The 71,915-nt window shown below is 43.3% G+C and overlaps 3 protein-coding genes across 4 annotated transcripts; 2 read left to right on the plus strand and 1 right to left on the minus strand.

Moving 5' to 3' along the window:
• The first annotated feature begins 16,812 nt into the window (after nucleotides 1–16,812).
• LOC121985616 (cation/H(+) antiporter 19-like) lies at nucleotides 16,813–19,872 on the plus strand. Its single transcript, XM_042539184.1, has 3 exons — nucleotides 16,813–17,134; nucleotides 17,213–17,444; nucleotides 17,543–19,872. The coding sequence occupies exons 1-3, from the start codon at nucleotides 16,836–16,838 to the stop codon at nucleotides 19,763–19,765; spliced, it is 2,754 nt and encodes a 917-aa protein (XP_042395118.1). The 5' UTR covers nucleotides 16,813–16,835; the 3' UTR covers nucleotides 19,766–19,872.
• A 5,474-nt stretch (nucleotides 19,873–25,346) lies between these two features.
• LOC121986989 lies at nucleotides 25,347–27,509 on the minus strand. Its single transcript, XM_042540909.1, has 2 exons — nucleotides 27,407–27,509; nucleotides 25,347–25,870 (listed from the first exon to the last, which is right to left on the minus strand). Exons 1-2 carry the CDS (start codon nucleotides 27,507–27,509, stop codon nucleotides 25,347–25,349), a joined length of 627 nt encoding a protein of 208 aa, XP_042396843.1.
• A 33,919-nt stretch (nucleotides 27,510–61,428) lies between these two features.
• Nucleotides 61,429–66,800, plus strand: LOC121985617 (peroxisome biogenesis protein 19-2-like). Of its 2 annotated transcripts, none has more exons than XM_042539185.1 (5): nucleotides 61,429–61,566; nucleotides 61,653–61,698; nucleotides 61,807–62,113; nucleotides 64,868–65,184; nucleotides 66,539–66,800. In XM_042539185.1, exons 1-5 carry the CDS (start codon nucleotides 61,521–61,523, stop codon nucleotides 66,582–66,584), a joined length of 762 nt encoding a protein of 253 aa, XP_042395119.1. In that variant the 5' UTR covers nucleotides 61,429–61,520; the 3' UTR covers nucleotides 66,585–66,800. The 2 variants fall into 2 exon arrangements, with proteins under 2 accessions (XP_042395119.1, XP_042395120.1); XM_042539186.1 differs by having other exon boundaries at nucleotides 61,810–62,113.
• The last annotated feature ends 5,115 nt before the right edge of the window (nucleotides 66,801–71,915 follow it).

Consider the following 71,915-nt stretch of genomic DNA (forward strand, 5'->3'; position numbering starts at 1 on the left):
GACTTGGTTGATCATATCAAAACTACCTTGGGGGTACTAACAATCTCCCCCTTTTTGATATGATCAACCCAAGTTAAGTTGGGACAAACAAACATAAAGAAATAAGAAGGTAATAAATTTGTAAAAAATTAAATTACCCTTCCCCCTAGACTTAATCTTTCCTTCTCCCTCTTTGATCACATTAAATAGGATACTTTTAAAATGATTTCAGAAATTTTAAATTTAAAGTAAAACTCTTAAGTAAAATTTGAAGTTTTAGTAAAATTTGCATCTTGAAAAAGTTTTCTAACAGAAAAATTTCAAAAGATAAAAAATGTTTAGATAAGATTTCATAGAAAAAATAATTTTGCTAAAGTAACTCTAACAAATATAATTAAGTAAATTTTTAATGATCAGAAATTTTGATAGATAATTTAAAGTATTTTTATAACTACTAAATGTTTAACAGTTAGTTAATTAAATACTTATTCAATAATCAGTTTCTAGGCTGTGGCAAGGTACTAGACCTTTTTGAATATTGGAATAACAATCACTTTCTAGACAAAGTCTTTTAAAGAAATTCAATATTTAATTTACTCTCTGAAAGCCCTAAGTCCAAAAAAAATAATTAACTTAAGCATGTTTTTGGCATCCAATATAGGTTTCTTCTTATTGGGTTAATTAAAATTTTTTTGAGGAATATACTTTCTAGATAATTTTCTAATTTAATCCTTATGATTTTTGAGGTACCAATTAAGTCCTAAATAATTTCTAAAATTAAAAGGAATAAACTTTGAGCATGTTTCAAATTTTCTATTTTCTATTTCCTTTTTCCATTTTTTATTTTCTAAGTTTATTTTGTTGAAATCTTCTAATCGACAAGAACCAGCTAAGGTTGATTTAAATCTTTATTTTCTTTCTCTAATTTGCAGTAATTTTTTTAAAATAATTTTATAAATGCAAACATTTTATCCGGAGGTAGAGATCGTACCTGTCTTACCTTGTCGATTCCGCAATCTGAAGCTCCCCATGAAGTATTGCTTTCTTCCGATGCTGCTCCCCCTTCATTGATGCTTTCGATGCTTATTCGGATGAGCTTGCTTCGTCTTTGTCTTCTTGGTGACTTGCTACTAGCACAAGTCCGACAAGGGCTTCTATCTCTGATTCGGATGACGTATCGTCCCATGTTGCTTTTAGATTATGTTTGGGTCGAGCTGACTTCTTGTTCTTTTCTTTGTCCTTGTCCTTGCTCTTCAACTTTGGATAGTTATCTTTAACATGTCTTTCTTCATTACAATGGTAGCATCTTACTTTTCTTTTTCTTTTTGTACTCTGCACTTGATTAAATTTATTAGATTTAAATAATTTTAAAAAATTTCTTACCATGAGCGTTGTTTCATCGTCATCGAGAGACGATTTAGACTCTCGTTCATCCATCTTTGCCTTTAAGGCTATGTTGTGCTTTGACTCCTTCTTCAGATCTACACATCTTGTATCATGGACTTCAAATGTTAAAAATAATTCTTCTAAAGTAGTTAATTCTATATCCTTAGATATATAATAAGCATTTACTAACGATGCCCATTCAGTATTTTTAGGGAATGCGTTAAGCGCGTACCTTAGCGAATCTCGGTTGCTTACCTTTTATCTAAGATTCGTGAGTCTGGTGATGAGCTCCTTGATCCTTGAGTGAAGGTGTGCAACGATTTCACCTTCTTCTAGTTTGATGTTGCTGATCTGGTTTCTGAGCAAAACTCGTCTCGCGAGTTTCGCTTCCGAGGTTTCTTCATGTAGTTCCAGGAATTTCTCCCAGAGCTCCTTGGCAGACTCGTAGGCTCCGATCCGATTGACTTCTTGTGGTGGTAAAACGCTTAGCAGATGGAACTCTATTTTGCTGTTTGCCACGAAATCGACTTGCTCCTTCTTAGACCATTGATATTTTTCTTTACCTTCGGGTGCTACAAAACCAAATTCTATTATTAAAAGTAAATCAAAATCTATCTTAAAGAATACCTCCATCATTTTCTTCTAGCTCATGAATTCCCCCTCGAACTTTGGTGAGAAGATGCTCGGTCCGACCATCTTGAGTGCTTCATTTGGCGATTAGTCCTCCTGAAGCTGTTGGGCTCTGATACCACTTGTTGGTCCCTTGGTGATCGGCTAGAGGGAGGGTGAATAACTTTCACAATAAAACGAAAAGACCTTCCTCAACTTATATCTTTATCAAAATAAACACTAGCATAAAAAGGAAGAGGCTCAGAAAGAATTACCTAGTTACAACCGGAGAGGTTGTTAATCCAAAGAAGATAAAAAGCTCAGTAAAAATCTCCTCTGGGCGGAGAAACCTCTTACAGTAATTAAATCCCACAACTAGAAAGCTAAACTCAAAAGTAATCGATTACAAGTGTTATCTTTAGCTTCTAGCACCAGGGCTGTATTTATAGTCCTAGTCGGGGCACCTAAAAGGGTTCCAGGCGCTTAGAGCGTGATAAAACTTTATCCCTGTTGCAACGGATCATGTTTGATGTGTTCCGGATAAAAATCCTGGTCCAGGCGTTCGGAAGGGTTTTGGGCGCTAAGAGTCCGGCGAGTCTAGGCGCCCGGACTGGGTCCGGGCACCTGGACTAAGAAAGTCAACATCCTGTTGACTTTTGGTCCCGATCTTCCACTCCGATTTCGCTCGCCTTGGTCTGGGTCTTCCGCTCCAGCTCCGCTCACTTGGGTGATCTCGGCTATCCGAAATATGGCTCACCCAAACCCAACTTCCGACCTTCGAGCAATCTTCCGCTCCGGCTTCTCGTCCCTTGGAAACGTCGTGCGCCTCCTTCTCGTCCACCCACGTACTCTTCCGCAACACCTCGCCCCTCAAACGACCCAAACTTGTCATCTCTCTTCCATGCTATCCTTCTCGCTAGCTGCATATTTTACCCAACTTCATGTGCTCCTAAGTTCCTGCACATTTAGACACAGGGGTTAAAAACCAACAGGACCTAACCTGACTTAGTTGATCATATCAAAACTACCTTGGGATACTAACACTTAGGAGGGCCACGGAATATATAAACATAGACGAAGCTTTAGCGGCCAGAAGAAAGGAGGCGTCTGCCGAGCCCACAGCAGCGCTCGAGCGGCGACCATCGAGCAGCCATCAACCCCCAAAGAGGCCTCGATCCGAGGGAGCATAATCACACCACGAGCCCTGGACGCATGCCATGCAACATGTGGTAGCCGGTCGTCCAAAGGCTGCAAAAAGAAAGGCATGGAAGTCACTATTATGCTCCTTCCATCAGTCGACGACACACAACACGCACGACTGCTATGATCTTACTTTGATTGCAAGTCGACTGACCTCTCGAGGATATCGTCTTCGATCACCATCACTCGATCGACATCACAGACGCTAATTAGCCGGTCGGAGGGAGGAAGAGAGAGGGGCGTCTGAGTGGCGCCATCATTAGCCCTAGTGAAGGAACAATGCGAGTTCCACCCAAGCTTCTGCTGAGCGGAATAGACCCTCGGCTCAGGAGAAAGAAAATAGGAGCAACGCTGCTCAGGGAGAAATTGGAATGATTGCTGGTGGGTCGACTGGCGATGATTCCAACCGAGCAAGGAAATCGCACGCTCAGCGGCTGAAGATCCACGTTGTGGGGTGCAACAAGGAGAAAGCCGAAGGACCTGAAATAAGCTTCGTCCCTCGAGACTTAGAGGGAGTGGAGATCCCTCACGAAGATGCCTTTATCATCCGAGTGGTAATTGCTAATTATACGATTCATCGAACCTCTGTTAATACAGGGAGCTCGGTGAGTATTATATTCAAGAAGGCGTTCGACCAGCTACAAATCGACCGGGACGAGTTGCAGCCAATGATGAACCCACTATACGGCTTCACAGGCAACGAAGTGTTGTCGATCGACCAGGAATGACTGGTCATTTTGCTCGGAGAGAACCCGCTCAGGAGGACCAGGACCACGAACTTCATTGTGGTTGATGCGTCGTCCGCCTATAAAGTCATACTGGGCCTATCGACCCTCAATAAGTTTCGAGCAGTGGTATCCACATTCTGCTAGAAAATTAAGTTTATGGTGGACAACGAGGTCAACTAAGTCAAGGGCAACTAGTTGGCCACTCGGCAATGCTACGCCGAGATGGTCAAGTCCGAAGCAAGGGCTACTCAGAAGAACCAACGCTTAGAGGTGAACGCCATCATGAAGGAGCCCCCCACACTGATCTACGAGGAGAAGGAGGAGGTCTAGATCCACACTAGCTAATCAGAGGCAAGGTGTGTGGATAAATCTAGACATACTTGTATAAGTGTATGTCTTATGGATGCAGGAAGAGAATAAATAAAAATCCAAAGTGTTCCAAGCTCTTGTGCCAATCAGCTAAGATAAAAGTCAAGCGGCGACTTTAAACCTAAGTTTTTAGAATAGTCAAGTAACGACTATAAATCCCAGTCTTCGTCAACAGTCGAGCGGCAATTTTAAATCCAAGTCTTTGTTAACAGTCGAGCGGCAACTTTAAACCTCTGTCTTCACCGACAGTTGAGCGGCGACTTAAACCCTAGTCTTCATTGACAGTCGAGCGACGACTTTAAACCCAAGTCTTCACCGACAGTCGAGCGACGACTTTAAATCCAAGTCTTCGTCAATAGTTTAGCGGCGACTTTAAACCCTGATCTTCGTCGACAGTCGAGCAACGACTTTAAACCCAAGTCTCCACCAACAGTCGAGCGGTGACTTTAAACCCAAGTGATGCCGAGCAGAATATAGATTATTCTGAGGCATGATGTTTCAAAGGAATTAACGAGAAAATAAGAGAGAAATAACGAAATAAGTAAGCTAAGCTAGATTTTAAAAAAAACTTTCTAAAAAAAAACAAGAGTGGGAATAAAAGAATAAAAGAGATGTAGCAGTAACGTGACTTAAGCAAAACCAATTGATTCAATATCAAAATAACTTTTCCTAAACATCATTATATAAGCATAGGTTTATATAGTTCTCAAAACTCTAAAAAAAATATAAACGGGACAATAACAAACTAGACTTATTACTTAAGATTTAGGACAAATTTGTTGGTGCAATATCCCTTAGGTTAAGGTTGACTGGTTTGACCAAGCTTGAGTCTTGGTCATAGTTTCGATGTTTGACAATACATGTAGACACATGGACAATGCAGGTGCAGTTGTTCATATGGGGAGATTCTGATCAGGGACTGATCAGTGTGAATGAAGAAGAGTCAAGTAGGTCAAAAGTGACCGGATACCTGACTGGAAAGTCCTAGTGAGTGAAGCTGGGCAGAAGGAAATCCTGGTGAGTGAAGCCAGGTGAAAGTCCTAGTGAGTAAAGCTAGGTGAAAGCCCTGGTGAGTGAAGCCGAGCAAGGGAAAATCCAGATGTATCAAGGATGATCGGACATCTGGTGTTGGGAAGTCCAAGTAGGTCAAAGGATTGACTGGATACTTGGCACGAAGAGAAAAGTCCAAGTGGGTCAAAGGGATTGACCGGACACTTGGTGGGGAGTTCTGGCAGGTCAAGGGAGTGACCAGATGCTAGGTATGATGTACCAACAGGTCAAGGTTGACCGAATGTTGATTTGTGAGGCTTGGGACTTGGTTTTGGACAAAAACCAAGAGTTGGATCGATCCAGGCCTTTTCTAGCGAACAGAGAGCTTCTGAATCGATCAGTGGATCGATCCAGAGGTCCCAATCGATCAGCCAATCGATTGGGACGCTGCTGCTTCGCGCGATAAGCGCTGGATCGATCCGTGGATCGATCCAGGCATTTTTCCAGAGCACAGAGGCGCTCTGGATCGATTCGTGAATCGATCCAAAGCCTCCCCAATCGATTGGGAGTTTTCGAATCGATCGGGATCTGACCGTTGCGTCGTATTTAAGCTGCAGGCGGGCGTCTCCTTCAGCACTGCTTCACCGATTCATTTCAGATCTTCACCAGCTCCTCCACACCTCTTCTCAAGCTCGAGATCGCCAGTTCTTGAAGGTTCTTGGAGGTTCTTCCAAGTCAAGAGGCGGATCAAAGCAAGGAGAAGAAACTAGGGTTAGGGTTTTTGCACTCATTGTAAGCTTGTAAGCTTGTATTTCATTACCTTTCCCTTTCTTCTTGTATTGAGTCTTGTAGGGCTTCTCCGCCCTTGGTAGTTACCATAAAGGAGAGTTTTATTAGTGGAGGGTGTGTGTGTAGGTGTGGATCCTTGGACTAGTCACCTCTCGTGAGGTGGATACCAATTAAACCAACCGTGTTAGCGTTGTATGTTGTTTCTCTGTATTTCGGCTGTGCATTCTTGAAGAAACAAGCAACGACAAGCACACGATAAGCGCGAAGAGCTATTCACCCCCCCTCTAGCTACTTTTCGGTCCTAACAAGTGGTATCAGAGCAAGGCCGCTATTCACCGGAATCATCGCCGGAAGGGGCAAACAAAACAAGCAAAGCTAGAGGGTGTAGAAGTTGGAGTAAATTCATCAAAGTCAAAGAATTCAAGAAGCTCAACTTCAAGATGCAATTCCAAGATGGACTTGAATTTGATACAAGGGTGGCTCCACCGTACACATCCACAAGCTTCGATTCTTGGAAATCAAGAATAGAAAATTTTCTTATGATGGAGATAGAGCAATGGTTTGCTCTAATGGAAGGCTTCAAGACTCCAACAAACTCAAAGGGCAAAGTTCTCAAGAAAAACAAATGGAGCTTGAAGCAAATTCAAAGGAGCGAGGCAAATGATAAAGTGACTAAACTTTTGGTCAACTTATTGCCTAGCCACATTTTGGCTCAAATCGGAGAATTTGAAGATGCAAAGGAATTATGGAGTAAATTGGCAAAGCTTCATGAAGAGATCCCCTCCACTGTACAAGAGCAAGAAGAATCCAGAGAGGGTGACTCTTTGGAGCAAGACCAAGAGGAGGACTCCGAGGTTGAGAGATGCTCAACCTCCGAAGAAGAAGTCCAAGAAGAAGCTTCATCTTCAAGGGAGTGCAATGAAGAGAACAAGGAGGGAGCATACTCCTTGTTCCATGTACAAGATGATGAAGCCTCCACCTCTAGGATTGAGGGGGAGTGTAGATCAATGAACCCGGAGCAAGAAGAGGCCTCCACATCCGGGTCAAGTGAAGAAGAAGAAGATGGTTCCACCTCCAAAATTCAAAAAATATCAAATGGAGGAGCAAGTGTCATCCCTACACAAGCAGGTATAAATGTTCCAATTAAAAATAAAGATCATATAATATGTTTTGAGTGCAGGGAAAGTGGCCACTACAAGAGCAAGTGTCCCAACTTGGCCAAGAAAAAGGGTCAAGTGACATAAAAGGGCAAGGAGAAGCCCAAGGAGACCATCCCCGGGACAAAGAAGAGCAAGGAGCACATTGTGTGCTTCTTGTGTCAACAAAAAGGGCATTACCGAAGTCAATGCTCCAAGGGGAAGAAGATGGTCAAGGCTCAAGGAGGCACTAGTCAAGGGGGAGCCTCCAAGGTAAGGAAGAAGGTAACATTTATTGAGCCTACCCCTTTACGTTATGGTAAAAAGCATGATAGTTCTAATTTCTATCATCTTAACGCAATTTACCATAAGAATAGAAAGCATGAGGGCATTAAGGAAAAGCATGTGACCCTACATGCCAAGACTACCCAACCTAAGGTTAGGAAGGTAGATAGACATTTGGGCACGAACACTAAGGATAATAGATACAAGCCCAAGAATAAAAATGCTCATGGATCAAATGAAAAATCAAATACTAAGGACTTAGTGAGGGAAAATCAAGTCTTGAGGTCAAGGCTTGATAAAATGGAAAAGACCCTAAAAAGGATGGAAAATATCCTAAAAGGGCAAAATGAGCATAGCCTAGGTCTAGGAGCACAAAGGTCATCTAATTGCCATAGAGGTTTAGGATACAAACCAAAGGCCAAGAAGGATGTAATTTCCTACCATAGAGTTACATATAGTTATGGAACCAATCCTAGGTCTAATGGGCAAGCCAAAAATACTAGGGAGGTCATCCCTAAGAGTATTTTTGCAATAAATGTGACTAGGGCTTCTAAGAAGTCTAAGAAAGTCACAAATAAGGTCACAAGGGAAGGAATCCCTAGAGTTGACCTAGAAAAGGTGACCAAGGCCTCTAAGAAGCCAAACAAGGTCACTAAGAAGGTATCTAGGGAAGTTATCCCTAGTGAGTACCTAGAGCATACAAGGAGCACCAATAGGTTTTGGATTCCTAGGAGCATCGTCTCTACCCCATAGATGGGCTAAAGAGTGTCAACTCTAAGAAGAAGGGTAGTTAACCCAACTTTGAAGAAATTGACACTCAAGGAGCATTTTCAAGGTTATTATTAACCTTTGAAAATGAAATGGAATTATTATTTACTCCTTGAAAGAGTAAAATGTGCCTAATGGTGGAAAAATTGATTTTATCTTAAAATAGCATAAATTGGGAAACCTAGAGAAATACCAAGTTGGGATTTTGGTATTCTCTTGAAAATTTAAGGCAATCCGGGCCTTGATTTATGTGATTACTCTTGAGGAAAAATGGAATGTGCCAACATTTGAGGATATGCTTAATTTTTAAGTGGCATAAATATATCAAGAGAAATAGATATTTCAATTTAGGTTTTGGCATTTCTTTGAAGCATTTAGGGCAATCTAGGTTTAAAGTTTTAAGTTAAAACAAGTGGTGTATTTTGAGTTAGCTAAGTAGTTAAAGATACTTAGATAGGTAATCTAGGTATATTTTATCTATGCCAAACTTTGCCATGATTGGTTGCTCATCATATGCCATGACATAATGTCTATTTTTGCATTCATGTTTTATTATAAAAAATCCAAAAATACTATGTCATGACATTCATACATCATGTAGTTATAGGATATTTTCTTTTGAAAATTATTTCCTTTTGATGTATGCCATAACATAATCATGCATTAAGTTTAATTCCTAGTAAATTAAGGACAAATGGCATTTAACAACACTTATTAACAAGTAACATCCTAAGTGGATGTTCAATATCCACAAAATGCCTAGATAGATATGCATGATCCCTAGATTAGGGCAAAACCAAACTTTACATCTCACAAAGACAAATAAGATGACTTGTATGTGTTGTAGTGCACATTGGATACAAGTGAGATGTTAGGATGATGAACAAAACTCAAGATGTTGATTTAGTGCATTCGTTTGAGTTTTAAATTCATCAAAACACATATGTATGTGTGTTCCCATCATTGGGAAAGCTAATGTACAAGTCATGTGCATTAAGCCCAAGGAATGTGATGGGATATTGGTTTTGAAAATTATTTTAAAATGCTTTTGGAAAACCTTGGTGAAAGCTATCTTTTGATTGTAATCACCACTGAATAGTTAGACACAAACTTGGAGAAAACGCTAAAGTTTTAGCAAGTTTTCAAGCTTGTGTCAATATTTGAAAATATGATGTATTTTCATAGAAAACTATTTTTCCATGATAGTATATACCCTAAATAATGTCTACACAAATTTTTACGATTTTTGGATTTTTGTAGAATTTTCTAGGGGTTTCTGAAGTTGGCTGAATTTGAAATTCAGCAACTATCAGAGCTCCGATCGATCCATGGATCGATTGGAGTGCCTGAATCGATCAGTGGATCGATCTGGAAGGCAATTCTCGTTAGCAGAAGCTCGCTGGATCAATCCGCCGATCGATCTACACATACTGAATCGATCAGTGGATCGATTCAGCTAGATTCAATCGATTGGAACCCAACTCCAATCGATCCAGGATGCTGATTTTGGCTGAGAAGCCTGATTTCAGCATTTTGAACCTTGATTAGTCAATGTAACCATTCCAAACCCCTCAAAATACATTTGTATACATAAAAAGGGTGTTTTCATGTTGAAAAAAGGTTGGATTGGTAAAGGAAGACTAAATTGAAGTTTAGATTGAGGTTTGTTTCAAATTTTGAACATTTGAACCTCAAAACTTCTAAATTTGGGTTTCCTAAAGGTTTAGGGATTCCAAGTCATTGTTGGTGCAATGACAGAAGTTACTACCATGTCTTTAGGGGGAGGGACTCTTTAAAGACATGAAAAAAAAATTTCATGAACCTTGGAAGGTGGTTAACCTTCTTTTCAGAAAATGCTCATGAATGAGCGTTTGAACTTGAAATGGGGAGTGGATATCCTCATTATTTCAAGTGGTATTTCAAATGTAAGGAAAATGAAGGGTATGGGATCTTCATTATGATGTTGATCACGACCTTGAGAAACTCTTCAGGGGGAGAGTTTAAAAAGGGATAAAGGTTCAACGAGTGAAGTTGTAATAAATGATGAGTATCTCTTCCGAGGGAGAGATAGTGGTTGTTTGATGTGTGCCAATAGGGGGAGAATGTGTGGTTTAAGTTAGGCCTTCATTACCTATGGGGGAGGTCATAGGGGGATAATGAAGGGAACCAACATTCATACTTTGGCATGAAGAGAGTTAAGGCTGTGGGATTAGCTTAACTCAGAGTAGTCCTAACTTAAAGGTATTGTCAAACATCAAAAAGGGGGAGATTGTTGGTGCAATATCCCTTAGGTCAAGGTTGACTGGTTTGACCAAGCTTGAGTCTTGGTCATAGTTTCGATATTTGACAATACATGTAGACACATGGACAATGCAGGTGCAGTTGTTCATATGGGGAGATTCTGATCAGGGACTGATCAGTGTGAATGAAGAAGAGTCAAGTAGGTCAAAAGTGACCGGATACCTGACTGGAAAGTCCTAGTGAGTGAAGCTAGGCAGAAGGAAATCCTGGTGAGTGGAGCCAGGTGAAAGTCCTAGTGAGTGAAGCCAGGTGAAAGCCCTAGTGAGTGAAGCTAGGCAGAAGGAAATCCTGATGAGTGAAGCCAGGTGAAAGTCCTAGTGAGTGAAGCTAGGCAGAAGGAAATCCTGATAAGTGAAGCCAGGTGAAAGTCCTAGTGAGTGAAGCTAGGCAGAAGGAAATCCTGGTGAGTGAAGCCAAGTGAAAGTCCTAGTGAGTAAAGCTAGGTGAAAGCCCTGGTGAGTGAAGCCGGGCAAGGGAAAATCCAGATAGATCAAGGATGATCGGACATCTGGTGTTGGGAAGTCCAAGTAGGTCAAAGGATTGACTGGATACTTGGCACGAAGAGAAAAGTCCAAGTGGGTCAAAGGGATTGACCGGACACTTGGTGGGGAGTTCTGACAGGTCAAGGGAGTGACCAGATGCTAGGTATGATGTACCAACAGGTCAAGGTTGACCGAATGTTGATTTGAGAGACTTGGGACTTGGTTTTGGGTAAAAACCAAGAGCTGGATCGATCAGTGGATCGATCCAGGCCTTTTCTAGCAAACAGAGAGCCTCTGAATCGATCAGTGGATCGATCCAGAGGTCCCAATCGATCAGCCGATCGATTGGGACGCTGCTGCTTCGCGCGATAAGCGCTGGATCGATCCAGGCATTTTTCCAGAGCACAGAGGCGCTCTGGATCGATCCGTGAATCGATCCAAAGCCTCCCCGATCGATTGGGAGTTTTTGAATCGATCGGGATCCGACCGTTGCGTCGTATTTGAGCTGCAGGCGGGCGTCTCCTTCAGCACTGCTTCACCGATTCATTTCAGATCTTCACCAGCTCCTCTACAGCTCTTCTCAAGCTCGAGATCGCCAGTTCTTGAAGGTTCTTGGAGGTTCTTCCAAGTCAAGAGGTGGATCAAAGCAAGGAGAAGAAACTAGGGTTAGGGTTTTTGCACTCATTGTAAGCTTGTATTTCATTACCTTTCCCTTTCTTCTTGTATTGAGTCTTGTAGGGCTTCTCCGCCCTTGGTAGTTACCATAAAGGAGAGTTTTATTAGTGGAGGGTGTGTGTGTAGGTGTGGATCCTTGGACTAGTCACCTCTTGTAAGGTGGATACCAAGTAAACCAACCGTGTTAGCGTTGTATGTTGTTTCTCTGTATTTCGGCTGTGCATTCTTGAAGAAACAAGCAACGACAAGCACACGATAAGCGCGAAGAGCTATTCACCCCCCCTCTAGCTACTTTTCGGTCCTAACAAAATTAACTAACAAGACTTGGTTCCTAAAATTTAAGATAAAATTAAATATAATTAAAAAAATAAAAATTAACAAATAACTACTTAACAAAAAATCCAATTTGGATCTCCTCCTGCATTAGTCACCTGGAGTTGAAGAGAACTCGTCCTCGAGTTTAGGGTGGATGTATCCGGCTCCAGAGCACAATGACTTAGGTGTTTTATATTAAAAACATCACAAGTTTTAAATGACTAAGAAGACGCAACCTGTAGGAATTGTTATTATTCTTTTCTAGTATTTTGCAAGGTCAAATCTTTCGATCTTTGGGTTGGTTGTATTCACTAATAGGGAAACGATCACGAGTTAATACAGTCCAAACCATATCACCAACATAAAAAAGAACCTGACATCGATTCCAATCTACCCTAATCTTGTATTCAGTGTTGCTTTCTTGAATAGCCTGCTTAACTTGCTCATGAATAACTTGCAGATGCTCAGCCATCTCCTCATCCTTGGGGTTAGCTTGTCCTCGACGCGAAATAGGGACTAAATCTAGTTCCCCGGATGAGTTTCATCCATAAACAACTTCGAAAGGACTCAAATCAGTGATCCTATTCTTTTATCTGTTGTATGCGAATTCTTCTTGAGGTAAAACTAGATCCCATTGCTTCTGTTTGGTTCCTATGAGACATCTCAGAAGATTTCCTAAGCTCTGATTCACTACCTCGATTTGACCATCCGTCTGAGGGTGATTGGCGCTGCTGAAGTTTAGTTTCGTCCCTAGCTTTCCCCATAAAGTCTTCCAAAATTGACTGACAAATTTAGTATTATAATTTGAAGTAATAGTTTATGGAAAACTGTGTAAACGCACAATCTCTTTAAAGAAGAGGGGTGGCAACTTGAACAGCATCCATGGTTTTTCTGCATGCCACAGTGAGTCATCTTAGAGAATCGATCCACCACAACTAGAATAAAATCTGTAGTCCGTTAGGTGTGAGGTAAAGCCAATACGAAATCCATGCTAATCTTGCACCAAGGGGCTTCAGGAATTAGTAAGGGAGTATACAAACCAGTATTGGTGAGAGTTCCCTTAAATTGCTGATAGACAAAGCAACGATCCACGAAATGAGTTATGTCACTGGTTAGCTTGGGTCAATAGAAATCGAAAGAGATAAGGGCGAATGTCTTATCTCGGCTAAAGTGTCCTTCGTTATACAATTCACTGATAATGTGTTGCCTTAAGGAACAGTCCGGAATGCATAATCGTAGTCTATGAAATAGATAACCATTGTGCAAAATAAAGTCATTACGAAGATCATTATATACCTCCTGAAATATCTTGCCAAAAGAGGGATCATCAATATACATATCTGAGAAAGATCTAAAGCCAGAAACCCTAATGCTCATGGTAGTAAGCAAAGAAGAATGGCGGCTTAGAGAATCTACAACACGATTGAGACTCCCGGATTAATGCTTCAGTGTGAAGGTGAACTCCTGCAAGTAGTTTATCCACTTGGCGTGTCGACTACTCAGCTTGTGTGGGTCATTGATGTACTTCAAAGCCTCATGAACAAGATAAATTCCTTTTACACAAGATAATGACGCCTATGTTTCAAGGATTGCACAATAGCATAGAATTCTAAGTCATAAGTAGAGTAATTTTTCTTAGCACCAGATAGTTTCTCACTGAAAAAAGCAATAGGGTGTTCTGATTGACTTAGAACGCCACCAATGCCAATGCTAGATGCATCACAGTTTACTTCAAATAGTTTGTCGAATCTGGAAGTGCTAGAACGGGTGCTTCTGCCATCTTTTGCTTCACCAGTTGAAAACTAGTCGTAGCCGCTTCAGTCACTTAAACTCGTGCCCCTTCAGACACTTAGTGATAGGAGCAATTAAGGAGCTGGAATTCCGAATGAATCTGCGACAAAAAGAGGCTAATCCATGAAAACTTCCATGAGGCGCCTCTTGCGTTGTACCAGAGGTTTACCGAAAGTGGTCAACTCAGAAGGCAGTATCAAGGGTCATTCAAGACGAAGGTCTGCTGTAGCGGTCGCAGCATCACTAGCCACAGTCTGGCTTCTTCCACCCTCGCTGGCCGGCACTTGCGTTCCTTCAGCGTCGCTTAGCAAATACTCGTGGGAGCCGACTAGCTGTAGGCCTCAACTTCCAGTCCATCAACCGCTGTGACGTTGATCTCGGCATCTGCAAGCATGCTTTTGCCGACTAGACGTGCCCTCAACATGATGCAAGCTGCAAAAAAGAAAGTAAAATCAGTTAGATTCAAAGATGAAGACAAGAAAGGGCATACCTAGGCTGGACGGAAGTCGCGTGTGGATCGGGCTCAAACTGAACACGTAAAAAATGCCCTCCAACAGAAATTGGTGAATATGATACTCCTGACCGGCCAAACAAGAAGCTTCCTGAAGAAAGTCTGATCGACTTCTATATTTCCCGAGCGATGGGGAATTCATCACTTCTATTTGCCAGTCGGTCGGGAAGTCTGGCCACTCGGGAAATCGAAGAAAGAAGTAGTGTTCCCTCCAATGCTTATTGGAGGATGACATCTTATCGAAAAAGACCGAGCCCACTCGAGCTTGAAATAAGAAAGTCCTCGGCTTAGACAATTTAGGATAATAAAAATAATGAAAAATCCGAGGAGTCAAGGGAATGCCGTGTAGGCGAAACAAAACCCACACAGCAGTCTAAAAGAGTTCTGCACTAACTGATTAAGAGAAATATGAAAGTATTTACAAATAGCGAAAAAAGAGGGATGAACAGGGAATATAAGGTCGGCAGTGAACTGATCCTTAAAAAACACAAAAAAATTCGGACTCGGTGGATGGGAAGTGGTAAGCGGATTTCAGACTATCAATGTCACCCCCATCAAATTCGGACTATGTGGAAGTATACCAAACTCCAGGGGCAGGGGCGGGGGCGGGGGCGGGGGGGGGGGGGGGTTACGAAGAACCGGCTATCGAAAACAAAGGATTCGAGAAAGAGTAACAAACAAATTTAGATAAGGAAAAAATGAAGAAGCTTACAGGAAACGATCACCGGAGAAGAAGAAGAGATTAAGCGTCGCGGAGAAGACTCGAAGACGAAAGTGCAAGGAGTGAAGGCAACGACGACGCAAAGTAAGGTTTATAAACCTCATGGTTGACCGCCCTCAGCCGTCCAATCCAGGGTTCGAAAAACCAGGATAAGATCCGGCCATAGAATTTGAAAAGATGTCTGTCACATCACCAGCAGATATTCGTCTGTCATGTCAAACGTGCGGTGGTAGAAAGTGGGGCACGTGACGTTCAGCTAGCGGAAGACATTAATGAGGCTTAATTAAAAGGTATGACATCGTGCTCAGCTATAATGATCAGAGATTTGCACGGTCTTCAAGAAATTTGGATGACGCCAACTACTATAAAAGGGCGTTCATCCGAGGGAGCGTAGGGAAAGGAGAAATTTCGCAAGTATTGTCACCCGTCATCCCGATCGGCACAAAGAGTGGGTTATCACACAATCGAGCGGCCGATGCACCATCTACCTTAGGCAATATGATCCGAGCGGCGGCTATAAACCCAAACCGGCGAAAGGTAGCCGAACGGCAAAGATATGTGATCAGATCAGAAACTTGGGAGCATATATGGTCCGATCAGATGTGGAAACCACCGAAGACACTACTGGTCCAGTCAGTCAGACTTGCAACCTCCTTTAACTAGACTTGAATGGGAGGCTTGTGATGTGGTGATAAAGGGGAGCCTGCCCGGCATAAGGTCAACTACCGAGATGGAGGTCAAAGTCAAGGTAGTCAATGCCAGGGTGTCAAAAGCTCGCCTACAACGGTCGAGCGAAGCACCTTAGAGGGCTGGTCGGGGTAAACAATGCCCGATCGGTAAGAAACTACGACGACTGGTAGAGCCAATCAGTGTCCAAGCGGGCCACCGTCCAACTCGGGATAATACGATAAGACAACCAGACTCTCAGTGCGGAGCGGCAGGATGCTGAGGAGACTGAAGTTTTTGTCCGATCAGCCATAAGGGAGAGCAGTTGAGGCTGACAGAATAGAGGAGTCCCGACCAAGCGGTACTCCGCTCGGTCAAGTAGTGGAACCATTGTTATATCTCTCGATATCCTTTTGAGAGATAGTGTTGTTGACACGAGCCATGGTCGACAAGCGGATAGTATAGCGGAAGTTTTTACTGTCTTGTCAGGGATATGCATGATGTCAGAGACACTTTCTAATAGATCCTTTTCATAGGGCACATTGGAAAATGTGCTCACACCTCGAGAGGCGTGTACGTCGCCCACCAGGGCTCTATATAAAGGGGGTCTCATCACCGGCGAAGGTACGCGTTATTACTATTTGCGCTTTCGTTACTGTTGCTCCAATTTTTGCTACACTTCCAGTGACTGACTTGAACGTCGGAGGACCAATATCAGATATCTCTTCCCTATCTCGACACTGAAATTACTTATTTTATAAAGCAAAACACTATCTATATTCAATTAATACAGTAGTCATATTTCTAACTTTCCATCCTTTATCTGAAACTTTCCATCCTTTCATTTTCAGATAGGATCATTCCTGAAATCAGGAATGGATAAGTTGATTACGAAATCGTGACCGAGCTAACTAATTTGAGTCTCCTTAATTTTCCCTCAAAGAGGACAGCTAAAGATCATTTTAAAAATTAAGTACATAATTAAATAATAACATTTACACTGCCATTAAATAACACTTAGGGCATCCATGGCGGATATTTGAAGAAGATAATTTTCAAAATATCTCAAATATTCGGTATTAAATTGATTTACTTATGTGGACGGGACGATTAAAAATAAAATAAAAAATACATATGTTAATAATTAACAAAGAATTTAAGGTTATTATTATTATTATTTTTAAAAATGCAGTTGTTAGTGACCCTTCCATAAAATGTCGGTTGTTCTGGCTTTGGTTGTCTTTCCCGTTCTGGCCCTTCGTCTCCAACATTTGCTCGCCGCCATTGTTTTCGTTTCTCCTTAAATTTGTCGATTTTGATGGCGTCTCTTCCATCACAGTCCGTCCTCAAGCTTTTAATCCTCTTTCTTCCTCCGGCATCTTCACCTCGCGCCCGCTCTCTTCCTCGCCGTCCTTGCGGGAGGCGCCATCGAGGTACGCGCTCAAATCAACTCCTTCCTAACTCTGTTGCATTCCTTCACGCTTGCATCTCTGTTCGCCTGGTTCGTGAAGGTGGGGAAAGGGAAGAGGATCGACTATGGCGACCGCGACTTTAGCGAATGTGACGGCGACGTGCCTGAAGCCGATGAAGGCGACGTCGAACGGGTCGTGGCAGGGCGATAACCCGCTCGACTACGCGGTCCCGCTGGCCATCGTCCAGATCTGCCTCGTCATCGTCGTCACGCGTCTCCTCGCCTTCCTCCTCCGCCCGCTCCGCCAGCCGCGTGTCATTGCCGAGATCATTGTAAGACTTCGCGGTCGTCCAGGTGTTTGTTTAAATGTCGCAGCCGGATTTTTAGTATTGGAAAGCGCACTTAAGTTGTTTGTAAATTTGTGTGAAAGGGAGGGATCTTGCTGGGCCCATCGGCGCTGGGGCGCAGCCAGCGGTTCTTGGACGCGGTGTTCCCGAAACAGAGCCTCACGGTGCTCGACACGCTTGCGAATATCGGCCTCATCTTCTTCCTCTTCCTCGTCGGCCTGGAGCTGGACCTGCGCTCCATCCGCCGCACCGGGAAGCGCGCTCTGATCATCGCCGCCGCCGGCATCTCCCTTCCCTTCGTCATGGGCATCGGCACCTCCGTCGCGCTCCGCCACACCGTCGCTGAAGGCGTCCCCGGTGGCCCCTTCCTCGTGTTCATGGGCGTCGCGCTCTCCATCACCGCGTTCCCTGTCCTCGCCCGCATCCTCGCCGAGCTGAAGCTCCTCACCACAGACATTGGCCGCATGGCCATGTCCGCCGCCGCCGTCAACGACATCGCTGCGTGGATTCTCCTCGCGCTCGCCATCGCCATCTCCGGTTCCGGCTCTCTCTTGGTCTCTTTATGGGTCCTGCTCGCCGGCGTTGGTTTCGTAGCTTTCGTCGCCATCTGCGTCCGCCCCGTGCTCGATTGGATGGCCCGCCGCTCCCCCAGCGGCGAACCCGTTAAGGAGACGTTCATATGTGCCACTCTCGCGACCGTGCTCGCCGCCGGTTTTGTGACCGACACTATCGGCATTCATGCGCTGTTCGGCGCCTTCATCATCGGGATCTTCGTGCCCAAGGACGGTCCGTTCGCTGGCGTGCTAATCGAGAAGATCGAGGACATCATCTCCGGCCTCTTCCTCCCGCTCTACTTCGTATCTAGCGGCCTGAAGACGAATGTCGCTACTATCAGCGGCGGCCAGTCCTGGGCCCTCCTTGTCCTCGTTATCGCCACCGCGTGCATCGGTAAGATTGGCGGCACTATCCTGGCCTCAATTCTTGCCAAGGTGCCCATGAGGGAAGCCGTGACGCTGGGCTTCCTCATGAACACCAAGGGCCTCGTTGAGCTCATCGTCCTTAACATTGGCAAGGACCGCAAGGTTCTCAACGACGAGACGTTCGCCATCATGGTGCTCATGGCTCTGTTCACCACCTTCATCACGACGCCAATCGTAATGGCCATCTACAAGCCGGCACGGCGGACGCCGTCATACAAACACCGCACCATCCTGCGGGACACTGAAAGCGAGCTCCGGGTGCTGGCCTGCTTCCACGGGAGCCGCAACATACCCACCCTAATCAACCTCATTGAGTCCGCCCGCGGCATCCGCCGCCGCGGCCTCACCGTCTACGCCATGCACCTTATGGAGCTCTCGGAGCGCTCCTCCGCCATCAACATGGCTCATAAGGCCCGCCGAAACGGCCTCCCCTTCTGGAACCGCAAGCAGAGCGCCGACCATGACAGCGCCGACCAGCTCGTCGTTGCCTTCCAGACCTTCCAGCAGTTGAGCAACGTCAGCCTCCGCCCCATGACCGCCATTTCCGACCTCCAAACCATCCACACAGACATTTTAAGCAGCGCCGAGCAAAAGCGCGCCGCCCTCATCCTCCTCCCCTTCCACAAGATGCAGCAGTTCGATGGCTCTCTTGATTCCATCGGCCACGGCTACCACCTTGTCAACCAGCGTGTCCTTCGCAGCGCCCCCTGCTCCGTCGCTGTCCTCGTCGATCGAGGCCTCGGTGGCGCTGCCCAAGTCGTCGCCAGCGAGGTCTGCTACACCGTCGCCGTCCTCTTCTTCGGTGGCCGCGACGACCGCGAGGCCCTCGCTCTCGGCGCGCGCATGGCAGAGCACCCCGGCATCCAGCTCGTAGTCGTTCGGTTCATCCCCCAAGCCATTGGCGCTATGCTCGACGGCAACCGCGACTCCGTCAGCATCAGGATGGACGCCAACGAGATCGCCGCCGACGAGGCCTACATCGCCGAGTTTCGCAAGAAAGTGATGGCGAACAACTCCACCATCAAGTTGGAGCAGACGGCGGTCGGCCTGAAGTCGGACGTAGTGGCTGCCATCAAGGCTGTGGGCCGGTGCAACCTCTTCCTGGTGGGGCAGTCGGCGCCCACGGTGGCGCTGACGGACAAGAACGACTGCCCTGAGCTGGGGCCGGTCGGAAACTACTTGGCATCGTCTGAATTCTCGGCTACTTCCTCCTCGGTCCTCGTCATCAAGCAGTACGACCCGGCGGCGAACCCGGTCGTTCCGGCGGATGACGGGGCAGAGATCTACGACGACCCCGACACGCCCAGGACGCCTTTCGTCAAGTAGAAGCGGCTCGGTATCACTCTCGCTCACCTCCAGGCTTTGCGTCTGCTGTTTTGGGATTAACTCAGTGTACACTTCCAACAAATTCCCTGTGAAGAACATTTTGAAAATGCCGTTTTATTTCCTTTTTGCACAGATGCAGCGTGGTGGGGCCTAGGACGTCGTAGCCCTGGATTGCCTGGGTTAAATGGGACCCAACGGGTCTGGAAAGGGCCGTATGTCGGGAATAGTCCAAATTCGATAGCCGCTGGAATTGATCGCTAATTACTGTTTAAGAATAAAGAAAAATAAATAAATTTTATAACAGTCAAAACAGAATATTTTCCACTAAAAGCAATTGTTTTTCACAGGGTACTTTTTTTTGAATTAAAAATTTATAATTTGTTATAAGATATGATTAATTTGATTTCATTGTCCATTGATGAATCATTATATGTATATTTTTTTTTGATTTTTACACCATTCCACCACTTATAAATATGACTTATACTTCTTTTTCGATTTGTATCCTAGTCCAGTTCTATTATAGATTGCCCTTTGTGTTCCAAGAATCAAGTCAAGATTCTTGGATCCCAAGGAAAATCATTCTAAGGTTGTCTTCAAATCCTTGACTTGACTTTTCAGGTTGGAATTCTCTTCTTCAAGTTTTTGAACTTGAGTTGAGGTTCCAGCCTGAATTGGATCAGTCAAAGATTCGTTATTGGTCGTTTCTTTAAGGAGTGTTATTTCCTTCAGAAGCGACTTGATTCGAATTTTGGACTTAGCTACTTTATGCATTAAATAATTAATTAAGCTATATAAACGATTTTTACTTACTGAGGGGTTTGGCCCTTCGGAAACGGATGCGGATCCGTGGCTTCTTTCGGACTCAGCTTCCGATTTGTCCTCGCTTCCGGATTCATTGGTGTAGTCCCGGTCTGTCAATGCGAGAAAATTCGTCTGCTCGAGTTCTTCGTTGTCGGATGCCTCGGAAGAAGACTCGTCCCCTGTTGCCTTCAAAGCCTTCTTCCTCTTTGGTTTCTTTGGATCCTTCTAGTTCGGGCAGTTTGCCTTGATGTGCCCTTTCTGATTGCACCCGTAGCAGGTCACTTCGAATTTGACCTTCGAGCTTGGTTGGGCTTCTTTGGATTGGATGGCCTTTCTGACATCCTTTTTGTTGAAGCACTTCTTTTTGCAAAGTTTCTTTACCAGGTTGACTATTTCGGTTGTAAGCTCATCGTCGTCTTCCGAATCTGGTTCTTCTTCTGACTCAGGTTCGGTTCTGCGCTTTATCTTTGATTCGCGCATTCTCCCTGTTCCTGCAACCAAAGCCAACCCTTTCTCGGTCGGGCGTGCATTAGTCTGTTCATGAAGTTCGAATTCTGCAAAAAGTTCATCTAACTTAATGGTAGATAAGTCCTTATAAACCTTGTAGGCATCTACCATGGATGCCCATAAGGTGTTCCTCGGAAAGACGTTTAAAGAGTACCTTATGATGTCCCGGTTATCTACCTTCTGTCCAATTGCATGAAGACCGTTGAGCAGATCTTGAATCCAGGCATGGAGTTGGGCAGCTGTCTCACCTTCCTGCAGTTTGATATTAAATAATTTGTTGAAGATTAAGTCTCTTTTACTTACTTTGGTGGCGGACGTTCCTTCGTGAAGTTCAATGAGCTTCTCCCACAACTCCTTGGCACTGTTGAAGGGGCCGACACGGTTGAGTTCTTCTTTTGATAGGCCACACTGGAGGGTGCAGGTCGCCTTGGCATTAGCTTCCACCTTCTTAATCAGAGATGCGCCCCAGTCCTCGTATGGTAGTGGTTTGTCGGCGTTATCAGTTGGTAGTTGGAGTCTGGTTTTGACGATCATCCAGACTTCAAAATGAGTCTGGAGATATGCCTCCATCCGACCCTTCCAGTACCCGAAGTCGTCTCCGGTGAATAGCGGGGGGCGGGCTGTACTGTAGCCTTCTTGAAGGGCCATTTTAGATCAACTATAAAAATTAAACAACAAGAAAATTCCAGGACTTGGTCTTGGCTTAGTAGTGCGGTATGAAAAAAAATAGAACACGAACTCGGGTGGTGTTGCACCAACCTCGAGCAGAAAATCGATTCGAGAAAAGAATTAGAATATAACTATAAAGCCAAATTCTAATTGACTCCGAAAAATCTGAAAATACCATGAAAAAATTATTTTGAATGGTGGTTGCACCGATTCAAAACGACCCCGCTCTGATACCAATTGATGGATCGAAAGCGCTAGAGGGGGGGTGAATAGCGCTCGTGGCTATTTTATCGATTTAAAACACAAAGTAGAAACGCAGCGGAAAGTTAATGCAAAACACAGAAGACACAGTCAATTTACTTCGTTCGGAGTCTAGCTCGATTCCTACTCGAAGGCCCGCGATCCTTGATCGCTTTACGTGGGCAACAACTATAAATCCGGAATTATTACAAGCTAGAAGCAATTACAGTTAAGTGCAAATAAGAAAGTTATACCAACGAACAAGCAATTAGAAGAGCTTTGGGGTTTCAGTTCGTTGTAGCAGCAGGGCGTTGTCGAAGCGTACGGAGCACACAAGAGCACAGAACTTCTGTTCGGAATTCGATGATTTGAGCTGCACCTTGATGCCTCTTTTTATAGCTCTGCAAGGTCTGATCCAGATCCCCAAGTCTCGGGATCAGGTTTGACCCGAAGCGGATCGGTCGACCGATCAGATGATCTGCACCGTATCTGATCCGTCGATCCGTCGCTCCGCTTCGATCTGGCCAAACTCTATCCCTGGGTTCGGTCGACCGATCAGTCTCCTCTGACCCGCACACCTCGGCTTGATCCAGTCGACACCTATCTCAGGTTCGGTCGACCGATCCCGAGGTCCGGTCGACCGATCCCGAGGTCTGGTCGACCGATCCCTGGTCGAACCCGGTCCAACTTCTGAAAATCTGATCTGGTAGCTTGGAGGTTCGGTCGACCGAATCTAAGGTTCGATCGACCGATCCCGGTCAGTTCTAACTCTGCATAAACTATTAGTTACCTGCAAAACAGAGTTAGAACACAAAAGATAATATATATAAATAAACTTGGCAATCACCAGATTGTCCGGGTTTGACTTCGGGTTTCCGACCGGAAACCCTAGGTCGACCCGACGCCTACTGTTCCCTCTACGGGGAACGCGTCCTCACCTACTCCACTCAGGAGATTTTACCTTTTGCTAGTGCGATCCTCCAGATCGACTGGACTTTTGCTCGGTGTTCGATGCCTCCGGACTTTCTGTTGGACGCCCGCTTCCCGACCCGTCCAGTCTTCCACCTGGTTCGCGACACCATGATTTTCCACCTAGGGTTACCACCCCCTAGGACTTTTGCCTGAAGCACTCGACCCACCAAAACTTTCCGTATAGGGTTACCACTCCTTATGACCTAGGGTTACCACCCCCTAGGGTTTTTACCTTGCCTAACTACAGTTAGGACTTATCTGAAACACTCAATCAAGCACGTTAGTTCACAACACACCTTAACTTTGAATCCTTTGTCTATCAAAACACAGGTTTGATTGTCGGATGCTTCCCGCACCAACATAGTTGGCTTTCTCATTCGTTTTGACCTTCGTAAAGGTGGGTCATGAACAATAATAAGGGAAGGTTCATCAACGTGGTCTGAAACATTAGGCATTGTCTCATTATTTGATGATTCTCCTGTAGAATCAGGGATAATCAAATCTCTTGAAATAATGGGAACATTTAAAATTTCACGTTCCTTTTCAAGAATATTTTTGTAAGACGTGTTATCACCACAATTACCAACATCTTCCAAAAATATTGCATGTCTAGTTTCGATTATTCTTGTGGTATGTGATGGACAATAAAATCGATAACCCTTTGAACGTTCTGGGTAACAGACGAAATAACAACTTATTGTCTTAGGATCAAGCTTTCGTATATTTGGGTTGTAAATTTTAGCCTCTGCAGGACACCCCCATGCACGCATATACCCAATATTTGATTTCCTTTGTGCCCATATTTCATAAGGGGTTTTAGGTATAGCTTTAGTAGGAACATGATTTAGTATATGCATAGCTGTCTTAAGAGCCTCAACCCAAAGATACTCAGGTAAAGAAGTTTGGCATATCATACTTTGTACCATATCCATAAGGGTACAATTACGTCTCTCAGCGACACCATTTTGCTAAGGCGTGCCTGGCATAGATACTTGAGCAATAATGCCACATTCTTTCAGAAATAAGGCAAAATGTCTAGGATTACGACCTAGTCAGAGAATCTTCCATAATATTCTCATCCTCTATCAGATCAAAACACTTTAATCTTTCGATCAAGTTGGTTTTCAACTTCAGATTTATAATCCTTAAAAACCTAGAGTGCTTCAGATTTTTCACGAAGGAGATAAATATATCCATAACGAGAGTGGTCGCCAATAAAGGTGATGAAATAACGATGCCCATGAATACCAAGAGTATAAGGACCACTGATATTAGTATGAATCAGTTCTAATAGTCTATTACTTCTAGTGACGCCATGTTTGTTCTTTTGTACAAATTTTCCTTTAATACACTTAATACATGTGTCGAAATTAGAGAAATCTAATGAATGAAGTATTCCATCTTTAATGAGACGTTGCATTCTGTCCCGAGATATATGGCCCAAACGTTCGTGCCATAGTATTGACGAATTCTCATCCATTAATTTTCTTTTGTTGTTGATTTAGGTTGTACAATTTTCATGCATGGATTCCAATATGTTCACAGAAGAAGCATTTAAACATAATTTAAAGAGGTCTCCCTCTAAAATACCAGAACCAACAATTTTGCTATTTAATGAAATGGTAAAATCTTTATTCTCAAACAAGACAGAATAACCATAAACAACAAGTCAAGAAACTGAAATAAGGTTTCTTGTAATACTGGGAACATAAATAGTATCAAATAAATTCAGTTGGAAACCACTCTCCAAAACCAAAGAGAGAGTTCCTATGGCTTCAACTGGAACTTTATTTCCATTTCCAACCAAAACGTTGCGTTCTCCTTTATCGAGAAACTGAAATAAGGTTTCTTGTAATATTGGGAACATAAATAGTATCAAATAAATCCAGTTTGAAACCACTCTCCAAAACTAAAGAGAGAGTTCCTACGGCTTCAACTGGAACTTTATTTCCATTTCCAACCAAAACGTTGTGTTCTCCTTTATTTAGCTTCCTCACGAAACTGAATCCCTGCGATGAACAAGTAATATGTACAGAAGCACCACTATCAATCCACCATGTATCAGTAGGAACATTTGCAAGAAATGATTCATAACAAACATAACTAAACGTTTTACCTTTTTAGCTAATCACTCCTTGAATTTTGGACAATACTTCTGAAAATGAGTAGGCTCGCGACAAAAGTTGCATTTGCGAGTCTTGGAACCTGAAGTCTTTGCCTTATTTCCATCATTATTTTCCTTCACATGTCTTTTGTCCTTTCCATGTAGTTTTCGTTTCTTGCCCTATCGTTGAGTGGTAAAGTGGACACTATCAGGTGTCTCAGCCTTAAGTCTTTCTTCTTCCTGATCACACATATTGATCAGTTCGCTCATTTTCCATTTCTCCTTCTAAGTATTATAGTTGATCTTGAAAGGACCAAACTGAGAAGGAAGAGATGTCATAATGAAGTGAACGAGAAAGCCCTCAAAGATCTCCATGTCCATGGCCTTAAGTTGAGCAGCCATATCATTCATTCTTAGAATATGCCCACGAACACCACCAAGGCCGTTGTACTTAGAAGTTACCATTTTGATGATTAGTGTGGTAGCAAGTGCTTTAGAGGAACTCTGAAACTGCTCCTCAACGGAATCAAGGAAGTCCTTAGCATTTTCAGAATCAGGCACGCCTCCTCGAATATCCGACGATATGGAACCTTTCATTATCATAAGTGACAAACGGTTGGACCTTTCCCACTTTTCATAAACAGATTTTTCATCTTGAGTGCTAGTGTTTGAAAGTGGGGTAGGTTTATCAACCCGTAAGGCATAATCAAGGTCCATAATGCCCAAAACGAGGCGAATCTGTTTGTTCCATTTCTTAAAATTGCTACCTGTCAGAGTTTCAATGGGCGCGATTTGGGTCGTAATTGAAGCTGCGTTCATAGAGTTAAATCATACTCATTAACAATAATGGAAAATATAAATCATAATCATAATACATAAGCGATTGAAGAAGTACACTTTAATGTAATTATAGAATTAAATTTATATCACCATTGGGCAGATAATAAATTCATACTACAATTAAGTATTACATTAGTGCCAAAAATTATGATGGAGAATAATGGCATACGTTATCCATCGAGAAAATAGCAAATGTTACAACCTTCCGTTGGGCCGATTGTAATAATTGCACATAAATTTTCTCCGTTAGATTTTTGACTTAATCATAGAACTAAATTCAAATCACCGTTGGACTAAATTGATTTAGAACTATGATTAAATTGTGCGTTAGTGCTAAAGTATTATAGAAAATTAAACATAAATTTTCTATCAAAAAATAGCAAAATATTACAACCTTCCATTGGGTCGACTGTAATAAACACACATAAATTTTCTCCATAAAAACTTTAGCATAATTATAGTTAGAATTCACCCCACCATTAGTCAGAAGATAAATTCATACTATAATAAATTCCATTCAGTAATTAAAATAATAATTTTCGATTGGGCCAATTATTAATTTTAATATAAGAATGTAACAAAAGTGTGATTTCGTTATTCCTAGTTATTTAATTGATAAATCTTCCGTTGGATCGATTTATCATGAAAATAAATAAGAGTCCCACATTAAATTTAATATATTTATGTCATGCTTTCAATCATGCGAACCTTAATTATATACATGAAAATAATAATTATGATTTAAAATCAATTAAGAATATTGCAACACGTTAATACCTTAAACAACGAGATGACGAAGTCAATAATTAAATCAATCAAGCATAAATTCATGTAATCATATAAAGATAATATGGACATTATTTCCTAATATATTATGGTAAATGATTTATCGAAAGCACATTAATCACATAAGATATTTATTTTAATAAATAACATGACAATTAATATGACAACTAATATGGCAACCATTAATGACATATGCTATAACAACATTGATAATTATGATCGTCATCTTGATATCATGAATAAATCATCTAAATAACTTATGCAACATTGATTTATATTTAGCAATTAATTATGTCATTAATTTCCATCAAATATTTGTTTTGAGACATAATTGCATTACCATTCAAAACAAACGCTCTTGTTTAGTAAAAGAAAATTATTGCACACAAATCACAATTAATGCATGCCCGTCGTTTCAAGACTAAAATCACAATTAATTCAGATTCAAACAAACGAGATCGAAATATATTCTTCATTGTGAATATAAGTTATTTACCTTTATATTTTTTTGTAAGGCATCAAACGACTAGATATAACATGTCGATAGGTAATAACATATTATCTCAATTCATATACTTCAATCAACCTCGCTCTGATACCAAATGTTAGATTTATCTTAAGATGGTAGAAAGTGACATAAGCTTGATCCCATAATCAAGATTTCTACCGTAAAGCGGATCTAATCAAGTATATTAACAAATTTAGAGAATAAGAATTACTTGCGTTGAGCGCCGACATCATTGAAGACTCGATCTTCACCTCTTTCGCTCTACGAGGGGAGATGGATTCTTGTGTGTACTTCTTAGGGTTGCCATAAGCCATCGTGTGTAAGAATATGTAATAAGCATTCAAATAGGCTAGACCTAAGTGCCTATTTATAATAACAACAAACCCTAATTCTTAATAGGTAGAGCAAGAGATGAGACCGAACCAATAAGAAATACAATCACTAGTCTGTCCATCAAGACTTTAGTGATTGGGCTAATTAAATAAATTATTAAGGAATAACCCAACTAATTATAATCTGTAGGCCAACATCATGGATTGGATCCCGTCGAATCCAACACAACCAAGTTAGAACAAACATAATATCTAACAATCTCATACATACAATGTCTCAAAACCAAAAAAAAAAAGATAAAATAGAAGATAATTTGGTACTTAAGAGATCATTTTCATTCAAATCTTCTTCTGTTACCTGCATCAGAAAATAAATAAATAAAAAATATCATTTTTAATAAAATAAAAATCCTATAAACTAACACAAAAATAAATATGTAAAGACTTACTTATTTTTACATGGATTTATAATCTTAGCATCACCAACCATGTTTGAAACAAAATAGAAGTACTAATTAAAAATATAAAAATGAAGGTTTTTAAATCTCAATAAAATAAAATTGTCTCAACCCGTGTCTGATTACAATCCATAAACTCAACATTACTTTATGCAAAATTTAAAATGATCTCAACCTAGTGATAAATTCATCAGTCAAACCACAATGTTCATGTACATTTTTATTATACATGCATCTTCTTTTATTCTGCATTTTACCTGTTTCCAATAAATTACATTAATAAAAACTCCCAAACAATACACTAATCGTTAATACGAACTTAGTTCACATACAAATAGAATTAAAATTATTCATATAATAAAGAAAAATATATCATTCCTATACTATTCTATCACTATCAAAATATATTAATCCAACACTAATGCTATCAATATCAAAATATATCATTCCTACACTAATGTTATCATTATTAAAACAACATCGGTAAATAAATATACCTAACAAAAGTGAACAAAAATGAGTCTCTCCAAGCAACATCAAATACAAACCTGCACAAATAACAATATAAAATTTACAATCAAATATAACAATCCACAAATTAATAAAAATAATCTTGCTCGCTAGTGGCCAAAACAGCCACGATGACCAGGGGACCAACAAGCCCGCAAAGGGACCGCCTTGGCTAGTGGAGGTTGCCAGCAACCAAGACAACCCCAACCAAGGACGGCAGGCGGAGGCAAAGGCCACTGGAAGCCGGCTGCAGCAAAGCCAACCCCAGCCAAGACATCGCTAGTGGCAATGGTCGGCCCCGGCCACTGGCGGTCGATGGAGGAAGGCCTCGGCCCACTAGCGGCCGCCAGCTCACGCGGACCGCTTGCGAGGCCGCCAGCGCCGGCGTAGGCCGCCAACGCCGGCGCAAGGCCGCCAGTGCTAGCGTGAGGCTGCCAGCGCCGGCGCGAGGCCGCCAGCGCCCGCGCGAGGCCGCCAGCGCCCGCGCGAGGTCGTCATCGCCCACCGCCCGCATGAGGGTGCCACCGCTCATGCGAGGACGACTGCACCCGCGTGAGGCCACTAGCGGCCGCATGGCCCGGCTGAGGCCGGCGAAGGCCGCCTCTAGCGCTTCCCTGGACAGAAATCGTCGATGAAGCCGTTGGAGGAAGACCTGCATGCGTCGCTGAAGATAACGCCGTCGCCACTGTAGAAAGATATGAATTTGATCTATAGTTTAGTTTAAAATACTAGGGTTTTCTAGGACAAAAGTATTTTGTCAAAACTTCATTGCAAATTTGCAACAAAAATGCTATTTCGTTGCAATTTGCAACAAAAGAGTGATTCATTGCAAATTTTAAAATATTCTTTTTTCAAAAATAAAGTATATATGTCTGAAGCCGATTTATTCATCTAGAGACATCGGAATTGGATGAAATCAGTTTTTGTGTGTTCGTATATTTGTCCTGATTATATAAATATCCTTAAATATTTTTTTAGTTAATATAATTTTTTTAGTGACTTTTGATCACCTTTGTGTCCAAAAAATATATTTCGGGTTTTAAAAATCACACATCCAAGATCTATTGGGTCAAAAATATATTACGGACACAGAAACTAATTTTGTTCCGTTTCAATCTCTCTGGCTTTAATTTATAACTTTAACAAGTTCCACTAATTAAATTTCATTTCTAAATCTAACGCATGTTCAACTTTATTTAAAATACATCTATTTTACTTAGCTATGAAAAATATATATATTCGGTCAAAAAAATTATTTGATGACATTTACATAATCATGAGAATGAGACGAACACATAGTTACTTGTTTCATCTCATTCTGAGCTCCCTAGGTCCATTAAACGGCCTCAGAGTTTTTTTTCATTACCAAGGTTTGCAATGATTTTCAGAATTCGTTGCTAATTTGCAATGAATCCAGAAATTCGTTGCAAATGTTTGTAACGAATGTAGAAATTGGTTGCAAATATACAATGAATTCTGAAATTTGTTGCATATTTGCAACGAATTCTAAATTCGTTGCAAACTTTGATTCTATATATGCGAGGCCAGTTGATGGACCTAGAGACGTTGAAATTGGATTAAATCAGTTCCTGTGTATTCATATATTTGTTCTGATTATATAAATATCCTTAAATATTTATTTCATTTAATATTTTTTTAGTGTTTTTTTGATCACCTATGTGTCTGAAAAATATATTTTGTGTTTTAAAAATTACACATCCAAGATCTATTGGTCAAATTGATTTTTGAAGACATGCATATAATCAGGAGAACTATACGTATATATAGAAACTATTTTTGTTCCGTTCAAACTCTCTGGGATTAATTTGTAACTTTAACAAGTTCCACTAATTAAATTTCCTTTCTAAATCTAATATGTTCAACTTTATTTAAAATATATCTATTTTACTTAGCTATGAAAAATATATATATTTGGTCAAAAAAATATTTGATGGCATTTACATAATCATGAGAATGATACGAACACGTGGGAACTTATTTCATCTCATTCTGAGCTCCCTAGGTCCATTAACCGACCTCGGAGTTTTTTTTTTCATTACCAAGGTTTGCAATGAATTTCAGAATTCGTTGCAAACTTTGAATCTATATATGCGAGGCCAGTTGATGGACCTAGAGACGTTGGAATTGGATGAAATCAATTCCTGTATGTTCGTATATTTGTCCTGATTATATAAATGCCCTTAAATATTTATTTTTGTTAATATATTTTTTTAGTGATTTTTTGATCACCTATGTGTCCAAACAATATATTTCGAGTTTTAAAAACCACACATCCAAGATCTATTGGGTCAAATTGATTTTTGAAGACATGGATAGAATCAGGAGAACTATATGGACACATAGAAACTAATTTTTTCCGATCTCTCTGGCTTTAATTTGTAACTTTAACAATTTCCACTAATTAAATTTCCTTTCTAAATCTAATATGCTCAACTTTATTTAAAATACATCTATTTTACTTAGCTATGAAAAATATATATTCGGTCAAAAAAATTATTTGATGACATTTACATAATCATGAGAATGAGACGAACACATAGGTACTTGTTTCATCTCATTCCGAGTTCCCTAGGTCCATTAACCGGCCTCGGAGTTTTTTTTTTCATTACCAAGGTTTGCAACGAATCAAGAAATTCGTTGCAAATGTTTGCAATGAATGTAGAAATTCATTGCAAATCTGCAACGAATTCTAAAATTTGTTGCAGATTTGGAGCGAATTCTAAATTCATTGCAAACTTTGATTCTATATATGCGAGGTCGGTTGATGGACCTAGAGACGTCGGAATTGGATGAAATTAATTCCTATGTGTTCGTATATTTGTCCTAATTATATAAATGGCCTTAAATATTTTTTCAGTTAATATATTTTTTTAGTGATTTTTTGATCACCTATGTGTTTGAAAAATATATTTCGTGTTTTAAAAATTACACATCCAAGATCTATTGGGTCAAATTGATTTTTGAAGACATGCATATAATCAGGAGAACTATACGGACACATAGAAACTAATTTTGTTCCGTTCGATCTATCCGACATTAATTTGTAACTTTAACAAGTTCCACTAATTAAATTTTCTTTCTAAATCTAATATGTTCAACTTTATTTAAAATACATCTATTTTACTTAGCAATGAAAAATATATATATTCATTCAAACAAAATTATTTGATGACATTTAGAATGAGATGAATACATAGGAATTTGTTTCATCTATTCTGTGCTCCCTAGGTCCATTAACCCGCCTCAGTCTTTTTTTTCATTACCAAGATTTGCATCGAATTTCAGAATTCATTGCAAATTTGCAGCGAATCCATAAATTCATTGCAAATCTACAATGAATTCTGAAATTCGTTGCAGATTTTCAACGAATTCTAAATTTGTTACAAACTTTGATTATATATATGTGAGGTCGGTTGATGGACCTAAAGACGTCGGAATTGAATGAAATCAGTTTTTGTGTTTGTATACTTGTCCTGATTATATAAATGCCCTTAAATATTTTTTTAGTTAATATATTTTTTTAGTGATTTTTTGATCACCTATGCGTCCAAAAAATATATTTCGGGTTTTAATAATCACACATCCAAGATCTTTTGGGTCATATTGATTTTTGAAAACATGTATATAATCAGAAGAACTATATGAATACATAGAAACTAATTTTGTTCCGTTCCGATCTCTCTGGCATTAATTTGTAACTTTAACAAGTTCTACTAATTAAATTTCCTTTCTAAATCTAATATGTTCAACTATAATTAAAATATATTTATTTTACTTAGCTATGAAAATATATATATATATATATATTCGGTCAAAAAAATTATTTGATGACATTTACATAATTATGAGAATGAGACGAACATATAGGAACTTGTTCCATCTTATTCCGAGCTCCCTAGGTCCATTAACCTACCTCGGAGTTTTTTTTTTCAGTACCAAGGTTTGCAACGAATTTCAGAATTCGTTGCAAATTTGCAATGAATCCAGAAATTTGTTGGAAATTTGTAACGAATCCATAAATTCATTGCAAATGTTTGCAACGAATCTAGAAATTCATTGCAAATCTGCAACGAATCTCCTATTTATCGTAAATTTCTAATAAAAATTCATTTAAACAATATTTGCAACAAATATGATTTTCATTGCTAAATTTGCAATGAATATCATTTTTGTTCCAAATTTACAACGAACAGTTTTTTGTCCCAAAAGTTGCAACAAATGATTTTTTTCGTCGTCGATTTTGCAACAATCTTTTTTTTTATCGGCAAATTGGAACCAAATTTAGCGACAAAATATTTTTTGTTGCAGATTTGCGAAAAATTAGTTCGTTCCTAAATTAGTTGCTAATTTGCAACAATATTTATTTTTGTTGCAAAATTCGTCGCAAATTTGGGACAAAAATTATTCATCAGAAATGTTCGTCCCTAAATGACTATTTTTTTTGCAGTGTGTGTTATTCAAACTTAGAGCACCAGAGTTCAATTTATAGCTCATTGGTCACAACTAGCCATTTGCTAACATGACACTTTTCGGGTGCCTGGACCTGATCCTAGCACTTGGACTCGATTCACTCGATCCACTCCGCAATAGCTTATTTCTAGCAAATCAAGGTTAGGGCACCTCCACCCAGTTCGGGCACTTGGAGTAGGCTGGTGTGGACTTCGTATTTGTTGGTGTAATATCCCCTGTGTCAGGTTGACTAAGCTTGAGTTGGCTCAAGCTTGAGTCTTGATGTTTGGGTTTCGATATTTAACAATACATGGAGATTACATATGTAATCGTCCGATTGGAGAGATTATTGATGCAATTCCCGTCTGGTCAAGGGATGACCAGTTTAATGTGAAAAAGAGTCAAGTAGGTCAAAGTTGATCGAATACTTGACTGGGAAAGTCCTAGCTAGAGGTTAGGCATGGGAAAATCCTGGTGAGTGAAGCCAGGTGAAAGTCCTAGTGAGTGAAGCTAGACAGTTGAAAAATCCTGGTGAGTGAAGCCAGGTCAAAGACCTATGAGTGAAACTAGGTAGGTGAAAGACCTAGTGAATGAAGCTAGGCAATTGGGAAAATCCTGATGTGTGAAGCCAGGAGAAAACCCTAGTGAGTGAAGCTAGGTGGAAGTCCTGGTGAGTGAAACCAGAAAGATAAAAAGTCCTAGTGAGTGAAGCTAGGTAGATGGAAACACCTGGTGAGTGAAGCCAGGCACGTGGAGATCTAGGTGGGTTATGGTTGACCGAACACCCAATGTTGGGAAGCCCAAGTAGGTCAAAGGATTGACCGGATATGGTACGAGGAAATCTAGATGGGTCAAGGGTGACCAGACATCTGGTGGAAGTCTAAGTGGGTCATGGAGGACTAAACACTTGGCACAAGACGGTAAGTCCAAGTGGGTCAAGGTTGACCGGACACTCGGTACAAGGAGAAAGTCCAAGTCGGTCAAAGGATTGACCGGACACTTGGTGAAGAAGTCCCAGCAGGTCAAGGTTGACCAGATACTAGGTAGAAGGAGTCCCAACAGGTCACGGATGATCGGATGTTGGGTTTAGGAACCTTTAGGCAAGTAAAGGTTGGGACAATTGATCGTCGATTGACCCAAGCGCAATCGATCAGCCAATCGATTGGGAGAGTGTTGTGACAAGCAGTGCCCCAATTGATTGGTCGATCGATTGGGAGCAAGTGTCGCGAGCACAGAGAGTTGCCCAATCGATCAACCAATCGATCGGGCACCTCCAATTGATCGGTCGATCGATTGACAGCTGATTTTCTCGTGCGATCGCGAGAAAGACTGAATCGATCGGTCGATTGATTCAGGCAGCTTCCAGTGAGCACAGAGGCACTCTAAATTGATCAACCGATTGATTCAAGCCTCCTTAATCGATTGGTCGATCGATTGAGTTGTGACCGTTGCGCAGGATTAAAGTCGTTGGCAAGCGATCTCTTCCACAGTTCTTTGCGAGCTTCTTCCCGATCTTTACACGAGCTTCTCCACAACTCTCCGCCAGTTCTTAAAGATTCTTGGAGCAAAGTGTTGTTGCATTTCCAAGGTCAAGAGGCGTTCCACAAGGAGAAGAAGAAGCTAGGGTTCCGGTTTCATGTTGTAAATCTGGTAAGATTTTACTTGTATTTGCTTCCCTCTTCTTTTTTCTTGTATTGAGAGTTTGTATAGGGCTTCTTCACCTTTAGTAGTTATCGTAAAGGAGTGTTTTTTATAGTAGATGAGCGTGTCATGTGTGGATCCTTTGATTAGTCACCTCTTCTTAAGGTGAATACCAAGTAAATCCTTGTGTTAAGTCTTGTTTCGAGTCTTTCCGCTACATATCAACAACAACGAAGCAAGACAACAAAGCGCGATGAGCTATTCACCCCCCCCCCCCCCCCTCTAGCTACAAATCAACCCTAACAAGTGGTATCAGAGTAAGGTCGCTCTTCATCGGAATCATCGCCGGAAGGGGCAACGAGCTAGAGGGAGAAGAAGTTGAAGCAAATTTCAACAAGTCGAAGACTCCATCAAAGGCTTAACTTCAAATGGAATTCCAAGATGGACTTGGATTTGACACAAGGGTGCCTCCATCATTTATATCAATGAGCTTCGATTCTTGGAAATCAAGGATCAAAAATTTCCTCGTAATGGAAATAGAGCAATGGTTTGCTCTAATCGAAGGCTTTGAAGCTCCAACAAATTCAAAAAGCAAAATTCTCAAGAAGAACAAGTGGAGCCAAGAGCAAATCCAAAAATGTGAGGCCAACGATAAAGTGACCAAGCTATTAGTCAATCTATTGTCAAACAACATCTTGGAGCAAATTAGAGAATTTGAAGACGCCAAGGAGCTATGGAGCAAATTGGCTAAAATCCATGAGGTTCCCTCCACTGTACCAAATCAAGAGAAATCTAAAGAAGGAAACTCATTGGATCAAGACCAAGAGGAAGAGGACTCCAAGGTTGAGAGATGCTCAACATCGAAAGAAGAAGAACAAGAAGCTTCATCTTTAAAAGAATGCAACGAAAAAGGCAAAGAGGGAGAATACTCGTTGTTCCATGTACAAGATAAAGATGAAGAAGTCTCCACCTCTAGGATTGATGGGGAGCGACATTTGGTGACTTCGGATCAAGAAGAAGGAGAAGCTTTTACTTCTGGGTCAAATGAACAAGAAGAAGATGGGGCATCCTCCAAAAATCAAGAGATATCAAATGGAGGATCAAGTGTCATCCCTACACGTGAAGGTATAAGTAGTTCAATTAATAATAAAAATCATATTATATGTTTTAAGTGTAGGGAGCATGGGCACTACAAGAGTAAATGCACTAAATTGGCCAAGAAGAAGGGTCAAGTGGTACCAAAGGGCAGGGAGAAGCCCAAGGAGATCACCCCCACAACAAAGAAGAGCAAGGAGCACATTGTGTGCTTTTCTTGCAACCAAAAAGGACATTGTCAGAATCAATGTCCTAAGGGGAAGAAATCGGTTAAAGTCAAGGGGAGCTTCCAAGGTAAAATCTAAGGTATCATTTATTGAGTCTATCCCTTTAAGTAATGATAAAAAAGCATGCTAGGAATAGTTTATATCATTTTAATGTTATTTATCATTGATCCTGTCCGAGAGTCGAGGCAATGGATGCTGGGGGATGTGGCGCTCCTGTTGACAGTTGGTGGACTCCGAGCTGGAGGATACTGCAATCACAGTAGCGTCAGTGCCGAGCCAGGGAGGGGCTCCCTGGCGATGACCCTCCGATGCTCAAGTCAGTCACCGGTGTGGAAGCAATGAAGCGGAGAAGCAGAGTAACAGTGTAGCTACAGTAAAGATACGCATACCTCTATTGAAGCTTCGGGCCCTTTATATAGGGCTCCAGGGGTGCGCGTGCACACTCCTCAAGGTGTGCATGCTTCTCAAAGCTTTTCCTGAAAATATATATCAGTAAAGTGTCTCTGACATCATACCTTAACGACCCGAGCATATCTTTGACGTGACAGTGGAAACTTCTGTCGTACGATCCACTGCCTGACCATACCGTTTATCAGTGGCACGGGCTCCTAGGAGGATATCGTAGATCCTCCTTTTGTCCATTATTGGGTCGAGCGGGTGAGCTGTTCGATCGAGCGGGTGAGCCGTTCGGTCGAGCGTCGGTCGCCCGGACGCTAGCGTTCTCGGGCTGAGTGGGATGGGTGCTCGGCCAACCATCCGCTGCCCGAGTTCCGCTTTGAATATAATCTGCTCAGTTGTAACTCCGCTTGGCTGGTTCCGAGGTTTGATGTTAGGCCGACCGAGGTGGCCACTCGGCGTATACCTCACCGGCATATAATTTCCTGAGCGTCGGAAGCTCGGTATGTGACCGAGCTATAGTAACATCGGGTTGATATCAGCCTGACTATCCTTTGTTGGGATGTATACTATAAGTCTAGCTTTTGTATGAACATCTATTTTGAAATATTTTAAAATGAGAATCACATTGGTCAAATGTTTACATTTTATATTTATATATATGTCAATGCAGTTGTCCATTTAATTTATATTGTAGATAACATGGTGTGTGGTGCCACACAGAAGATCATGTTATCAGTTCCTTATAAATTATAAATAGTAGCTCACAACCAAGATGGATTGGGGCAAACCATTGGAACGGTTATAGTATAATTTGGTATTAGTCTGTCTTGACTATAAAATTACACTAGTACACTATGTGTGTATTGAGCAGGACCGTTTAAGGTTGTTTGATTTGTACTGACTACATAAAAAAATAGAACATCTGTTATTATGGATATGCATCCTCTTAATCCCTATATAATAACAAGTATATATAGTTAGTATTTATTTCTTTAACTTATCAATAGGTGAGATTTATTTATTAAATCAATAGGCCTGATGAGCTGGGAAATAGTACTGTTTATATGGTATGTTGTTGATTATAGAACGAATCTGTGTCCTAATTATTTAGGTTGATGATGTCCCCTTGAGGAGCTCATAAGGATTATCATGTAAACCCTGCAGGTGGGCTTAGTCCGGCATGATAATAAAGTTAAGTGGTACTACTTTTGGAATCAGATGTTAATTAATTGGGTTGTCAGTAACTCAATTAATTAACGAACATACGATATCTTAAACACAGGGAGATTAACGCACTCATGATAAAAAGGAGCTCATATTGTAATATGACATTGAAGCTAGGATTTCGGTTTCATATTGTAAATCTTATAAGATTTTACTTGTATTTGCTTCCCTCTTCTTCTTTTTTTCTATTGAGAGTTCATATAGGGCTTCTCCGCCTTCGGTAGATACCATAAAGGAGTGTTTTCATAATGGATGAGCGTGTCGTGTGTGGATCATTGGATTAGTCACCTCTTCTTGAGGTGAATACCAAGTAAATTCTCGTGTTAGCGTTGTGAGTCTTGTTTCGAGTCTTTCCGCTGCATATCAACAACAACGAAGTAAGCCAATGAAGCGCGGTGAGCTATTCAGCCCCTAGCTACAAATTGACCCTAACAATATTGATCCTCTTCGACCAACATCTCTCTGACATGGCTGAATAGTCCAGGCTCCTGAACCCGATTAGGGCACCAAGAGACCAGGCACCTGGACACGGTCAACTTAGAGTTGACTATTTTCTCATCATATCGCTTAGGTGATATGTCATCTAGAGTTTAGCTCACCCGAACCCAACTTCGGTCTTCTTTTTTAGTAGTATTCCCTCCTCGGCTTCTTGTATCTCACAAGAGTCACGCGCGTCCTTTTCATCCACTGGTGTACTCTTTTGCAACTCCTTTTCCCTCAGATGCACTAAGTTCGTTGACTCGCTTTTGGTGCTATCCCTCTCACTCACTGTATATTTCACTCGATTTCTTGTATTCCTAAGTTCTTGCACACTTAAATACAAAACATCAAAAATAACACGACCTAGCTTAACTCAATTGACCAAGTCCAAACTAGTTCAGGGTATTCATAATCTCTTCCTTTTTAATGTCCATCAACCCAAGTTAAGTTAAAGTTCAACAAACAATAAAAGAATGTAAACAGATAAATTTGTAATTATTACAAGTAATAAGTTTGATATAAATATAAGTAAATAATATAAAATTTTATACCTCCTCTTTAACTTAATTTATAATTTCTCCCCTTTTATCACGTACAAAAATGTTAGGGAAAATATGAAAAAATAGAAAAATATTGGGGAATTTTTTAGGAGTTTTAAACAGAGCGTTCAAGAACATGTCTTTTATCGAATTATTTTTCCAAAACAACTATTTTTACCAATTAATTTCCTGTTTTTAAAAAATAATTTAAAAAATTATTTGTAAGTTTAAAAAAATCCTAAAACTTTTGTCAATATTAAGCATAAGTATTTGAATCTTGATAAAAATTTTCACAAATAAAAAAAATTCTTCTATCAAGAATAAATAATTTTTAAACAGAATAGTTATTTTCAAATATAAATACTTAAAATTAGATTTTTATTTCTAAAAATCCTACGAATTTTATAAACATTCAAAATATAATTATAAAATTCAAAATATAATGGTCTTCAGTCGACCATTCAAGTTTTTCAAAATTAATCTTCAATTTTCTTAAATACTAAAATTATATTTTTTTTGATAAAAAATTCATAAAAAAATTATGTAAGTGTCAAAAAATCTTGAAATATTTTAATCTAACAGAAAACATAATTCATTATTATAGAGAAATTATGTTTTTTTAAATCAATTTTCAAAATCTTTGTAATCATTAAAATTCATTTTTAGAAATAAAACTTTAAAAAAAATAATATAACGGTAAAAAAATTTCAAAATTTTTTCCGTTAACCGATAATATCTTTATTTTTCACAGAAAAAAATTATATAAAAAATATAAACAGAAGATTTACAAAATAATAATTTTCTATCAATATAAAAATTAAACTAAATTAAATTTAAGCAAGCATATTAAATTAATTTAACAAGCTAAGTAAGATTTAGGAATCTAAAATAAATTCTTTTTTACTGGATTAATTAAATATTTTCTAAGAATATTATTTCTGACAATTTTTATAATTTAGCCCTTATAATTTCTTAAATATCAATTAAATCTATTATTATAATTCCCAAAATTTGAACTATGAAGAATGTTATGATTTGAGCATGCATAATTTTCTAACAATTCAATTTTACCTTTTAACTTTGTATTTTCGGTTTTAAGTTTATCAAAATCTTCGAACAAAAATGCATATTTCTTCTTTTCATTTATATATTGCATCCTAATTTTACAAAGTGATCTACTTAGCATTTGTACAACATCATATAATTGATCAGAGGGAAAGTTACATACCTCACTTATCATATCAGACTCATAGTTCGATGCTCCCCTTTTATCGTTGTTCTCGATGCTCATCTCAAACGAGCTTTCCTTGTCTTTTTCTTGATGACTTGTCATTAATGCAAGTCCAATATAGGCCTTAATTTTGGACTCTACTGACGACTCGTCCCACATTGCTTTTAGATTTTTGTGTTTCGATCACCTTGGCCCTTTGTCCTTCATGTGTCCTTCTTCTTTGCAGTTGTAGCATCTGACTTTTCTTTTTCCCCGGAGAACCTTGTCAGCCCATTTCTTATCAAAATTGTTAGACTTAAAAGAACTTTAAAAATTTTCTTACCATATAACTTTCTTCATTTTCGTCGAGCGATGATTCTAACTCCGGCTCGATTTTCTCGACTTTGAGTGCTACATTTTGAGTTGACTTATCCTCTTTATTTCATAAATCTACTCTCTCGACTCATGTAATTCAAAATAGAAAATAAAATTTCTAAACTACTTACCTCGAGGTTCTTGGAGATGTAATAAGAGTCCACTATAGACATCCATTCGGGTGTTCTCGAGAAAAGATTTAAAGCATACCTTTAAGAATCCTGATTTATTACTATTTCTCCGATGTTGGTGAGTCCGGTGACTAATTCCTTAATCCTTATGCGTAGATGAACTACGTTTCTTTCTTTTCCATCCTGAGGTTGCTAAGTTGGTTCCAGAGTAGGCCTCATCTTGCGAGTTTTGCCTCCGAGGCTCCTTCGTGTAATTCTAGGAATGTCTCCCAGAGCTCTTCAGCAGAGCCATAGGCGCCAATCTGACTAGTTTCTTGCGGTAGTAGAATGCTTAGCAAATGAAATTTTGTTTTGTTGTTGGCCACAAAATCAGTCTACTCCTTTCTACTCCACAAATGTTCTTTTTTCTTTGTATTGATCTCTGGGTGCTACAAAACCATACTTAATATATAGTTAGCAAAATTTCAAAATTAGTTTAAAAAATACCTCCATTTTCTTTTTCCATATCGTGAAATCCCCCACAAACTTTGGTAGGTTAATGCTCAATCCGGCCATTGTCTTATTGCTTTAGTCAGCGGTTGGTCATTCTAAAATGGTTAAACTCTGATACCAATTGTAGGTCCCGGTAGGTCGGCTAGGGAGAGATGAATAGTCTTACAAAAAGAGTTAGAACATTTCTCTTGCTATCTATTTTAGCAAGGACACACTTAATTAGTTAAAAACAATAAAAATATTAATTAAATGAAGAGGCAAAGATTACTTAGTTTACAACCGGGGAGGTTACTAATCTAAAACAGTAAAAGCTCTAATAAAAAGATCTCCTTTGAAACGGGAGGATTAGCCTCTTTATAGATGTTGAAAATGTAGAACAACAAAAATGGATTTACAAAATGAAAGTACAAGTTGTGCTATTTAAACTTTGAACACCAGGGCTCTATTTATAGTTCACTTATTGCAACTAGCTAGTTACTTATGTGGCGCTTCTTGGGCTCCTAGTGTTGGAACCCCAAGGTTGTTTTGGTGTGATCAACAAGTTAAGTTAGGTCCTGCGTTGTATTTAACCTTGTGTCTAAGTGTGCAGGAGCTTAGGAGCACAGGTACTCGAGCGGAAGACGCAGCTAGCGAGAAGGACGGCACGCTGTGCGTCCGAGGGACGAGGCGCTGCGAAAGAGTACACCGGCGGACGAGAAGGAAGCGCGGCGCGGAAGATTGCTCGGGGAGCAAGAGACGCAGCTAGCGAGAAGGTCGACGACCGAGGGACGAAGACTGCGGATGAGTACGCTGGCGGACGAGAAGGAAACACGCGGAAATTCCGAGGGACGAGAAGCCGGAGGGAAGCACGCTCGAGAAGACCGGAAGTTGGGTTCGGGTGAGCCCTTTTCCGGAAGGCAGAGATCACCCAAACGAGTAGGGGTGTCAAAAATGAACCCGACCCGACGACCCAACCCGAGTCGACCCGAAAAAAATCGGGTTCGGGTTGGACATTTTCGGGTTCGGGTTGGAGGTTTGAAAAGTAAAAGAGTCTCGGGTTGGGTCGGGTTGACCCGGGTTGACTTAAATATAGGGTTTTGTGGGTTTTTTTGGGGTTAAATCAAATTTTATTTTAAAAATTTAGATGTTTTTATGTATATTAATATCATGTTTGTATGATAATAATTGAATATTGAGATAAAAGTGAAGAATTATAGGGAAAATAGCCCAAAAAAGTCGTTTTGAATCGGATTTTCGGGTTATATGGGTCGGGTTCGGGTTGATCGGGTTGATCGGGTTGGTCGGGTTCGGGTTCGGGTTGAGGTGTTTTGGGTTGAACTCGGGTTCGGGTTGGGTTAAAAAAAAAAAAAACTCAACCCGACCCAACCCGACCCAACCCGACCCGACCCACCCGAATTGACACCCCTACAAACGAGCGAATCCGGAGCGGAAGAACCGGACTGAAGCGGGACTGAACCAGAGAAGCGGTCCCGGATGAAAAAGTCAACTGTGTTGACTTTCGGGGTCCGGGACGCCCGGAACTGACTGGGGCGCCCGGAATCCTTCCGGGCGCCCGGAACAGTAATTTTGACCAGATCGAGAATTATCTCGATCTGAACGTTGGGGGATAAATTTTATCCCCCCCAGGGTGCCCGGAACCTTTCCAGGCGCCCCGACCAAGGCTATAAATATAGCCTTGGTCCAGAAGCTTTTCATTAGTTCAGAAATTGTAACAACACTTGTGTGCTTCCACTGCTTTGATTAGCTTCAGTCTTTTTGTGCCTACACTGCTGTAAACGAGGCTTCTCCGTCTGAAGGAGTTCTTAGTGCAACCATCTTCCTTGGATTAACAACCTCCCCGGTTGTAACCAAGTCAAATCCGGTGCCTCGTTTTTATGCTTTATTTTCTGCTTAATCTATTTCTCAAGTGTTAGTTTAATTGTCCGAGAAAGGGTTGTGTTTTACTCAGGGCTATTCAACCCCCCCTTCTAGCCGGCCCAACGGTCCTACACCTAGATCCAGTCCGGACGCTTGGACTCGGTTGACTCGATCCACTCTGCAATGACTTCTTTCCAATGGATCAAGGCCCGAGCACTTGGACTCAGTCCAGGCACCTAGAGTAGGTTGATGTGGACTCCGTGTTGATCATCTTCGACCAATAACTTACTGACATAGTGGAATAGTCTAGGTGCATGGACCAGGTTCGGGCGCCTTGAGCCTAGGCACCTAGACCTGGTCTGGGCGCTTGGAGTCCAGGCACCTAAACCCAAATGGAGTATGGGCGCTTGGACATAGTCAACTCAAAGTTGACCATTTTCTCGTCGAGTCAATTGGGTGATACTCTGACCATTCAGAGTTGAGCTCACCCAAACCCAACTCTGACCTTCTCCTCGAGCAGTCTTCCTGCCCCAAATCTCATCCCTTGGAAGTGTCATGCAAGTTCTTTTCGTCCACTCGTGTACTCTTTCGCAACTCTTCGTCCCTCAAATGCATCGAATCGGTCGACTCGCTTCTCATGTCATCCTTCTCCCTCACTGCATTTTTCGCTTGACTTTTTTGTGTTTCTAAGTCTTTGCACACTTAGACACAAGGCATCAAAAATAACATGACCTAACTTAACTCACTTGACCATATCAAAATTAACCCGGGGTACTTACAAATGTGACCGTTGACATCGTGCAAGGTGATGAAGATCAAGAACCATAATTTGTCAAAAATTATAAAAAAAAAGAGAAATGACTAGTCAAACTGGAAAGCGGTATACAAACTATACTAGAATCTCTAGTGAAACGTAAAGTCTTTGGGTCTATAGTTTGAACACCGAAAGATGTAATTCCAATAGAATATAAATGATTATTTACATAAAAAAAATGGAAAAGGTGAAATTATGAGATACAAATTAAACTAGACTTGTAGCTCAAGGTTTCTCATAGAGACATGGAATCGATTATGAGGAAACATATTCATCTGTGATGGATGCCACTACTTTTCGATTTTTGATTAGTTTGGTTATATCAGAAAAACTAGAAATGCGACTTATGTATGTGATCACTGCATATTATACATGAAAATCCCTGAAGAATTCAAACTACCAAAAGTAAATGATGTAACCTCCAAGACCATGTTCTCAATAAAGTTATAAAATTGTTATATGGATTTAAGTAATTAGGGTGCATGTGGTATAATCGTCTAAGTGAATACTTATTATAAGAAGGTTATACAAATAATTCTATTTGCCTATGCATTTTTATAAAAAAAAAATTAGAAGAATGCTTTGCAATTGTGGTGGTATATGTCGATGATCTAGATCTTATAGGGACTTCCAAAGAGCTCAACAAGAATGTCAATTATTTAAAAAGTGAATTTGAGATAAAAGACTTAGGAAAGATAAAATTTTACCTTGGATTGCAAATTGAACATTTACTAAAAGGAATATTTGTTCATCAATTCTCATGTACAAAAAAAAGGTTACTAAAACACTTCTATATGGATAAAGCACATCCATTGTCTTCACCAATGGTTGTTCAATCACTTGAAAGTTCAATTTATACATATCTTAGTGCCTCCAAAAGTACCATATCTTAGTGCAATTGGTGCATTATTATACTTCGTCAATTGCACTCGCCTAGATATTGCATTTTCTGTTAACCTTCTAGTTATAACTCTTCTCTAACCTAAAGATATTAGAATGGTATTGATCCTGTCCGAGCGCTGAGTCGACGGACGCTGGGGACGTGGCACGCTCCGCTGTCTCCGACTGGTGGTGTAGCCTTCCGACGAACCTGCAAGGAAGCCGAGCCGGGAGGGGTTTCCCGGCGACGGCCCTCCGACGATCAAGTCAGGCAACGAGAGAGGCAGAGTAACGAGGCTACAGTAGAAATGTGTGCATACCTTCCTCGACGTCTGGGGGTCCTTATATAGGGCCTCGGGAAAATGTGGACACGCTTCCTGATGCGTGCACGCTTCCCCAAACTTACCTTAACGAGCCTGTGTCAGAAAAGTACCTCTGGCGTCATTCCATAATCGTCCGAGCATATCCCGGATGTGACGGTGGAAGCTTCCACCGTATGATCCTGTGTACGGCTCAACCGCCAACTCTGTTGTTTGTCGGCGGCAGGTGTCTCGAGGATGATGTTATCCCCTGTCTCCTTTGTCCTCTTACGTCCCCTGTTTGTTCCAGGGCCGAGCGAGTAGGCCGCTCGGCAGGCATATTACTCCTGTCGCCGGTTATAGTCATCGGTCTGACCGGGATACTCGGATACTCGGATACTCGGATGATATTGCCCTACAGAGTTGCCTGGTGCCCGGTCGAATAGACATTCTGTTCGGCCTTGAAACCTTTCTGCCTTGAGCATCGGAAACCCGACCCCCCTAGTCGGGTTGTCTTTCATTCGGTTCGGGGCATTCACGGCAGGTCGACCTGCAATGCCCGGTCGGTAGGCCTGCTTCTTCCGGTCGGCCTATCTCCCGGTTGACTCTCCTGACCTTCGACCTCCGCGTGTCATTGACCTCCCGCCAACGAGGGTCCCCCGTCCTTGTCACCGGATCACATGCCTCCCTTTCAAGTCTAGTCGAAGGAGGCGTCAAGTCCGACTGACTGGACCGCCGGTCGGCCTGAATGAAACCGCCTTGCCACTCTGGAACGTTCCTCCGCCCGTCCGATGAGCTCCTTCCGAGCGCCGGGTTTACTTCCGCGTTGACGGTCAATGCCGACGCCCTTCGGATCTCCTCGGGATTCGTGCAAATCCTCTTCATTAAGACCGAGCACGCGCGCCGCGCGCCGTAATGGCGCTCATTAAATGCGCCCTTATGGCATGATGTCACATGGCGCCTTTGCTGGCGTCATCGTACGGCTCGGCGGTGTGTCCGATGGGACATCGGTGGTTTGAAATGAACGGCCCGATGGGGGCCTCGGTTCCTGTGACCTGCATCGGACGGTCGAGGTCGATCAGGCCCGACCTTATAAAGTCGTCGCCTCCTTCCTCCGCCACATTTCTGCCTCCGCGTTCCTCCGTCTTTCTTCGGTGCTTCGGCGTTCCGGCGACCCCGCTTCTCCGTTTTCCGACGATTCTCCGCCGCCTTCCTCTGATCCCCAGCTTCTTCGTAAGGTTCCTTCTCTTCTCCTTTCTATTTTCCTCGTCTTCTTTGTCGGGTTCCCGTCTTCTGGTCATTGTTTCTCCCATCTTCTGCTTGCCGTGTATCTTTTTCCCTTCTCTCGGTTCTTGCTTTTTTGCCCGATCGGATAATGGCCAGTTCATCCCGACCCGTAGAACCCACTTTAGGTCTCTGGTATACTACCATGGAATCTCGCTTCGATCGGCGTGACGCCGAAGCCTTGCTTGACGGTTTTGACATTCCATCTGACTTCGAACTTCTTCTACCCTCTCCGATCGCTCTGCCTCACAAACCGCCGAGAGGAGCAGTTTGTTTTTTCCGTGACCAATTCACAGCCGGTCTGCGATTTCCTCTTCATCCCTTCTTCGCAGGCGTATGCAACTTCTTTGGTCTTCCGCTCGCCCAATTAGTTCCCAATACTTTTCGACTTTTGTGTGGAGTGGTGGTACTGTTCAAGATACACCGCATCGCTCTCCGACCGGAGATTTTTTACTATTTCTATTATCCCAAGCAGTCCGAGCTGGGCACCTATCTATTTCAGGCTCGGCCCGGCCTTGTCTTTTTTGATAAACTCCCCTCCTCCAATAAACACTGGAAGGAGTATTACTTTTATCTTCGTTTCCTCGAGCGGGCTCTCTTCCAAACCAAGTGGTAGGTCGGACCACCTACTTCTCCCGAGCTGAAAAGATTCAAAACCCGACCAGACTATCTCGAGGCCGTGAACGTGCTTGCTGGTCTGAAGCTCGATATCAACAAGCTTCTGCCCGAAGGCGTATTGTACATATTCGGCCTGAGTCCGAGTCGCACTCCACTTCCGAGCAGCTTCGGTAAGAATTTCACTTGTGCATGTACTTTGAGTGCTAACTGATTTTCTTCTTTTCCCTCTGCAGCAAACATCGTCATGGAGTCCCTGATGCAAGGGATCTTGAAAAGGAAAGCCGAGGCACTCGAGGCGGCCGCCGCCAAAGAGATGGAGCGACTGGGCATCGCTCCGGTCGGCTCTCACGAGGGTGAGAGCGACACACATGCAGAAGAGTCAGCCGCTCAGGCTTCCCCCGTGGAGGTGACGGGAGGCAACACTTCAAACAGAGAGCCAGCCATGCAAGAGCAAGGCTCCGGTCAGGAAGACGAGCAGCCACTCAGGCAAAAGAGGCGCCGGACGGATACACCGTTGCGATCGGCTACTTCTGCTGTTCGCGTGTCCGAGCGGACTGGATCCGATTCTCGGGGAAAAACTCTGATGGTGGAGGCATTATCCTCCGATCGGACTCCGTCACAACTAAACCTGCCTGCCAACCCTATTGAGGCTATGTCGGTCAGCGCTCTCCCGCCTGCCCCCCGCCGGGTCCAGCGCTCAACTATTCTATCCAAGTTTTCCGCTCCGGCTTCTGCTCCTTCTGCCTCTGCTCATACCTCTCCCGGTCCAAGCCGCACCATCAGAGCCACTCTGCACCTTCCAACCGAGGTGCTTTTGCCGGAGTCTGCTCGGCCGACCGCGCCCGAGCATATGATCACCATGAAGGGGCCCCTCGCCGAGATGTGGGCCGATGCTCGGGCCCGGGTCACGATGATCCTGCTCGGCAACCTGGCCAACAGTCATATGCAGCAAGCCACTGGGGTAAGCGTGTTTTCTTTGAAGTCCTTTACGCATTCTTTCCGATCGGCTATTGATAATTTTGCTTATGTCAGAGATGGGTGGAGGAGATCGCTGTCTCCAATCGTCTGGCCATGGTGGACGAAGAGCTAAAGAGGCTAAGGAGTTCGGGCGGCGCGCCCTCCCAGGGTCCATCGTATGCCGAGCTACAGAAAGAGCTCAAGAAGACCCAAGACTTGTTGGAGGCTGAGCGAAAGAAGATGGCCGACCAGGCCCATACTCTGGCCGAACTCGAACGACAAGTCAAGTCACTGGATCGGAAAATAAGCCTAGCCACCGATCGGAAGAAAACAACTATCGCCGATCTGGAGAAGAAAAACGTCGAAGCCCGGGGCCTGGAGCAACGGGTCAAAGAGCTGATGGAGCAGCTGGACGGCGAGAAGGCGAGCCGCTCGGCCGAGGCGATTAAACATAAGGATGAACTGAAGACTTTGCAGGAGTCTCTCGAAGCTTCCCAAGCTGCCTTCAAGGAATATCAAGAGGCTGAGCCGAGCCGGTTCATCGTGCTGAGGCAAAACTACATCCGCTCAGACGAGTTCGCTGAGAAGGTTTGCAACCGGATGGCCGAGGCCTTTGAACTGGCCATCACCGCCACATCGGATTACTTGAAGGCCAAGGGTCTCCTCCCAACTTCAGCGGAAATTCCCGCCCGGGAACATGCGGCGCTTCTTACAACCATTCCCAAGCATATCTTTAATTATTTTGAGTGAATGTGTTTTCAGGAATGCTTCCGATCGGCGTGTCTATCACGTGGCCTCTGTAACCCTTAAACGCTAATATTAAATGAATGCCCACTCTTGCTGTGTTATCTTCTTATTTCGTGTTCTTTTTTATTATGCCGACCGGTTACTAGACCTTTTACCCGACTTTTCGCTCCAAGTGTTTTTCTTTGCATCGCCGATCAGTCAAACGCCCATTCATCTTGCCTGGGATTTCTATGAGCTTTTCGCTCCAAGTGTTTTTCTTTGCATCGCCGATCGGTCGACGAATCTCCATTCTTTCATGGATTCTTTGCCAATGCGTCGTTGAAGTAATTCGACGCGACGCTGCCTCATCTGGGGAGTTTATAGTCGCCCATCCGACTCTAGAGTTTAACGTCGCCGCTCGACGTTCTTCAAGCCGGGGAGTTTATAGTCGCCGGTTCGACTCTAGAGTTTAACGTCACCACTCGACGGTCTTCAAGCCGGGGGTTTTATTGTCGTCGGTTCGACTCTAGAGTTTAACGTCACCGCTCGACGGTCTTCAAGCCGGGGGGTTTATAGTCACCAGGCCGACTCTGGAGTTTAATGTCGCCGCTCGACGGTCTTCAAGCCGGGGGGTTTATAGTCGCCGGGCCAACTCTAGAGTTTAATGTCGTCGCTCGACAGTCTTCAAGCCGGGGGGTTTATAGTCGCCGGGCCGACTCTAGAGTTTAACGTCGCCGCTCGACGGTCTTCAAGCCGGGGGGTTTATAGTCGCCGGTTCGACTCTAGAGTTTAAGGTCGCCGCTCGACGGTCTTCAAGCCGAGGGGTTTATAGTCGCCAGGCCGACTCTAGAGTTTAACGTCGCCGCTCGACGATCTTCAAGCCGGGGGGTTTATAGTCGCCGGTTCGACTCTAGAGTTTAACGTCGCCGCTCGACGGTCTTCAAGCCGGGGGGTTTATAGTCGCCGATTTGACTCTAGAGTTTAACGTCGCCGCTCGACGGTCTTCAGGAAGGAGCTTTTAGTTCAGATAATATACCTCCAGCCGAACGACACGGGGTCTTCACCATCGAGCCTATGACTCGGATAATAGACCTCCGGCCGAACGGCACGGGGTCTTCACCATCGAGCCTATGGCTCGGATAATACAACTCCGGCCGAACGGCACAGGGTCTCTGCCACGGTATCATTCTGCGACTCGCTCTGCGCGCCCGAATCATGCCTTTGCTTTGTTCTTATAGCTTTCCTTCCTGCAACCAAATAATACATCCGAACAGAATATTCAAAAAATATGTTACATCAACGCACCTTTCATCCAGCCCGATAGGGCTGGAGATGGTTTGCGCTCCACGGTCTCTCTAGCCTTCGTCCATCCTCATCTTCCAAGTAATAACCTCCTGATCGGAGCTTCTCGATGACTTTGAACGGTCCCGCCCAAGGAGCCTCCAACTTGCCTACATCCCCGATCGGTTTCATTTTCTTCCAGACCAAGTCGCCCACCTGGAATGCTCGAGGAATGACGCGGCGGTTGTAGTTCTGCTTCATTCTCTGCCTATAGGCCATCAGTCGGACGGACGCTTTGGCTCACTCCTCGTCGATCAAGTCCAACTCTAGCTGCCTCCGCTCGGCATTATCTTCGTCGTAGTTCTGGATCCGGGCGGATTCTACTCCGACTTCGACTGGTACGACCGCCTCGCCTCTATACACCAGATGGAAAGGTGTTACTCCCGTTCCCTCTTTAGGGGTCGTGCGGATGACCCATAAGACTCCTGGCAGCTCGTCCACCCAGCTTCCTCCCATGTGGTCGAGTCGAGCCCGAAGAATGCGGAGTATCTCCCTGTTGGCTACTTCGGCTTGACCATTGCTTTGGGGATACGCTACAGACGTGAAGTGTTGCTCAATGTCGTATCCCTTGCACCATTCCTCGAGCTGATTTCCGACGAACTGTCGCCCGTTGTCCGACACGAGCCGACGCGGAATGCCGAACCGACAGATGATGTTTTGCCAGATGAATTTTTTGACTATGTGCTCGGTTATCTTGACCAATGGCTCAGTCTCCACCCACTTGGAGAAGTAATCTACTGCCACCAATAGAAACTTCCTTTGTCCGGTCGCCATTGGGAAGGGTCCTACGATGTCCATGCCCCACTGGTCGAACGGGCAAGATACGGTGGACGCTTTCATTTCCTCCGTCGGCTTATGCGAGAAATTGTAGTACTTCTGACAGGAGAGGCACGTTGCGACGGTCCGAGCGGCGTCCTCATGTAGCGTCGGCCAGAAGTATCCGGTCAGCAGGATCTTCCTAGCCAAAGATCGGCCGCCCGGATGACCCCCGCAAGATCCTTGGTGTACCTCCTGGAGAATGCACTCTGCGTCTTCTGAGCTGACGCATTTCAACAGAGGTCGGGAGAACGCCTTTTTGTAAAGTTGATCTCCGACAAGCATGAACCGACCGGCTCTCCTCCTCAGCTGCTGGGCTTCCTCCCGATCGGACGGCATGGCACCTGAGCGCAAAAACTCCATGATGGCTGTTCTCCAATCGCTCGGGAAGGTGAGACCTTCCATCCGGTCCACGTGCGCTATCAGAGATACTTGCTCGATTGGTTGCTGGATGACGACCGGTGATATTGAGCTTGCTAGCTTGGCCAATTCATCTGCCGCCTGGTTCTCCGCTCGGGGTATATTCTGGACCATCACCTCGGTGAAGTTAGTCTTGAGTTTCTCAAAAGCCTCCGCGTACAACTTAAGTCTTGCATTGTTTATCTCGAAGGCGCCCATGAGTTGTTGAGTGGCAAGCTGGGAATCCGAGTGGATCACGACCCGACTGGCTCCAACATGTCATGCGGCCTGCAATTCAGCTATGAGGGCTTCATATTCCGCCTCATTATTGGTTGCCCGATAGTCTAGTCGGACGGATAAATGCATCCTCTCTCCCTGAGGCGAAAGTAGCATGATCCCAATTCCACTTTCGAGCCGAGTAGACGAGCCGTCCACATGTATTTTCCATGTAGCCTCGGGCTCGGGCCTTTGTACTTCGGTCACGAAATCCGCCAAGAATTGCACTTTGATCGCCGAGCGGGGTTGGTATTGGATGTCGAATTTGCTAAGTTCCGTTGTCCACTTGATGAGCCGGCCGGATGCTTCAGGGTTTAGGAGTACCCTTGCGAGCGGGCTATTTGTCATCACAACAATGGTGTGCGCCAAAAAGTAAGGACGCAACCTCCGAGCGGCGAGTACCAAGGCGAAAGCCAACTTCTCAAGACCGGTGTAGCGAGACTCAGCGTCTTTTAAGATATGGCTTAAAAAGTACACTGGCTGTTCCTCACCGCTCGGCCTTACTAATGCTGAGCCCACAGCATGCTCAGTTGAAGATAAGTATATGCCGAGCGGCTCACCCTCGGCTGGTTTCGCCAACACGGGTAAGGAATACAGATAAGTCTTCAATTCCTCGAATGCCCGATCGCACTCCTCGTCCCATTGGAACTTGGTGGCTTTACGGAGAATCTTGAAAAATGGCAAGCTCCGGTCGGCGGTCTTAGAAATGAACCTTGACAGCGCCGTTATCCGACCGGTGAGACGTTGTACCTCTCAGAGATTTCTGAGAGGCGGCATGTCCTGCAATGCCTTTATCTTGCTGGGGTTTGCCTATATACCTCGCTCGGTCACAATGTAGCCCAGGAAGCGCTCGCCTTTTGCCCCGAATAGGCACTTCTGAGGGTTAAGTTTGACGCCATACCTTCTCAACGTTTGGAAGGTCTCCTCCATGTTCGCGTAGAGATTGGCCGCCCGGAAGGACTTGATAAGTTTGTCGTCCACGTACACTTCCAAGTTGCGTCCGATCTGCTCCCTGAAGACCTTGTTCATCAGACGCTGGTAGGTGGCTCCCGCGTTCTTCAGCCCGAACGACATTACATTGTAGCAGTAGGTGCCGTCCGCCGTGATGAAGCTGACCTTCTCTTGGTCTTCTCGGGCGAGTGGCACTTGATGGTAGCCTTGGTATGCATCCAGCATGCATATCAGCTCGCATCCGGCCGTGGAGTCCACCAGCTGATCGATCCGGGGAAGGGGTAGAAGTCCTTCGGGTACGCCTTGTTTAAGTCTCGGAAGTCGATGCAGACTCTCCACTTGTTGCCCGGTTTGAACACTAGGACCACATTTGCAAGCCAACTTGGGAATTGTACTTCCCTTATGTGGTCGGCCTCAAGAAGCTTCTCTACCTCCGCCCGGATGATTACATTTTGCTCCGCGCTGAAGTCCCTCTTCCTTTGCTTCACCGGACGAGCGTCCGGACGGACATGAAGTTCGTGTTGCACTACGCTCGGCGAGACCCCAGGCAGCTCATGGGTCGACCAGGCGAAGACGTCGCAGTTTCGCCGCAAGCATTTGATCAACTTCTCCTTCTGCTTCTCCTCCAGATCGGATGCTATGAAGGTGGTGGCCTCCGGTCGAGAAGGGTCAATCTGTACTTCCTCCTTTTTTTCATAAATTAATGAAGGTGGCTTTTCTATAATAGCATGTACCTCGACCCGCGGCACTTTCCGAGCGGACTTTGCTTCGGCTCAGACCATCTCCACGTAGCATCTTCGAGCGGCCAGTTGGTCTCCCCGCACCTCCCCTACTTGATCCTCCACCGAGAATTTGATCTTCTGGCAGAAGGTAGAGACGACCGCCCTGAACTCGTTGAGAGCCGGTCGCCCCAAGATGACGTTGTAGGCAGAGGAAGCATCAACCACGATGAAGGTGGTGGTCCTCGTCCTTCTGAGCGGCTCCTCGCCCAACGAGATAGCTAGTCGGACTTCGCCGACCGGCAATACTTCGTTCCCGGTGAATCCGTAGAGGGGGGGGCGTCATTGGCAGTAGTTCGGCTCGGTCAATTTGTAGTTGGTCGAAGACCTTCTTGAAGATTATGTTGACCGAGCTGCCTGTGTCAATGAAAATGCGGTGAATAGTATAATTGGCTATTACCGCTCGAATGATCAGGGCGTCATCGTGTGGGACTTCCACTCCTTGGAGGTCCCTAGGCCTGAAGCTGATCTCGGGTCCGCTCGCCCTTTCCTGGCTGCAGCCGACCGCATGGATCCTCAGCTGCCTTGCATGTGCCTTTCTGGCTCTATTTGAATCTCCGCCGGTCGGGCCCCCGGCGATGATGTTGATCTCTCCCCACGATGCATTGCCCCTATTTTCCTCCTCCCGAACGGAAGGTCGAGGTCGTTCATGTGACGCTCGGTGGTGGGCTCCGTGCTGCTGACGATGATGCCGCTCGGGGGATCGCCTTTCTATCATTGGCGCGGGGCTCCGTTGTCGATGTTGCCGGTCTGGTGAAGGCGATCGGCGGCGATAGCTCCTTGGCGCAGGATGAGCGATGGGGGGCAGGCTCCAACAGTCGCGGGTATTGTGAGTGGCCGACTGATGGAGTGAACAAAACATCGGGGTCCATAGCTTCCCCTTGGGCTTGGGCCGATCAGCCGCAACTTGCTGAACGGCGTGCGACCGAGTGTGTTGATGAGGACGAACAGCTTCGGCTCATGGTCCTCTAGGCGGTTGATGACTGATGGGCTGCTTCCGCTCGGCGGGAGCTGGTTGGTCGCTCTGGGCTTCTTTTCTTCTCGCCGCCTGGGCTTCCTCCACATTGATGTATTCGTTGGTTTTATGCAGCATGTGGTCGTAGTCCCGGGGCGGCTTTCGGATGAGTGAGCGGAAGAAGTCACCGTCCACGAGCCCTTGCATGAACGCGTTCACCATTGTTTCCGAGGTGACTGATGGAATGTCCATGGCCACTTGGTTGAAGCGCTGAATGTACGCTCGGAGCGGCTCCCTCGCGCCTTGCTTGATGGCGAACAAGCTAACGCTCATCTTCTGGTGGCGCCTACTGCTTGCAAAATGATGGAGGAACGCCGTTCGAAATTCCTTAAAACTTGTGATGGAGCCGTCCGGCAGTCTTCGAAACCACCGATGCGCCGATCCCGAAAGCGTGGTGAGGAATACTAGGCATTTCACACCATCTGTGTACTGATGCAGAGTGGCGGTGCTGTCGAATTTACCCAGGTGGTTGTCCGGGTCGGTTGTCCCGTTGTACTCCCCGATCGCGGGGGGTGCATAGTGCTTCGGCAGGGGATCGCGAAGAATGGCGTCTGAACTGCCAGTTGATCCGCTCAGGTGATGCATCAGATTGGGGTGCCTTTCCTTTTCTCACGTCCCGGATGGGTGCCTCGTCCGATGAGGATCCCTTGTCTTGATTGGCTTGCGCCACCTCCGAGGGCGTTTGGAACAGAGCCCGATGAAAAGGTATTGGGGCGGGCGGTGCCCCCATCTGAGTGCCGGCTGGCCCCTTGTTTTGCCCCCATATTGAGAGCTGCTCCTGCCGGTCTTCAGGTGGCGCTCGGCCCCCCGAAGCTGATGTTGCTTGCTGCACTGCCCGTTCAGCTTGTGCTTGGACGAGTGCTTCGAGCTCTTCAGGAGAGAGCGTTACCAAAAGTTAACGTCCAACTTCTTCCATTTTCTTGGCTCGGATTCAGGTGCGTTCCCATAGACGGCGCCAATTTGATCCTGTCCGAGCGCTGAGTCGACGGACGCTGGGGACGTGGCACGCTCCGCTGTCTCCGACTGGTGGTGTAGCTCTCCGACGAACCTGCAAGGAAGCCGAGCCGGGAGGGGTTTCCCGGCGACGGCCCTCCGACGCTCAAGTCAGGCAACGAGAGAGGCAGAGTAACGAGGCTACAGTAGAGATGTGTGCATACCTTCGTCGACGTCTGGGGGTCCTTATATAGGGCCCCGGGGAAACGCGGGCACGCTTCCCGATGCGTGCACGCTTCCCCAAACTTACCTTAACGAGCCTGTGTCAGAAAAGTACCTCTGGCGCCATTCCGCAATCGTCCGAGCATATCCCGGATGTGACGGTGGAAGCTTCCACCGTATGATCCTGTGTACGGCTCGGCCGCCAACTCTGCTGTTTGTCGGCGGCAGGTGTCTCGAGGATGATGTTATCCCCTGTCTCCTTTGTCCTCTTGCGTCCCCTGTCTGTTCCAGGGCTGAGCGAGTAGGCCGTTCGGCAGGCATATTACTCCTGTCACCGGTTATAGTCATCGGTCCGACCGGGATACCCCCCGGCCGTATGCTCGGATGATATTGCCCTACCTCTGTTGCCTGGTGCCCGGCCGAACGGACATTTCGTTCGGCCTTGAAACCTTTCTGCCTTGAGCATCGGAAACCCGACCCCCCTAGTCGGGTTGTCTTTCATTCGGTCGGGGCATTCACGGCAGGTCGACCTGCAATGCCCGGTCGGTAGGCCTGCTTCTTCCGGTCGGCCTATCTCCGGGTTGACTCTCCTGACCTTCGACCTCCGCGTGTCGTTGACCTTCCGCCAACGAGGGTCCCCCGTCCTTGTCACCGGATCAGATATAAAGCACATATTTCGTTACCTTCATGGTACAACAGACATGTAGTTATTTTATTTGATAAGAATAAATTCATCTTTAGTAGAATATGTAGATGCAGGCTATCTTTCAGTTTCACATAAAGCTAGATCTAAACAGGTTATATGTTTTACACGAGGAGACATTGTTATATCATGGAAGTCAACAAAATAAATTTTAACAGCGACATCATCAAATCACTCCAAAATTATTGCAAGCATCAAGCAAGTTCAGAATATATATAGTTGAGATCGATGAGGCTACATATTCAAGAATCATGCAGACTGACAATAGGTAAAGATAGTCCGACGACTATATTTGAAGATAATGTTATTTGCATTGTACAACTAAAAGGAGATTATATTAAAGGAGATAAAATAAAGTATATTCCATCAAAATTCTTCTAGAAGAAAGGTGATATTAATGTCTAACAAATTCATTATAGTAATAATGTAGTTGATTTATTCACAAAAGTATTGTTAACATCAATTTTTAAGAAATTGGTACACAAAATAAGGATGCATTAATTAAAAGATTTTCGATGATTAAAACCAGGAGGAGTATTTACTATTATATTCTTTTTTTCTTCGTTCAGGTTTTTTCCAACTGAATTTTATGGGTAAGGTTTTAATGAGATAGTGTTAAATTTTTTATTAATCATCTAAAGTGATTCGGATATAGTTGAGTGGCAGAGAGGAAATTAGGAGGAAAAGACAGGGGCACTTAGGTCTTTTTACAAGCTAGGGCTTTAAAGGGAGAGGCGGCTCGTGTTTTAAGGAGGGATCGGGTTTTGGGGGAAGGCCGCCAGCCGAGGAGGATGGTTCTCCTTTTGGTGCCTGTCGCCGGCGACGACGGAGACGCCGACGCTTTCTTTCCTTTCTCCTCTATACTCTTCCCTTTAGCTTCGTCATTCCAGTGCCGCCGCAAAGAAGAGGAGGATGTCTTTTGGCCGCCGTCAGCTTTGTAGACGGGAGATCTCCCTCTCCACGCCCACGGTCGCCGCTTTCTCTTCTCGCCGGCAGATACCTCCAGTTGACATCTCTGCCGGTCGTCGCCTGCCAGAACTGAGATGGTACCTTCGTTACTGCCGACGCCGGCCATGTCTGCTGCCTCAGCATGTGTTGCCTCAAGCAACCGCAGTCGCCTTCCCCAGCTGCCAGCGGCATCTTTCACCATCACTACCGCCTCCGGCGGCTGTGGGTGACGCCGCTGCTTCTCGTAGCCGCCTCTGTCACCCATGGGACAGCCACCATCCGACGGACTCAGGTTTACTTCTTCCGGCCATCGCGCCGAGATTATGTCCGGCCATCGAGCCGTGGTATTTCATTCGTCACACCATTATCATGCTTGTGAGTCATCTGCACTATCCGACCTGCGTGTTGTACGCCGGCCTATGAGCCGTTGTGATATTCCCGCCGAGGTGCTGTTACCATATCCGGCCTACGAGCCGTCTCTTGGGACCCTTGCTGCATTAGATCCCATGTCGCCACACGATGATTCGATCAGCACCACGACCAGCTCACCGATCCATCCGAGGGCGCCCCCCTGGGCCAGGGTATGTCATTGCACTCGTTTCATGCTTATTTTGTTATCATGTTATTATGTGGCTGCTTATGCATTTGTGGGATCCGCCTCGAGCACTGAGGTACCAGAGACCGGGGCAACCCGGTCACTGGCTGCAGGTACAGTTGCTGGGAGGACTTCAGACGACTTGGTCAACGCAGCGGACAGATCATCAACCGGGTCATGGGGATGCGGTCAACCTTCCAGACACGTCATCCCGGCAGGTTCGTCTTCTCAGCTTCCCGACAGGATCAATTTGGCGCCGTCTGTGGGAACGCGCCTGATCTGGAACGTGAAGATGGACGATGCCGGAGAGTTCTGCCATTCTCATGACCCCGGTCAGTTTTCCCGTTATTTATTCTGTTAGTTATATGATTTGCATTAGTTCCTCGGGAGAAGACCCCCAAGCCGATCGGCCGGGCGGATTATATACGAGCCACAGGCTCGATGGCGAAGACCCCCGAGCCGATCGGCCGGGCGGATTATATACGAGCCACAGGCTCGATGGCGAAGACCCCCGAGCCGATCGGCCGGGCGGATTATATACGAGCCACAGGCTCGATGGCGAAGACCCCCGAGCCGATCGGCCAGGCGGATTATATACGAGCCACAGGCTCGATGGAGAAGACCCCTGAGCCGATCGGCCGGGCGAATTATATACGAGCCACATGCTCGATGGCGAAGACCCCCGGGCCGATCGGCCGGGCGGATTATATACGAGCCATAGGCTCGATGGCGAAGACCCCCGAGCCGATCGGCTAGGCAGATTATATACGAGCCACAGGCTCGGTGAGCCGATCAGTCGGGCGGATTATATACGAGCCATAGGCTCGATGGCATAGACCCCGAGCCGATCGGGCGGATTATATACGAGCCATGTGCTCGATGGTGAAGACCCCGAGCCGATCGGCGGATTATATACGAGCCACTGTGCCCTGTGGCGAAGACCCCGGCCGAGGATTATATACGAGCCACAGGCTCGAAGAGCCGATCGGTCGGGCGGATTATATACGAGCCACCAGCTCGATGGCGAAGACCCCGAGCCGATCGGGCGGATTATATATGAGCCACAGGCTCGATGGCGAAGACCCCGAGCCGATCGGCGGGACGTAAGCCAAGCGCTCGATGGCGAAGACCCCCGAGCCAATCGGCCGGGCGAATTATATACGAGCCACATGCTCGATGGCGAAGACCCCCGAGCCGATTGGCCGGGCGCATTATATACTAGCCACAGGCTCGATGGCGAAGACCCCTGAGCCGATCGGCCGGGCGGATTATATACGAGCCACAGGCTCGATGGCGAAGACCCCCGAGCCGATCGGCGGGGCGGATTATATACGAGCCACAGGCTCGATGGCGAAGACCCCCGAGCCGATCGGCCGGGCGGATTATATACGAGTGGTTAACTCGACGCTGAAGTCCCCGAGCCGATCGACCGGGTTTGAATTAGCCCTCAGGGCCGTCTAGCCCAGACGTTAAACCGTAGAGTCGAACCGGCGACTATAAAAACCCCGGCTTGAAGACCGTCTAGCCCAGACGTTAAACCGTAGAGTCGAACCGGCGACTATTAAAACCCCGGCTTGAAGACCGTCTAGCCCAGACGTTAAACCGTAGAGTCGAACCGGCTACTATAAAAACCCCGGTTTGAAGACCGTCGAGCTCCGACGTTAAATATCGAGAGTCGAACCGGCGACTATAAAACTCTGGCTTGAAGACCGCTGCATGGACTAGTTATCAGATATTCTATCTCCCCCGTTCGGGGTCGAGCGGTCGCCACTGGTCTCGGACCAGCTTCAGATATTCTATCTCCCCCGTTCGGGGTCGAGCGGTCGCCACTGGTCTCGGACCAGCTTCAGATATTCTATCTCCCCCGTTCGGGGTCGAGCGGTCGCCACTGGTCTCGGACCATCTTCAGATATTCTATCTCCCCCGTTCGGGGTCGAGCGATTATCACTGGCCTCGAGCCAGCTTATCAGCATATCGTATTTCTTATCTCCCTCGTTCGGGGTCGAGCGCTTCTCGTTGGTCACAGATCAGATTATAAGAGCATCTTATCTCCCCCGATCGGGGTCGAGCTATCTCCGATGGTCGCGAACAAAGAGTATCTCTACTGGTTTCAAACCAGAATATAGGCTATGCGCCCGTTCGGCTCGTGACTTTCGCCTTCACGAGCCTTCGATTCATGGGCTACACTTCCGATCGACTCACGAGTGATGCGGTCACTCGGCATCATTCCATTTAGTTCACTCGATTGCTGGGTGGCACCTTACGATCGCCCGTTGACTATTCTTGAGGCTGCGCAGTCAGCACTTTCATAGCCATCCGATCAACATCATTTCTATCGCTCGCACGACAGCGTCCGTCTAGCATCTATCCATCCGATCAGCATCATTTCTATCGCTCGTACGACAGCGTCCGTCTAGCATCTATCCATCCGATCGGCATCATTTCTATCGCTCGCACGACAGCGTTCGTCTAGCATCTATCCATCCGATCGACAGCACTTCGATCGTTTGGTCAGTATCTTCGCGGCTGCGCACTCGGCATTGGTCCGATTACAGACTTGGTCCGCTCGGTATCGTTACCATCTCCTACGACACCACTATTATAGCGACCGCTTGAGCGACATTATATTATTGGTTCAGCGATTTGGCTTTGACATCGAGAGCGGTTCAATTCATTGCAATAGATTGTCCAGTCAGTCGGACTCACGCCTCCTTCGACTAGACTTGAAGAGGAGGCTTGTGATCCGGATATAGTTGAGTGGCAGAAAGGAAATTAGGAGGAAAAGACAGGGGCACTTAGGTCTTTTTACAAGCTAGGGCTTTAAAGGGAGAGGCGGCTCGTGTTTTAAGGAGGGATCGGGTTTTGGGGGAAGGCCGCCAGCCGAGGAGGATGGTTCTCCGTTTGGTGCCCGTCGCTGGCGACGACGGAGACACCGACTCTTTCTTTCCTTTCTCTTCTATCCTCTTCCCTTTAGCTTCGTCATTCCAGTGCCGCCGCAAAGAAGAGGAGGATGTCTTTTGGCCGCCGTCAGCTTTGTAGACGGGAGATCTCCCCCTCCACGCCCACGGTCGCCGCTTTCTCTTCTCGCCGGCAGATACCTCCAGTTGACATCTCTGTCGATCGTCGCCTGCCGGAACTGAGATGGTACCTTCGTTACTGTCGACGCTGGCCATGTCTGCTGCCTCAGCATGTGTTGCCTCAGGCAACCACAGTCGCCTTCCCCAGCTGCCAGCGGCATCTTTCACCATCACTACCGCCTCCGGCGGCTGTGGGTGACGCCGCTGCTTCTCGTAGCCGCCTCTGTCACCCACGGGACAGCCGCCATCCGGCGGACTCAGGTTTGCTTCTTTCGGCCATCGCACCGAGATTATGTCCGGCCATCGAGCCGTGGTATTTCATTCGTCACACCATTATCATGCTTGTGAGTCATCTGCACTATCCGACCTGCGTGTTGTACGCCGGCCTATGAGCCGTTGTGATATTCCCGCCGAGGTGCTGTTACCATATCCGGCCTACGAGCCGTCTCTTGGGACCCTTGCTGCATTAGATCCTATGTCGCCACACGATGATTCGATCAGCACCACGACCAGCTCATCGATCCATCCGAAGGCGCCCCCCTGGGCCAGGGTATGTCATTGCACTCGTTTCATGCTTATTTTGTTATCATGTTATTATGCGGCTGCTTATACATTTGTGGGATCCGCCTCGAGCACCGAGGTACCAGAGACCGGGGCAACCCGGTCACTGGCTGCAGGTACAGTTGCTCGGAGGACTTCAGACGACTTGGTCAACGCAGCGGACAGATCATCAACCGGGTCATGAGGATGCGGTCAACCTTCCAGACACGTCATCCTGATAGGTTTGTCTTCTCAGCTTTTTGACAGGATCATGAAGGATAGTGTTATGATAGATGATTAATTTGATTTTATTATTAATTGATGAATCATTATATATGCTTCTGTTTGTAATAGAAGTGTTGGATCAAATAAAGAAAAAACCATTCTCTTTTCGATTCCCTCCTATGTTATTATTGAATTATAACATAATTATTTTTTAAAAAATAGTTTGGGACATATAAAACGCCCACTTTGGGGCCAGGCTCATATTGGGTCGGCTGCGGGAACTGAAATGGGCCTGGGCTGTGGCCAGCGTGGACCGGACCCACTGACACTTCTACGTGCATCTTTTTCCCACGTCAGGGATTAAAAGGGTAAATTACGAAGGGCCGCAACAAGGAGCAGCAAATTACGAACCTTGTATATAAGTTGTTACCCTAGACGTGATCTTGCTTCGGCGGCCTCCTTCCTGACAGCTTCGCGATCGGATCGCCATGGCCGATCCTTGTTCCGCCGAAGATCTAGACCAGCTCCTAGACAGTACTACTTCGCCTCTTTCTCTCCCTCGCCCGTGCGTTCAATTCCTTCGCTTTTGTTCGTAATTCGACCTGCCTTCTGTGTTTCAGGCGCTTTGGACGATTTCTCTCAGCTCGGTCTCACTCCCTCCCAGAGGTAGTTTCATCCGACACTACTGCTCAAGTCGTCGTTCATCCGAAGCGATTCTTTTTTTTTTTAATCTCGAATTCTTCTTTGATGTTGGAGGTGTGATAATATTGACAGTAGCGATGGAAAAAGAGATGGGAGAGCGGGGAAGGATCCGTCGCCGCCCTCGTCGTCTTTCTCGCCACAAGTACAGGGATTGGGAATGGGTCTGCCGGATCTGGGTGCGAGGAGGAAGGGGAAGCAGAGGACCCCTCCCAAGGGTTCCCACGCGTCCGAGGCACTTGAGAAGCTGACGCAGCAGACCCGAGAGGCAGTGAGGGGCTTGGAGTCCGCTACGAGAACCACCAACATCCCCCAGGGTGCCGATGCTGAAATGGTCGAGGAGTTCGTCAAGCAGTTCGAGGCGGAGATAGCTGGTTCGCAGGTATTTTTTTTTCCCCCTTTCGTATAATTCGGAGAGAGAAAAAAAAGACAAAACAAGTTAGCCTGGTTTATATTGTCATTATCATGATTTTCATAACCTTACTAGACATTTCTAAATCCTCATATATATCAAGGGACAAAGAGATCATGGATATCTGCGGAGCTTCGTTTCTGTTAGTCCAAGAAAGTGATATAATTTCCATTTTTCAACAATTTTGCTCATCCGGGTTAATTCATTTTTCCAGTTATGCATTGGGCTAGAATGTGCTTAGGCTACGTAGTTCCGGTTCAGCACTCTGTATTCTTTCGAATCAGAATATTCTGGTTTCTCTATTGTTTCTTCCCTTGGTGCTCACGTTAGTGTTAATGGATGTTGGATTGTATCTTTTCTGTGAAGGTCGAAAGGGGCTGCTTTATGCTTTACCTTGTCTATTATATCTGTTTCTTGAGTCCTGCTTCATAGATATTTCAAGAGAGGAGACTAACTGGGTGCTTCCATTGACAAGTGAAACTCTCTTAGTGAATTATTATTGGCGTTGCCTTGTAATGAGTCATTGTCTTCTTGATTACAATGCTAAAGGAAAGAACTGAGAGATGTGACTTTATATGCAAATTATCTCCTTAGTCTCTTTGACCTTTGCTGCTGAGATTGATCTTTTCCAAAAGCCTCTCTATTTCATAGTAGGTTACAATTGAGGCAGACATGGGCACTTGTCCACAGTGGCACAGCCACCATATTGATTTTCAAGGAACACAGTGTTTTCCATCAGATGCTATGATTAATCTTTAAATTGCTTCCTTTTATCTTCCAAACTTAGATACATGAAAAATCTTTCTCAAACTGAAAATATTATGAAGCTACGTTATGATGTTTAATTCCTGTCTGTTCCTGACAAGATGAATTAGATACTTATAATTTGTAAACTACAAACATAGCAATGATTGCCTTTTGAATGTTCTATTTGTGTTTTGATTTTATGGCTTGTTTACTTGGGTGGACCAACATGAAGGGAAATGGAGGGTAGGGGAAAGGAAATAAAAGCACATGGAGGAGATGAAGTATGTGCATTTTTTTGTCCCTTTTCCTCCTCTCTATCTATTTCGTCGCATTCATTCACCCAATTAAATAAGACTTTATTGCTTTGGTTTGCAATATCATCAAGCGTCTGCTTCATGTAAAATCTGAGTCACTTGAGTATTGGCATCTTATGTTATTTTTAGAGAGTTATGAATGATTGTCATTTGTACTGCTATTAAAATATTTTTCTAGATAACTCTTCATAATGCAATATATTTTATATGCAAATCATCAACTTTTCTTGTGAATGAAATTGCCACTTTTTTTACTTTATTTTGCTTGGGTTTTTGGAGTTAACATTATGATTTTCCTTCATCAACATTTGCTTAAACTTTGGTGCTCTTGTGGATAAATTCAGCCCAATAAATTAATTACATGGTGGGACAACTAAAATATGACTTGATCCTATGGATCGTATATTGTTCCTGGATGAATAACAAACTTAGCAACCTTGCCCATGAAGGTAGGTTCAACCGAGTCTCATGATCAAGTGACCTTTTGCGGAGTTGTAGCTCTCAACATGATGGAAAATGGTGGAGACTATGCTTCTTCAGTATTCAGTTTCCCCTTCCAATTAACAAGATGCAATCCAGAATTGAGCATACAATCAAGATAGTGAATGCCATTCACAGGCATAACTTCAGCCATGTGTGATTATCATCTGTCCTTTTGAGAAGTAGATCTCCACATGTTAAAAAAATGGAGACTGTATGCTTTTTTATATTCAGTTCCACTTTTCAACTAATAATATGCAATTCTGAAATGGGTATGCAATCAAGCTAGAAAATCCTATTAATAGAGATAGGCTCAGTCATGTGTGATTATCAGATGACATTTTGTGGAGATGTAGATTCCATTATGCTGCAAAATGGAGGAGACTGTAATGCATTACAAATTACGTTATAATATAGCAGACTTTTCATCCAGTAATCACTTCTAGAAAATTGTAGGTTCAAGGTTGGGATGTGATTGGCATAAAAAACAACTGGTGAGAAGATGCCTTCCTTCATCATAGCTTGTTATTAATAATTGAAAATTGAATTAATGTTCAATCCTACTAAGTTGATTAAATAAGCATTAAGGTCAAAGAGTGAACAGTTCTTTTCATATTGCAAATTCAAACATGGATTAGAAGTTCAAATATGAAGATTCTCAAAAAACATTTAGGTTGAGATGCATTCAACTTGTTGTCTTCAATAGCATGGTCCATTCTTTCTACTTTCCAGAGTGTGCATCAATTTATATTTTTTTAAAGTAATTGTTTTACATGGATATTGATATGAATCTCTTCCATTTACTGATTATTCTAAATTGATCTAGATTGTTGTGAAGGGATGCATAAGTTACCACTCACTATGTGTAACTCTTAATTTGACCTTTGAGTCTATAAAGAGATAGCAATTTGCTCAACTTTGGCAGTCTTCAACTTTTTACCGGTTGGCTATGGTTTAATGCAAATTTTATATGAGACCTTCATCCTATGGGTCGATTTATCTGAAGTACTATTAGTCATAATGTCTTTAATGATTAAAAAAATATTTTCTTCCAAGTTCTAAATTTTCTCATCCTTGTATTCAGATAACATTCCTTATAGTAATTTCCCCCTACAGTAGGTTGTCTGTATAAAGTATGTTGATTCTAATGGCCTTATGTAGATTGTCTTTCTCCATTATCCAGGACATGGAATCTATTGTTGAAACTATGATGCAGCAGCTTTTGTCTAAAGAAATTCTCCACGATCCCATGAAGGAGATTGGAGAAAGATATCCAAAGTGGTTGGAAGAGCACAAAGATGCTCTGAATAAGGAAGATTATGACCGCTATTATCACCAATATGAGCTTATATTGAAGTTAAATGAGGTGTATGATAAGGAACCTGAAAACTTCTCCAAGATTGTTGATCTCATGCAGAAAATGCAGGAATGTGGCCAACCTCCAAGTGATATTGTTCATGAACTTGCTCCTGATCTTGATCTAAGCAACCTTGGGCAGCTGTGAGTATTCCAATTTTACTTTTTTGTTTGCCTATCTAATTATTCCGGTATCTACTTCTTGTGATGCACTCCATGACCATATGTTATACATGGTGAACTTGATGATGTGAAATTTTTGGGGTCCATATAACATTTTACTACTTTATAGGCGTATATGATGCATGTATATATCTTTGCATGATCGTACATATATATTGCATGCTTAAGTGTGTATCATTCATTTTATTCTTCTTACACATCAAGGATCTGATGGAACGTAGCTATATGTTTTATGTGGCCTTTGGTTACATAGGAAAGTAGAAAGAACGTGGTAACCAAAGATTTCTTTAATTTATGCTGTTCCTCAAGTCAGAGGCAAAATAACACAAGGATTTGGGAAATGTGAATATGAGATCAAGCCTGGTAGATTTGCATACAGTATTTGAGAAGTCTTTTCTTGAAGAACTAACTTGATATTTTCTGTCTGTGTTTCTTCTTCGAGATTATTACTGTTTAAAGTTAAAAAAGGTCAAGATTGAGCTTGCACATTCCGAAAAATTAGGATTGAAAATTGTAATTTAGCATTGGCGTTTATGGTTTCAATAAAGAATGATCTACAAATATTTGAGACCGCAAGTATCATTCAGGAGAGTTAATGAGCAAATAATACAGATGTCTAGTTCAATAATTCCCTTCCATCTTGTAAATCTATAATCCTCTTAGTGTTGGAGTTCACTGCCAATCCATGACAGTGGCAAGAGAAAAAAAAAAAAAGGAAAAGGAAAGAAGGCAAAAAATGACTTTTGATATTGAAAGCAGATCTCCCCAATTTAGCATTGGTGTTTATGGTTTCAATAAAGAATGATCTACAAATATTTGAGACCGCAAGTATCATTCAGGAGAGTTAATGAGCAAATAATACAGATGTCCAGTTCAATAATTCCCTTCCATCTTGTCAATCAATAATCCTCTTAGTGTTGGAGTTCACTGCCAATCCATGACAGTGGCAAGAGAAAAAAAAAAAAGAAAGGAAAAGGAAAGAAGGCAAAAAATGACTTTTGATATTGAAAGCAGATCTCCCCAATGGTTTCCTCGAAACTGCCTTAAGGTTATTCATGTCATGTCACCCAATGTTAACTGATCCACGTATTTTTTTTCTCTCTCAACTATTCTGGGTTGTCATATTCAGTCCAGTCGTGGTTGAAACTGAAGCAGCTTTATACTGGTAAGGTTGGTCTTTTAAGCCCAACTTTGATCTGCGTACTAGTTGGTTACATGTAAACCTCTCTTTTATCTAGTTTTAGCTTATTGATCTCCTTGTTTGTTTGAAGTTTTACATTTTTCAAACAATCATTCTTGATTATTACTGCTGCAGATCCCCGGACCAACTAGACGCTGCAGCCAACTGTTCTATAATGTGAAGACATTATGCACAGCAACAACAAGATCGGTTCCCTTTCCTCTAAGATGTTTAATATTAGGTTTTACATTGGGGCCACCTTTGTTCCATTGTCTCTTTCATAGGCATTTTCTGTTTGTACAATATTATAAGCTATAAAAGTTCGTCTGAGTTTTATTAGTAGAATTGTAGTTAAAGTTTTTGTCTTCTGATGTTGGTCCAGTTATTTGTTTGTTTCTATACTGATTCACCCAGATGCTATTTTTTAGTACTATACATTGTTTCAGTACTATCCCTCCGGTATAAAGCAGGGCAAATGAAGCAACTGTACCCATGTTTTTGACTGTACATCCTAGACATGCGTCCGTGCCAAGATCTATTGGGGATGCATATGGCACATATTTTGTTCGTAAGTTATTTCTTTGACAAGTATTTACTTCTTTTAATAATAAAGGATAAATAAATAATTGCGCATTATCTCATGTGCCATGCTCTGATTGGTATTGTTTGATAATATGTACTAATGTGATCAATGGGAAACGTTAAATCTCAGTCAGTTTGTATTATGCACTTCTATAGTATTAGAAAATGACTTCTTAGTCATCTCTTGCATTGTTTATTTGATTAAATAACTAGCTTATAATGCATAAATAACATTGTTATTTTCATGATTAACCCCCAACAAATGAGGATAATCAAGCTGAGGCTGAGAGGCAGCTTGAGCCGGATCCCTAGCACATTCCCTCTCACCGACGTGCACAGGCAGGCGGTGTTGGCGGCAGATGCCTCAGTAAACCACAGTCTGGCATCTTTCATGGCGTCCCCAGCATCACGTTCAGCAGGCTGACCCCCAGCTTGAGCTAGCTCGTCAATTAGGCACTTCCCTGCCGCAGGCCAAGTCGGCTGGGGCGGTGGCATTTTGCACCTCATCTAGGTGCACGCCGGCGGCTGCTCATCTCTCCTCGGCGCTGTGGTTGCTCCTGATTGGGTCGCCCCTTGCTGTCGAAGTTCTCGCTGCACGCTGCGACGAGGTTGAAGGAGACAAGACTCAGGAGGGGGTGATATTAAAGGATTGTACTGGTCACAAAGAGTTGAACTTTTGATTTTGCTGCTTCTGAAGTTCTGATTCAAGTAGCAGGTATACGTTTGGCCACCGCCTGACACACAGGAGACAAAAGCTTTTGACCGAAACGTCAACGCCTATGTGGCTCACATTAACAGCAGGAGATGACACAGTGGCCTTTGGTCAATGTCCTTAACAGCTGTACTATTGAAATGTATAAAATCTTACATATTTTTCTATTTTCAAAAAAAAAACTCTAGTCAAATTCTTTATAAATCCCGTATTTTTTTCATTATATTTTACTTTATATATATAAATAAAATTTAAATTCATAAATTACTATTAAATAATATTAATGATTAAGAAATAAATTACATTATTTAAAATAAAAGACCTAAAATAAAAAAATTATTAACTTTTTAAATTAAAATTAAAATAAAAAGAATAAAAAAAAGAATGAAGAAGCTGCTCTCAAAATTAGGAGTCCTGAAAACGAGGAAGCTCCTTTAGCTTCTTTCCTCTCACGGTAATTTATCAAAAGGCGCATTTGAAAATCTAAATTTACTAAAAGGCGTACACTATTTTAATATTTACCAAAAAGTACATTTTTTTAAAAGCATTTTACTATTTTACCCTCATGATAATTTGACTTTTTCTATTATTTTTCTTTTCTTCATTATATTTCTCTCACTTCTCTCTCCTCTGTCGACAGAATATAGGAATAATATTAGTCAATCTTTAATCACATTTTAATACATTTGAAGAAGCCAAAATAAATAATGGACACCATATTTGGACTCCTTGTAATTTTAGAAATCCACAGGAACTGAAATGGGTGCAATCGGAGCTTTCTAGGTCGATCAATGGGTTTCGGTCAAAATCCACTGATGGACCTAGAGAGCTCCGATTGCACTCATTTCAGTTTATATGGATTTCTAAAATTACAAGGAGTTCAAATATGGTGTACATTATTTATTTTAGCTTTTTATAGATATTAACAAGCAAAATCAAAGAATCGGCATAAAAGCCCACGTTGGGCCTGATTTGAGTCCATATCAGGCCCAATGTGAGCTTTTTTGCCGATTCTTTGATTTTACTTGTTAACATCTATAAAAAGCCAAAATAAATAATGGACACCATATTTGAACTCCTTGCAATTTTAGAAATCCATAAAAACTGAAATGGGTTTTGACCGAAATCCACTAATCGATCTAGAAAGCTCCGATTGCACCCATTTCAGTTTCTATGAATTTCTAAAATTACAAGGAGTGAAAATATGATGTCCATTATTATTTTTGGCACTCCTAGTGGTGGACCAGAGGTTTTGAAAAACCCTAAATCTCTCTTTCTTTTTTTTTTCCTTTTTTTTTGTTTAGGCCTGATATGAAGAGATATCATGCCCACGTTGGGCCTGATATCTCTTCATATCAGGCCCACATTGATATCTCTTCATATCAAGCCCAATGTGGGCCTGATATCTCCCCATATCAGGCCCAATGTGGGCCTGATATGGGAGATATCAGGCCTAGTAGTAACAACAAAAAATAAAAAAAATAAAAAAAAATAAAGAGAGATTTAGGGTTTTCAAAACCTCTGGTCCACCACTAAGAGTGCCAAAAATAATAATGGACACCATATTTTCACTCCTTGTAATTTTAGAAATTCATAGAAATTGAAATGGATACAATCGGAGCTTTCTAGGTCGATCAGTGGGTTTCGGTCAAAACCCACTGATGGACCTAGAGAGCTCCGATTGCACCCATTTCAGTTTCTATGGATTTTTAAAATTGTAAGGAGTTCAAATATGGTGTCCATTATTTATTTTGGCTTTTTATAGATGTTAACAAGTAAAATTAAAGAATCGACATAAAGCCACGTTGGGCCCGACATGAATCATATCGTTCAACGCGGCCCGATATCATTCCACATCGTGCCCAATGTGGGCTTTTATCGATTCTTTGATTTTACTTTTAACATATAAAGCCAAAATAAATAATGGACACATATTTGAACTCTGCAATTTTAGAAATCCATGGATGAAATCGCAATCGGAGCTCTCTAGGTCCATCAGTGGGTTTTGACCGAAACCCACTAATCGATCTAGAAAGCTCCGATTGCACCCATTTCAGTTTCTATGAATTTCTAAAATTACAAGGAGTGAAAATATGGTGTCCATTATTATTTTTGGCACTCCTAGTGGTGGACCAGAGGTTTTGAAAAACCCTAAATCTCTCTTTCTTTTTTTTTTCCTTTTTTTTTGTTTAGGCCTGATATGAAGAGATATCATGCCCACGTTGGGCCTGATATCTCTTCATATCAGGCCCAATGTGGGCCTGATATCTCCCCATATCAGGCCCAATGTGGGCCTGATATGGGAGATATCAGGCCTAGTAACAACAAAAAATAAAAAAATAAAAAAATAAAAAAAAATAAAGAGAGATTTAGGGTTTTCAAAACCTCTGATCCACCACTAGGAGTGCCAAAAATAATAATGGACACCATATTTTCACTCCTTGTAATTTTAGAAATTCATAGAAACTGAAATGGGTACAATCAGAGCTTTCTAGGTCGATTAGTGGGTTTCGGTCAAAACCCATTGATGGACCTAGAGAGCTCCGATTGCACCCATTTCAATTTATATGGATTTCTAAAATTGCAAGGAGTTCAAATATGGTGTCCATTATTTATTTTGGCTTTTTATATATGTTAAAAAATAAAAATCAAAGAATCGACATAAAAGCCCACGTTGGGCCTGATATGGAATCATATCAGGCCCAATGTGGGCTTTTTTGCTGATTCTTTGATTTTTGCTTTTTAACATATATAAAAAGCCAAAATAAATAATGGACACCATATTTGAACTTCTTGCAATTTTAGAAATCCATAGAAACTGAAATGGGTGCAATCGGAGCTCTCTAGCTCCATCAGTGGGTTTTGACCGAAACCCACTGATCGATCTAGAAAGCTCCGATTGCACTCATTTCAGTTTCTATGAATTTCTAAAATTACAAGGAGTGAAAATATGGTGTCCATTATTATTTTTGGCACTCCTAGTGGTGGACCAGAGGTTTTGAAAAACCCTAAATCTCTCTTTTTTTTTGTTTAGGCCTGATATGAAGAGATATCATGGCCACGTTGGGCCTGATATCTCCCCATATCAGGCCCAATGTGGGCCTGATATGAGAGATATCAAGCCTAGTAACAACAAAAAATAAAAAAATAAAAAGAAATAAAGAGAGATTTAGGATTTTTCAAAACCTCTGGTCTACCACTAGGAGTGCCAAAAATAATAATGGACACCATATTTTCACTCCTTGTAATTTTAGAAATTCATAGAAATTGAAATGGGTGCAATCGGAGCTTTCTAGATCGATTAGTGGGTTTCGATCAAAACCCACTGATGGACCTAGAGAGCTCCGATTGCACCCATTTCAGTTTCTATGGACTTCTAAAATTACAAGGAGTGAAAATATGGTGTCCATTATTTATTTTGGCTTTTTATATATGTTAACAAGCAAAAATCAAAGAATCGGCAAAAAAACCCACATTGGGCCTGATATAGACTCAAATCAGGCCCACGTTGGGCCTGATATGGAATGATATCAGGCCCACGTTGGGCATGATATGATTCCATATCAGGCCCAACATGGGCTTTTATGTCGATTCTTTAATTTTACTTGTTAACATTTATAAAAAGCCAAAATAAATAATGGACACCATATTTGAACTCCTTGCAATTTTAGAAATCCATAGAAACTGAAATGGGTGCAATCGGAGCTCTCTAGGTCCATTAGTGGGTTTTGACCGAAACGCACTGATCGACCTAGAAAGCTCCGATTGCACCTATTTCAGTTCCTGTGGGTTTCTAAAATTGCAAGGAGTCCAAATATGGTGTCCATTATTTATTTTGGATTATTCAAATATATTAAAATGTGATTAAAGATTGACTAATGTTATTCCTATATTCTACCGACAGAGGAGAGAGAGAAGTGAGAGAAATATAATGAAGAAAAGAAAAACAATAGAAAAAGTCAAATTATCATGAGGGTAAATTAGGAAATGTTTTTAAAAAAGAGCGCTCTTTGGTAAATACCAAAATAGTGTACGTCTTTTGATAAATTCAAATTTTTAAGTGCGCCCTTTGATAAATTATCGTTCCTCTTACCACATCCATAATGGGAACTCTAATTGTGGATGCTCTTGGTACGCACTATACACATTGCTCTTGTTTTTAGTTTATTAATTCGGTGATTTTCCATCAGATGCGTTGACGTGGTGTAATTATTTTGA

Source organism: Zingiber officinale, chromosome 5B (genome assembly GCF_018446385.1).
Source record: "Zingiber officinale cultivar Zhangliang chromosome 5B, Zo_v1.1, whole genome shotgun sequence".
In the NCBI taxonomy this organism is placed as follows: domain Eukaryota; kingdom Viridiplantae; phylum Streptophyta; class Magnoliopsida; order Zingiberales; family Zingiberaceae; genus Zingiber; species Zingiber officinale.

Excerpts from the sequence above, each read along its gene's own strand:
- LOC121985616 (XM_042539184.1), top strand. The coding sequence starts at position 16,836 with ATGTTAATAATTAACAAAGAATTTAAGGTTATTATTATTATTATTTTT. Across the intron at positions 17,135-17,212 it reads TTGCGGGAGGCGCCATCGAG|GTGGGGAAAGGGAAGAGGAT; the intron begins GTACGCGCTCAA and ends TGGTTCGTGAAG. Across the intron at positions 17,445-17,542 it reads GTGTCATTGCCGAGATCATT|GGAGGGATCTTGCTGGGCCC; the intron begins GTAAGACTTCGC and ends TTTGTGTGAAAG.
- LOC121986989 (XM_042540909.1), bottom strand. The coding sequence starts at position 27,509 with ATGGCTTATGGCAACCCTAAGAAGTACACACAAGAATCCATCTCCCCT. Across the intron at positions 25,871-27,406 it reads GATGTCGGCGCTCAACGCAA|CTTCAATTACGACCCAAATC; the intron begins GTAATTCTTATT and ends CTATGAACGCAG.
- LOC121985617 (XM_042539185.1), top strand. The coding sequence starts at position 61,521 with ATGGCCGATCCTTGTTCCGCCGAAGATCTAGACCAGCTCCTAGACA. Across the intron at positions 61,567-61,652 it reads TCTAGACCAGCTCCTAGACA|GCGCTTTGGACGATTTCTCT; the intron begins GTACTACTTCGC and ends TCTGTGTTTCAG. Across the intron at positions 61,699-61,806 it reads GGTCTCACTCCCTCCCAGAG|TAGCGATGGAAAAAGAGATG; the intron begins GTAGTTTCATCC and ends TAATATTGACAG.